This window comes from Hibiscus syriacus, unplaced genomic scaffold, assembly GCF_006381635.1.
Source record: "Hibiscus syriacus cultivar Baekdansim isolate YM2019G1 unplaced genomic scaffold, ASM638163v2 tig00110956_pilon, whole genome shotgun sequence".
NCBI classification, from domain to species: Eukaryota; Viridiplantae; Streptophyta; class Magnoliopsida; order Malvales; family Malvaceae; genus Hibiscus; species Hibiscus syriacus.
The window spans coordinates 1521356-1591938 of NW_024062932.1; the positions used below are offsets into that span (position 1 = coordinate 1521356).

Sequence of the window (70583 nt, forward strand, 5' to 3'; positions counted from 1 at the left end):
TGAGAGCTAGGGGTATAGTTGGCATGCCAAGAGTCGAGGGTCTACGCGGTCCTTCGGGACATATGTATATTCTTTGGAACATTTATGAGGTCTTTGAGGCACATACTTGGTCCTTAGTATATGTATATGATTCTTAAGGAATAATATGTGGTCCTTAGGGACATTATTATATGGCACTACGGTGCAATTCTACGCGGTCCTTCGGGATATATATATATTCTGTGGAACATGTGTGAAGTCTTGTAAGACACATACTTGATCCCTAGTATATGTATATGATTCTTAAGGAATAATATGTGATCCTTATGGACATTATTATATGGCACTACGGTGCAATTCTACGCGGCACTTTGGTACAATTATACGAGCTGTGGTGACAGCATTAGTGCACAACCTCTATAGACTCACATATCGATAGTTCTCACATATGTACATGGGCTAATCCAGAGATATGAACAAATATATGTTAGTGGTATGATAAATGTTATAGAAATGTTATGATGTTGTGTGTGTATAGTGTTTGATTGAAAAGGTTAACCATAAAAGTATGTGATTACATGATAAACTGTTAATGATGAATTATGTGTATGTATGTATTTACTGTAATTAATTTGATATGATTTTATATGATACAAAGAATGCATGGAATTGGTATAACATGATAGAACAGAACATGCATGTATTGATATATGTTATAAAGTGCATTATAAGTTGTTATGCCTCACTAAGTCTTCGACTTAGCGTGTGATTGTTTCACACGTAGGTTTCGAGAAGAGTAAAGAGGAATGCGGAGCAAGACAGGTCAGTTCTCCTTACCAAATGTCAGATCAGAAAATATATGTACTGGTTATAGAGTGTAGTTGGCATGTATTCTAAAGATATAAATTGTATGAACTCTGATATATTTGTAAACGTTTTGAATAAGTTAAATGTTATCAAAGTTTTTAAATTACTCACTATTTTATACGAATAAATGTTTGAAAAGTCAATGTGACACTTCGGACTCGTATCCGGGTCGGATACGGGTTGGGGTGTTACATTTAATGATATCAGAGCTATGGTTTAGCCGATTCTCGGCATAAACCGAAGTCCAAAGTGTCATAAAAGGTGTACATGCCAACATAGATTGAAAAATTTCTGATCTGATAGTGTAAGGAATATGTTGTCTTGCTAATAGAATAAGAATAATTTAATACAGTAGAAATCCGATCGTGATAATTTCGAAGTAAGTAAAAGGTGATATTCCTGATTGTGATAGCTATTCACCTGCCCTGGCCAGGCAGGATGAAGAGCGGACACCTCAGGAAATGCCTAGTAAGATCAAAAGTTGATTTCAGAAAGCTGAAATCATATCTGAATAATGATAGAAAGTTTTCATCGTTTGGAATCGGAAAAAACGATATAGAGTAGTTTTGCTATTATGTGGATAAGATAGAATATGGTGAACAGGTGTCACCATAAGAATGTTAAAAAGATATAATGACGTGATGAGTACGTATAGAAGAACTCAAGGATAAGTGCATCAGTGACAAGCGTATAAGATGTATAAGTCAGAGCTTATGAGTTCGAAATGAAGGGATAACATTGTGTATAAGCCAGAGCGTTTATATGATAAGGGTTTGCAGTTAAGACGGAAAAGTTAGCGTTAGCTAACAAGAATATGCGATGGGAATGTACTGGAATTATAAGATTATAAGATATTGTCAGGATATGATAACCAGATTTGCAATGGATCTGGATATAGTTGCATATTTGGATCATAGTAATGTGGTATAGTAAAGGAAAAGGAAGTAAGAATTTGTATATTTAAGTAAAGCTGAGGATTGATAAGAAGAGTTTGAGAATGTGTATATCGATGATCAGATTATAAGACACAGGAAGTCAGAATGTTGAGTTTGAGCAAAAGAAATTTCAGGATGTATGAGAATAGAGGTGAAATTGATAAGTTGAGTAAGCGAATTTTAAGATAATTTCAATTTGAAATGATGTATGTGTTTGGTTGATTAGGGTTTGTACCCTAGATTGAACATATGTTATTGACTAGCTGTCAGAGTAAAGGTGATAGAGTTATAAGATTGAAGGAAAAGATAAAGTTAAGTTAATTGATTATGATGTGAATTTGAATATGGTTGTATATTCTGAGCAGATAGCTATGATGTAGAAACAGAGATAAGTATTTGCATGGAACCTTCAGGAAGGAAAATACAAGTATAAGAAATGATAAAGAATGAAGTTATGTATAAGAAATGGGTTATTAGAGTAATGAGGATGCAATGAAGATTGGTACATAAAGATGAGTATAAGTGATAAGACAAGAGTATGTGAATATGAAAGGAAATATATGATTTATGTATAAGGAAGAAAGAATAAAGAAATGAAATGGATTGATTTAAAGGATCAGATACGATAAATATGAGAGTACAGATGACAATTTTGATATAGAAATAAGACAAGTGTGCAAGGTGATGTGAAAATATTGTTTGACTCCTTAAAGTATATGTTTTGGTCAAATGATGACAAAATACAAGTTTGGTATGGTTATAAGGTAATTAAAGAGTTATGAAGAAATAGATGGATTTATGATATATAGTGATGAGATGGATGTACTGTCAACGTGATGAGTGACATTATATGGAATTTTAGAAAGGTCAAAGGAAAAATGCATAGTCGAATGAGAGAAAAGACAACAATGGATTGGTATTACTGGTTATTGTTTATATGATAAGCAACAGAGGATGAATGTATAAACGAAAAAGATAGTCGGAAAACTAAAGGATTAAAAAGTAAGTTTCTGTTGATGACAAGAAAGAATAAGTCAGGGAAGCAACATAAGAACATTAGAAGATATGTTCTTATTAAGAGGTGCATTGAAAATTCGGGGATGAATTTTCTTAAAAGAATGGGAGATTTGTAACATCCTCAATACCGGGTTAGTGACCAAATTGTAAAGTTTCAGAATTTGGTGACTAAAGTATAAGAATGAAATAGTTCAATGATTATTGAATATATATGATGAAGGTTATTTTGTAATTATTAAAAGAAGCTAAGGGTTAAATGGTCATTTGATCAGAAAGATTTTTATCTTTCTTTTAAAAGGTAATATAAACGTGGGAAATGAGAAACATCCAGAGTTCTCTTCTCCTTTCTTCTTCTTCATACGTGGGAGAGCCAAGCTAAAGGTGAGTTTTCTTGTGGATCAAATTCTTGATGAATTTAAGGTTGCTTATTGATCCTTAGATAATAACTAAGCTTAAGGAAAGCTTAGATTATCTTAAAACTATAAGATGAGGAGTAGATGAATAATTAAAGAAAGGAAGTAGGAAAGTGAAATCTTGAAGTAGAGTTCATTTCTTAAATTGGAAGTTAAATTTGACTTGTCAATGGTTAAATTAAGAGATTTGGAGTGATAGAATTGGATTTAGAACATATAGAAAATTTGGTATGATTCTTGAATCTCATAAAGAAGATAGGATTTTGAGGTTAAAGATGATTTACATGGATATAAGTTGGTTCAAGTAATGGTAATTGAGTTTAATGTCAAATAGGGGCTTAGAATAGAAGAATTAAGGGAAGAGTTGATGATTTACGTGCTAAAATGTCAGTTCTGGGCAATGTGCATCGATGCACATTCATTGTGCACCGATGCATCGATGATAAATACCAGAAATTGTTTAAGGTGCATCGATGCACATGCAGTGCATCGATGCATGAATTTAAATAGAAAACATCGAATAGGATTTATGCATCGATGCATCCCCATTAAATACAAACATCGAATAGGATTTATGCATCGATGTATGGTGTAGTGCATCGATGCATACCTTCATTAAAAGATGAAATTGGCTTTTCTTTGAGACTAAGGAGTGATATTTTCGAATATATCAATCAGTATACTGATAAGTATTAATGTATTATTATGTAGATATAGAATGAAAGCTTGTTCCGGAACAAACTAAGGATTAGGATTGATTCAAACAACGAGGCCCAGGTGAGTGCATATTCAATAGTATATGATGTGCGATGGGAATAAGACTTGCGATGAGTCTATTTCCTGAAGTGTTACACATGAATGCATGATTAAAGGCATGAATTGAATATGCATGTATGTATGCTTGATTATATGGATTGATCTGTTCTTTTATGTGTTAGGTGAGAAAGTATAAGTGATTACATAAGAAAGGTTATGAATTATATGAGATATAAACTATGTGATCATAGTAAAATATAATTATATTATTATATGATAAGTGAAATAAGCTAGATAATATTGATCTATAGTATGATGTGAGAATAGTACACTAACTAGGAGATTTGAACATAAATGATAATATGAACATATAAGATAAGCTAGATGGGAAAGATTCATATGTTTAAATAAAACTATAACACAGGGGTTATATGATAGAAATTTATGAAGCTATATGAGAAGATTATAAGAGTTATATGAAATTGAATTAAGTAAACAGATTAGATTATATACATAAAGAAATAATAGAAGTGAGATGTGTTTATAAGTCTGACATAGATGAATATGAATATGAATTATAAGAGTGTTATATGATTTATATTAGGATAAATCTTGAGAATATATATATATAGGTAGATATGAAATGAAATGAGTTATATGAATACATAATTATGTGATGAAATGGTGGATTACCTGAACATGTGAATATATATATATATATATATGTCTAAGAGAAGGTATAAGATTAAGTTATAAGAAATGTGACAATAAGTATATGTGCTCTAAGTGATATGACTTATAGGTATTTCTATTATAATGTTACATGATATGTTATGTATGTTAAATGAATTATGTGATGGTATAAGAAATGATATGAAATATATATGTGAAAACAAGTATATGTTATGAGATAAGACCTATGACTATAAACTACGTGAAAGTGTTCTAGGTGTTTCTATATGTTATATGAAGTATATGATCTTATGTGAACAAGATATGATAAGTATGTTTACATGAATAAATGTGATTGGGTGAGAAATGATAGAAATTATACAAGAACATGAGATATGTGACATGTGAATTATATGGAAATGATCTACGTGTAAGTGAACTAAGTGACTATGTGATAATATGAAAAGAAGCTATGTGATACGTGATATGTGAAAGTGAATTACATGTTTATGTGAATATTTGAAATGAAATAAATGATAATGCCCATGTTATGTGTCATGAGAGCTAGGGTATAGTTGGCATGCCAAGAGTCGAGGGTCTACGCGGTCCTTCGGGACATATGTATATTCTTTGGAACATTTATGAGGTCTTTGAGGCACATACTTGGTCCTTAGTATATGTATATGATTCTTAAGGAATAATATGTGGTCCTTAGGGACATTATTATATGGCACTACGGTGCAATTCTACGCGGTCCTTCGGGATATATATATATTCTGTGGAACATGTGTGAAGTCTTGTAAGACACATACTTGATCCCTAGTATATGTATATGATTCTTAAGGAATAATATGTGGTCCTTATGGACATTATTATATGGCACTACGGTGCAATTCTACGCGGCACTTCGGTGCAATTATACGAGCTGTGGTGACAGCATTAGTGCACAACCTCTATAGACTCACATATCGATAGTTCTCACATATGTACATGGGCTAATCCAGAGATATGAACAAATATATGTTAGTGGTATGATAAATGTTATAGAAATGTTATGATGTTGTGTGTGTATAGTGTTTGATTGAAAAGGTTAACCATAAAAGTATGTGATTACATGATAAACTGTTAATGATGAATTATGTGTATGTATATATTTACTGTAATTAATTTGATATGATTTTATATGATACAAAGAATGCATGGAATTGGTATAACATGATAGAACAGAACATGCATGTATTGATATATGTTATAAAGTGCATTATAAGTTGTTATGCCTCACTAAGTCTTCGACTTAGCGTGTGATTGTTTCACACGTAGGTTTCGAGAAGAGTAAAGAGGAATGCGGAGCAAGACAGGTCAGTTCTCCTTACCAAATGTCAGATCAGAAAATATATGTACTGGTTATAGAGTGTAGTTGGCATGTAGTCTAAAGATATAAATTGTATGAACTCTGATATATTTTGTAAACGTTTTGAATAAGTTAAATGTTATCAAAGTTTTTAAATTACTCACTATTTTATACGAATAAATGTTTGAAAAGTCAATGTGACACTTCGGACTCGTATCCGGGTCGGATACGGGTTGGGGGTGTTACAAAATTTGTATACACTATATTAATATATTTTATTTAGAAAAAAAATATCAAATGTCTCAATATTTTTGAAAAAAGAATCAATGTGACCATCGTATTATTTTTCTTTCAGTATAGTCCTCCAACTCAAAAAATAAACTCAAGGTAGTCATTTGACCAATGTTTTCATCGTTGACCGTTACGGTGCCAATGTGGTAGTTTACGGTGTTGACATGACAATCCATGATGACAGATTAATATGGTGAATGACATGATAGATTGGGTAAATTGATAACTCAAACATGACATATGAACTAACACATTAGTATCGTAAACTGGCATGCTAATATAGTAACAATCAACGATGAAAAATTGGTCAAATTGTCACATTAGATTTGTTTTATGAGTTGGAGGATCACATTGAGAGAAAAAATACTACGAGAATCACATTGATTTCCCCCCCCAAAAGTGTATAGACTTCTAATGTCTTTTTATCCTTTTATTTTTTATCGATATTATAAATATATCAAAATAAATATTAAATTATTTATTTTATATAAAAATAATTACTAAAATTATATTAATAAATATTTAACGGTTGAATTAATCAAAGATAAACCCATTGTTTGAAATTAATCTAATCTTATATTACTATAAGTAGAACCCTTTCTTTCTAATGTATTATTATAATTTATATGATAGATTTATGTAATATTGCTTGATTGATAACATTTGGAATTTTACAAAGGGCTATTGTGATCATTTTAGATGCATGCAGAAAGATTAGAGCACCATATAAGATAATATGATAATAAAATAATTTAATTTTGTTAGATGTAACTAAATTAAAATCAAAACTCCAAATACAAATACAAATATTTTATGGACTGCTCTATAATAAAAGTTGAAGATTATCCTGGTCGTGCACGCACAAGATAGAAAGTACTTTGGGGATTGAGTTAAATTTTTAACAGAAAAGACTTCGGGCAGTAAGGGGGTGCTGACCGTTCGACAACTGGAATGAATCTGACAACGAAATAAATGGGTCCCACAGAGTGAGAGGATGCAATTTAAGGTGACAGCTGTCCGTCGATGACTAAAATTGTATATAAAAATCATATAATAATTAAATTTTAGTATAACTATCAACAATTATATATGATAAATTTAATAATTAAATTTTAATAGATCGTGTTTAAATCTACTCCAATGATAGTAAAAGATTTGATAAAAAAATATATGTATTATTAGGACATTTAGTCTAGAATTTTACTTAGTTTTTATTTTAGCATTGAGGATAATGCTTCCTTCAAGATTGAGGGAGGTATTGTCCTTATTAGGACATTTGCATTCATAGGGTTAACAAAACTAATTTTTCATGATATTTTTAAGTGTTAGGATAGTTTGTAGGAACAATTTAATGATGCCAGATGATGATATTCTTATGGCTCGAGTTGAATGTATATGACTATTGTGAATGATAGAACCAACTATGGGACTCGATTCTTTGTGATTCATAACACACGATAGTTTGTTTTCTATACTTAAGGAACTTAGACATTTTGTATAAAAGAACTCTTTTATATGTTATAGCATAGAATTTTGACAATGAGCTTAAAGGCTAAAATTTGACGCCCCTAAATTTTGAAATGTGTTTAGTTGTGAATAAATGCTTCAGCATAACTATAGAGGGGCACTCCTTTTTGCAATGGCATTGCCTGGATACTTTCTTTGAATAAATAGTAGCCATGGCATACGAGTGAATGAAAGTAGTCACATGATGACTCTACTCAATAGGCTAGGGAATTGGGTGTTTGCTCTACTTCATTTTCAAGTCTAGGAAAGTAGGTGTGATAGGTTGACTCCCATCGTTAAAAAAGTTGTAAGGAAATGAGAGTGAAAGTTATGCTTAGAGTCAAATGAAAATGATATGGAAAAATAAGAGTACTTGAGTAGAAACTTTCTAACTTCGTTAAGCATAGGCTGGATACAATCACACACACAAACAAGTAAAGGATCTTGTCCTAGGGAGAAATATATGACTTCTCAATTGGTCTAGCATGTTGAAGCCAATTTTTGTGAGGGCTAAATTTTTTTCCTACATAACTATATTGACCTAAAGCTTTGCCATGACATCTTTATTTTGCTAACTATTATCCATTGCTTAAGGATAAGCAATAACTTAAGTTTGGGGGTGTGATAACTCCGTAAAAAGGCTATATTTAGGACTTTTTTACTTAAGTTATTGATTGTATTAAGGAACATTTAGGATCATATAGATGCATTTAGGATCATGTAGTTACATTTGGTGAGATTAATTTCCTATGACATTTTGGTGTTGCTTTACGGGAAAGGTTGTGTGTAACATCCCAAATCAGGGTCAGTGACTAAATTGCAAACTTTGAAAGTTTTGTGTTCAATTTAGAAATGAAATTAAAAGTCTCGGGATTTAAGTAAAGAATTTTAATATTGGATTAAATAGCAAAGATTGATGAACTAAAGGGGTAAAATGGTCTTTTCATGGGAAAGATTTTTTATCTTCTCTTTTTGAGTATTATAAACGTGGGAAATATGAGAGAGTTCCAGGCTTCTCTTCTTCATTATCTTCTTTTCCACCGTGAAGCCATAAGCAAAGGTAAGTTTCTTTATTAGTTGATTATTTGTTCAACTAAAGGTTTGGTTATGATTATTGGATGATAACTAAGGTTAAGGAAAGCTTAAATCATCTTAAAAACAAATGATGGTTGAATTAGGAGAGATTAAAGATTAAGAGTTTTTGAATAAAATTCTGGAATAGAGTTCTTTACTCAAATTGGAAGATAAATTTGACTTGTAAATGGTTGAATTAAGAGATATGAAGTGATGGAATTGAATTTAGAACAAGAAGAAAAATTAGTGTGATTCTTGAATTCTATGTAGAGAATTAGATTTTGAAGTTAAAGATGTATTGAATGAGTAGTAATGAGTTTAAGCATGTATATGTAAGTTAAGAATAAGAAAGGGGATGATATATGAAGTGTTTGAGAGGAAATGAAGTAATTTTCGTGCTGAAAAATGATTTCTGGGTTAGGGGGAATCAGTACCCATTCAAAGGGGTACCGATACCCTCTCAAACGACAGAATTCCAGAATGTCATGAGGGTATCGATACCCCCAGTAGGGAATTGATACCCCCTAAAGGAAAAATATGAATATTGGTTTAATAAGTTCGTTTAAGTTGCTAGTATCCAATTACGAGGTGTATGTATCTAATGATTGCCTCAAAATGTACATTTATGTAGATTATGCGCATAAAGCAATTCCGGAACATTTGGCAAGTAAGATCGATCAAGGGAAAGATAAGAGATTGAAATTGACTAGTGAGGCCAAGGCGAGTGCATACTAGTGATATGTAGTGTTTAATGGAAATAAGACTTGCGATGAGTCTATTTCCTAGAGTAATATGCATGAAGTCATAGACATGATTATGTGTTGTTATAATTATATGTGATTATCTGTATTACATTGATTGTATGTATGCATGACTAAAGATAATGATATGCTTTGTATATGCTATATGATTTATGTAAGACTTTATTATGTAATAATGGAAGAACATGGAATAAGTTATATGATAGAGTCATAAGAAATGAAACGAACATGAGAGAATAAGATAATCAAGTATAAGTTATATGATATGGTATAAGTGATTATACGAGAAATGTTAGGAGACTCTAAGAGAATAGTATGAATTCGAGGGCATAAATAAGGATACATAAGTTATATAGGGAAGATTGATAAATTAAAGGAAACTATGGTTTATGTATTATAGTGAAGAGCTACAAAGTTTTATTAAAGAGTATTGTGGAAATCATGAGAAATTGAACTAAATAAATAGATGGTTTATGTGAGTGGAAAAGGAAAATGATATAAAATAAGTGGAAATTATTTATAAGATAGCATGAGACTAATTGAACATGTAATATAAACTTTATAAAGGAGTACTTAGGTAAAATCATTATATGATACAATTATAGAGTATTACTATACAAATTATATTAAAATATGATATATGAGAATATGAGTAAGTTTATAGGTTATTGATAGGACATATAAGAATATATAAATGTATGATGATATGAAAAAGGGAACTAAGTTTAATGATGTTGAACTCTATGAGTAAAAGTTATGTGATTATAAGTAACATTATTATATGATCACAAGATATGATACATGATATGAGATATATGAAAGAAAAAAAATATATGTTATATGAAATATTATATGACTATGCGATTATATGGAAATGTTCTACGCGTAAGTGAACCATGTGTTTATATGTATATGGGATATGTGATTTATATGACGATGAGCTATGTGAAAGAACTACATGACTATGTGTATATGTGAATGTATGTTAACATAAATATTAATGCCCATGTTATGTGTCATGAGAGCTAGGGGTATAGTTGGCATGCCAAGAGTCGAGGGTCTACGCGGTCCTTCGGAACATATATGTATTCTTTGGAACATGTGTGAAGTCTGGTGAGACACATACTTGATCCTTGGCATATGTATATGATTCTTAAGGAATGATATGTGGTCATTCGGGACATATATGTATTCTTTGGAACATGTGTGAAGTCTGGTGAGACACGTACTTGATCCCTAGTATATGTATATGATTCTTAAGGAATGATATGTGGTCCTTATGGACATTATTATATGGCACTATGGTGCAATTCTACGCGGCACTCCGGTGCAATTCTACATGGCACTTCGGTGCAATTATACGAGCTGTGGTGACAGCATAGTGCACAACCTCTATAGACTCACATATCTATAGTTCTCACATGTGTACATGGGCTTTGAAAAGAGAACATAATTTGATATAATGATATGTGTATTTCTCGTGACATGGTAGAAGTGAATATATGTCATGGTGATATGAGATGCTATGTGTTTATGTATTATATGATTATAGAAATTAGTAATGTATTGTGGCATATTAAAATTTATATAATATGTTTATATTCATTATATGCTCATATGACGGAATTGAAGTAATGACAAGGGAATTAGTAAGGATAAACAGGTTGGTGATATGAGAACAATGTATGTGATATATGTATATGATGTGTGATATGAATTGCATGATATGATATATGTGTGATAGGAGTTATGGTATCTGTTACATAATATACATGAATATATGTTGATGTATATGTAAATGAGTTGTATAATTTGATATCATAAAACATTCATGCATGATTAGTGGGTATGAATTCCATTAGATGTGTTTTTCTTTATGCCTCACTAAGTCATCGACTTAGCGTGTGAGTGTTTCACACGCAGGTTACAGAAAGTGAATATGGAAGCTGTGAGGAGCAATACAGGTAAGCATCTTCCTTACAAGATTTTAGATCAGAAAATAGATGAGTTAAATGATTTTTGTTATTTTGAATATAGTTGGCATGTACTAATTGATTGAGTTAAATATGCTCTGATCGATTTTGGTTATTATGGTCAAATTATGTAACTAAACTGCTTTTACTTTAATGAAAGCTTTAATTTTTTTTTAATTTTGTCAAGAGTCAAAGTTTGAAAAGTTAATGTGACACCTCGGACTCGTATCCGGGTCGGGTACGGGTTGGGGGTGTTACATTGTGTCTTGTTGATGATGTGCAAGTCACAAATCAAAAGGGTGTTCAAGGAGAACTATCATGGCAAACTAAGATGTTAAAGAAAAATGAAAATGTTGTGGCAACTAAGATGGTATTTATGGGCGCATAAAAAGACAAAAGAGTTGAAGATATTTTCATATAAGAGCCAGTTATTCAACCATCACGTGATTCCTGCTGCCAGCCACCTAGGAGAGGACCACTACCACCTTTGTACTCCTTTTTCACTTATAAGGGATGTACCTTAGGGTATGATTGTCATTTTGGCACAAAACCCTAGGTATATTCCCTTGGTATAAATAGATTAAGACACCACAAAGGTGGGATCATCTTCTTGGGGGAAAAAGTGAGCAAAAACCATTGAAGAAAGGCGACACCAAGCTTCTAACTTTTTCCTTTTTCTAATAATTTTCGTGGTGTTCCTATATTTTTCAGCTTGAAGGAGTGGCGAGCTAGGCGTTCAAGAGGAGCTAGCACTGTTAAGGTGGTTTGCAGTGGCCGAGGGAGCTCCGGCAGTATGCATTGGGAGTTTTTCTCTACTCATATGCTTTATTTTTATTCACATTTTATGGTTTGTAAGGAACTAGTGATTCTCATGGATTATTCGAACCCCACCATGAACTAACTTTATTTGGTGGGGTTTATCACGGTTAATTAAGTATTTTTCTTTAATGGATGGTTGATATTTCTATGTTTATTACTTGTTTTACTTATTGTTTTTAATTACTTAAGATTGTAGGAGCTATGAGAGTAGTATTGTCTTAAGTATACTACTCAGTGTTAAAGAAAAACTAAGTAAATGATCTTTAGTGTTCGAGAGAAACTAAAGGAAGATCGATATAAACAATGGGTTTTAGCTGATAAATAGAGCCTAATCCACCATCAGAGATGAGGTTAGGATTTCAACGACTAAAAGGAGTAGTGTCGAATCAATATGTTAGATTTTGATGCATCAAACTGAGAGGATTTGCCGTGACATTCTCATCTGTCAGATTTCATGACTAGAGATAACGTAGGGATACTCGTAGTATAATCTGTGAAGCAAATAAGACATAAAAGTTTAGATCATCTTAAAAGATAAGACTTTAGAGTTTTAAGTGACCCCCATCATTCATTCCCGTAATAGCTTGTTGTGTGAGGATTATAAAGTAATCTTATTTAATTCCCAAGTTATCAATTTGTTTTGCCTTAGAATTTTCATTTAATTGCACTTTAAACAATTGCTTTTTCCATGACATTATCATTTCTACCCCACCTATACACATTTCATTTTTGCCTCGACATAACCATTTATGCATACCATTAGCTATACTTAGATAAAGTAGTTTGTTGATTTGAGTTAACTAGTAATTTCCTCCAATCTCTGTGGAGATGATACTCACTCACTCTATATTACTTGTTCGATTGTGTATACTTGGACACATTTTTGCGTAATTTATAAGTACATAAACCATGCAATAGCTCTCAACATGGAAGTCGATAAAGATGAAATGTTTTAGGAACAGAGGGCTAGCCTCAATTGGCTTTAGAACGACGACAAAAATACATCTTTTTTTTATAACTGGGATTATTTCAAGAGAAAGAATAATACGGTTAGAAAACTTAAGGAGAAGATAGAAACATAATTTTAGAATATGGTATGGTCAAGTTAACTTCCAAATATTTTCACAATTTATTCTCATCTTCCACTATAACTGACCCCTCTCCTATTTTGGATTACATCCAACCAATAATCAATACTACTATGAATAACAATCTCCTTCGGGGTTTTTTTCCAAAGAAGTTTTTACGGCTATTAATAGCATGTCCCCTTTGAAAGCTTCTGGGTCTGATGGTTTTCCAGATATTTTCTATAAAACAATACTGGTCCATTGTGGGATATGATATTTTTTTATTACTGCACTTCTATCCTATCGAGACTAAGGAATTTTGATGATGTGAACAAGACGACCATAGTTTTTAGTCTGAAGGTAATCCTTCCGATCATTATTGACTAATTTCGACTTATAAATTTCTGGATAATCTTATACAAGATTGTTGCTAAAGTTCTTGCTAATAGACTCTGTCTTGTCATCGACCACTGTGTTGACTAGTCTCAAAGCACTTTCATTCCGGACAAATTAATAATGAATAATGTTCTAATAGCTTATGAACTCTTTCACTATATGAAATCTAAGAGATATGAAATTAAATGAAATTTTACTCTTAAGCTTGACATGGCTAAGGCCTACATAGAGTCAATTGGAGTTTCTTGAAGTTGATGTTGTCACGTCTCGATTTCAATAATATGTGGATCTCTCTCATCATGATGTGTGTTACTTCGATCAAATATTTTTTATTAATTTCAATGGTGTGAATGGCTCTTATTTCTCCTCTACGCCTGGTCTAAGACAGGGGATCCTTTGAGCCCATACTTATTTCTCTTATGTGCCGAAGGATTTTCTAGAATTCTAAATGCGACCAAAATTGAAGGATCAATTCAGGATACAAAAACTGGAAGACATGGTATTTTTATCACCTATTTTTTTCGCTGATGATACTATTTTATTTGGTGAAAGCTCTTTAGAGGAGGCGAGAAAAATAAAAGATCTTATTACTAACTATGAGAGAATTTTGAGGTATCTAGTTAATTATTCCAAATCCCTTATCTATTTCAGGTCTAATGTTTCGAAACACTCATCAATGGCTATCAGCTCTATTTATGGAGTTCAGTGTTCTATTAACCCTGAAAACTATCTAAGGTTACCTACAATGATCAAAGACATAAAAAAGTAGCTTCTGCCAATCTTAAAGATAAAATGATAAAAAAAATTGAATGTTGGAGTAACATGTATCTATCTATGGGTGGGAAAGAAGTCTTCATCAAATCAATGTTGCAAGCCATCCCTATTTATGCTATGCAATATTTTCTCTTCTCCAAATCTCTGTGTCATGACCTAAACCTATTATATGCAAATTCTGGTGGCATAACAACAGGTCAAAGAAAGGAATTTATTGGGCAAACTGATGCACTCTTTGTTTACCAAAGAAAATAGGTGGCATGGTTTTCCGAGATCTCGTCAAATTTAATGTTGCTTTTCTAGACAAATAGGGTTGGCATCTACTCACAAACCAAAATTGTTTACTATCCAAAGTTCTTAAAGCTTGTTACTTCCTTAATACAAGTTTTAGCAAGGAGAATCTTAGCTCGAATCCTTCCTATTTGTGGAAGAGCATATGGTGTGCTAGTGGCCTTCTTGATAAAGGTATTGGTTGGAGGGTTGATGGTGGTTCTTCAATCAACATCTGGACAGATGCTTGGACAGCTGGTCATAGCAATGACAGGGTTGACTCGTCCCTTACAGATGATAGCCACAACTACATTTCGAACCTCATTGAGGGGACTACTCATACATGAAAAAATGATATTGTTCGAGAAGTGTTCCCCCTATTTGGCTGACAAAACTCTTAGTATGCTTCTCCCCTTATCTTCCATGCCCGGTCGTATATATTGGAGAGAGGATAGTTTTGGGCTTTATTCCATTTGAAGCGGGTATCATTGGCTTATCAATGTCACTCTCTCGTCTATGAGTGATACTAACTTGTTTCAAGAGGACTGGTCTTTCATTTTCTTTAGTGCTATTTGAACTACTAATCTTCCTTCTAAAATAAAGATTCACTTTTGGAGGCTAGTAAACAACTATTTGCCTACTAATTCCAATCTTAATTTCAGGAAAATTGTAGTGGATCCTACTTGTAGACTTTGTGAGCAGGGCAGTGAGTTTGTCTTACATTTCATTCATGACTGTAATTTTGTTCAGCAGGTTCTATATTCTCTGGGTACTAATCTCCTCATAGTACCTGCAGATCAGAATTTCATTCGGTGGTTAGCTACTATTTTTGAACTCCTTAGTGTTTTCCAAAGAAGAATCTTGGTCACCATTTTCTGGACTATTTGGTCAGCTCGAAATAAAAAAAAAACCAGGAAGGGACTCACCAATCAGTTGAAGATGTAGCGAGAGTTATTTCCATATTCCTGAAAGAATGAGAAGATTCTGGTATCTGTAAGCCATCATCCACCGCTATCACTTCATATGCATGGTAGCCCTCATCCCCTCTTGGTCACCATTTTCTGGACTATTTGGTCAGCTCGAAATAAAAAAATCCATGAAGGGACTCACCAATCAGTTGAAGATGTAGCTAGAGTGTTTCCATGTTCCTGAAAGAATTAGAAGCTTCTGGTATTTGTAAGCCATCATCCATCGCTATCACTTCATATGCATGGTAGCCTTTATCCCCTGATTTGATCAAAATTAATTTTGATGTAAATTTTGATTACTCTAATCATCAATTTTTTACAGGGATTATCTATAGAAATAATGTGGGACAAATAATGACTTATGTCACTCTCCCAAACCCGTTTGTGGGAGTCCTGAAATGGACGAAGCTTTCACGCTCTATCAGGCACTTTGTCTTGCTGAATACCTTGGGTTTCACAAAATATTGGTGGAGGTAACACTCTTAGAATCAATTCCAACAAGGAAGATCGATAAGACATTTGTCCAATAATCTCAAACATAAAATCTAAAAGGGGGTCGTTCGAGTTTCTTACTTTCTTGCATGTCCACAGGAGGTTGAATAACGCTGTCCATGTTCTTGTCGAGGTTGGAAAAACCTTCTCCGGCCCTATGGTATGGATTGAGGAGGCTCCTACAGAAGTTGAAGATACAACTCGCAAGGATATTTGGTGGGTAGATCCACCAGATTAACTAGTTCATATTACTCTCAGATCACCGGAGATTGTTTCCCTTTACTTCGGTGCTCAAAGCGGTTCTTCATCCTATTTAGCTCAATTTTGCGATGCTCTATCTTTCAGAGAGGTTTTGAGGGTGGGTTTTGTTTAGCTGATTTTATGTTTTGTTGCAGTTATTTTCTGTTGCTTTTGGTTTTTTGGATTTGGTCTTGTTTTGGGTTTTACCTTTATGTTGTATGCTTTATTAGATGCAATAAAAATTAGTTAAACCATTCAAAAAAACTTAGTTTTTAATGTATTTTTTATAATTTTTTATTATATATTTGTGAATTTATAGTATTAGAAACAAATTGACCTAATATTTAAAACATTTTTTTAAGTTGGGACCAAATTAAATAGGTGAAAGGGTAACTTTTTATCACTGTAATATATCTAATTTATCACTTTCGTCCCTATCGTATTTTCACATTAATTTAGCCCTCGAAGTTGCTCAATTGCATCATTCTATATCATTCACCTAACTTAAAACCCTAAATCATAAACCCTAAATCTTAAACCATAACTTTACAACCTCTAAATCATAAACTCTAATTTAGGGTTTATAATTAAGGGTTCTAAATTAAGGGCAGAGTATAGAATGATGCAATTAAACAACTTTGATGATTAAATTGATGCAAAAATACGATACGTATGAAAATGATAAATTATACCTATTACACTACTACAGGGACAAATGTAACCCTTAAACCAAATAATATATAAAATTCAAAGATTAAATTTATTATATCAAATTTAAAATTTACCACGTCACTTTCCATTTGATAATAGAGGGATAAAATCAATAAAATAAATGAATATTTTGTATCTTTTAATAACCTAATAACCAAAAGAAGAAAATATATATAATTGGGTGACTATTTATGAAATTTATCAAGATCCAACCCTTAAAAAAATTCCATGCCCTAGATCCGAGGTTGAAGAATGGGTAAAGAACTTGGCTAGGCCTGTAAACGAACCGAACGCACACGAACGAAGGTATGTTCATGTTCGTTCATTTAAATTAACGAACATAAACGAACACGAACATAAACGAACAAAATTTTTTTTGTTCATGTTCGTTTATTAAGGAATATAACTTGTTCATGTTCGTTCATTTAATAAATAAACGAACATAAACGAACACGAACATAAACGAACACGAACATAAATGAACACGAACATAAACGAACATAAACGTTGGAGGCCCTACCTTCCATTGTTCTTTCATGAAAAATAGTCGACAATGCAAATCAACCAAATCTACAGTGATAAATAGCGTAAGAGCTTATTAGCAGTGATGAAATGTTTGAAGATATCAAATATTTCGATCGATCTTTTAAAGATATTAAATGATTCACACGACTTTAATTTAATGCTATAACATTTATCTTAGTGTTCCATGATTACATATGAACAATCATTTTCCGCTATTACACTCTTTTTCAGAAATTGCATAGAAACCTTTGTTTTGTTTTCTGGCAAATTTTATATATTTTTCCTTTTACTGATTCTCATATACTTCCGATTTTTACCTTTATATTCTCATCTATTTCTAGAAAGAAGTATTATGTTTTCTTGAGTTTTAGATGTGAAGATACCCACAATAACTTTACATATCAACTATTAAGTCAAATAAAACAGAGAAAGAGATGAAAACAGACCTGTAAAACTTCATATTGCACTATAATATAACTAGTTTTAAATCTTTCAGAGATCGTATCCACTCTCCAGTGAACAATAAGGTTTGGGAAAAAAGGGGAAAAATGAATATAAGTGCGAGGTGTCTCACAGGTTAACATATTGGATTTAATCTCCAAATAAAATTGGGTTAATTATGGAGTTGGTCATCAGAATATCAGATTAATATTTTTAAGATACTTACAAATTGGTCACCAAAATTGATTTAAGAAGATTGTATTAAACATAAATGAATGAACATAAACGAACATAATCGAACGAACATAAACGAACATAACCAAACGAACATAACCGAACGTTCACGAACGTAAATGAACGAACGAGACCTATGTTCATGTTTGTTCATTTAATTAAACGAACAAAAAATCTTGTTCATGTTCGTTCATTTAATAAATAAACGCACATAAACGAACTTCCCGCCGCACGGTTCATGAACGGTTCGTTGAACGTTCAGTTCATTTACAGGCCTAAACTTGGCGAGTTCAATATTCAATCACGAGTCACGAAAAGTAATTCAAAAGTGACTAATATAGAATTAACGAGTGGGTTTCTCTCTAAAATTGTTTTAATACAAAGATAATCATAAGTTGGCTTTTTAGATTCCTTAATCCACTAATTATCGAGTTAACGAGTAGTTTTTCTCTCAGAAATTGTTTTAATAACTATTTTATAATAATATGCTAAATTTAATAATTATTTTAGAACATGAAAATTTTATTTATTATAAAAATTATTTAAGCATAGTTTATTATCAAGTTGAACACTCTACCCTTATTTTACTTATGGGTAAATTACAGATTTGATAACTGAATTTTATTCTTTTATTTCACTCACTATACTCTAAATCTTTTTAATTTTCTAACTTAACTTAATAAATAATTGAACTTACTACATTATGTTTTTTGTCACTTAGCCGTTAAATAGTTAACGACGTTAAAATAGCCAGTTATATAGATGCAAAACGATATCGTTTTGATGAAAGTTTTATTTTTTAAAACGACGCCATTAATTATATAACGACATAGTGACCAAAACAAGAGAGAGCAAAGTTTAGTGACAAAAAACCTAATGTATTAAGTTCAGTGAAAAAATTATAATTTACGCTTTAATTATTGAATTTTTAAATTTGTTTATTTTATTTTACTACGTAAAACTAATCAGAAGAAAATGAAATCATAAAAAGAGTAAAGCGTAAATTACTTATTTGGTCACTCATCAACTACTTACTTTTGTTTTGGTCATTTTGTTATTATTATTATTTTTTAAAATCATACATATCGTTACATTTTGATTATGTTTTAATCACTCACTTTTAAAAAATTAATTGTGGTGCTGACTTGTTACCATAAGGTAATGCCAAATCAGTATTGAAAATTTTAAAAAATATCATGTCAACATCTCCTATATTTTTTTATCAAGTAAGGTGATTACAAAGTAGTATATGTTCTAAATACTCTCAACTATTTGGCAATAAACGCTCAATCACCATGTTGCAGTCGCTAGTGCTCGAACTCGTGACTTCTAGAAACAACAACAATTTATTTAACTACTGAAGTAAGTTGGTTTGTGCTCATCACCTTTAATTTGTTAACCACAAGTGATCAAAATAGACTCAAAATGTAACATAATGTAAAAATAATTAAATGAACAAAACAGAAACTATGTAATAGGTGGGTGACCACATAGGTAGTTTACCCAAGAATAGAATAAGTTATTACCTAAAATCCCTAAAGCTTATTCTTTTCTCTCTCTCTCTCACCCAAATCTGACTCTGGTTATCTTTGTGTTTTCAATTTCAATTAAGTGGTAAGTTCCCAAACTCCTCTTTCAGATCTTACAATTCATTCTCTATTGTTTCGTTGGCTTCTGTCAATGATCGACAAACTTTTCAATCTAATATATTTTTGCTCTTTCAAAAGTTTGCATCTTTTACCCGATTTATTCGAGATTAATAATTGGATTGTCTCTGTTTCATGGTTATTATATCACGCTGGTATTCCCTTTCTTAAGAATGCAGTAGTTGATTTCGAGGTTGTGAAGGGAAAAATAAATTAAAAATTATTTGAAACGCAGTAGGAACAGAGAAAAAGTCTTAACATTTAGTAAATTGCACGAGTTTTCCCCCAATACATTTAGCTGATTGATTTTTCTTTTCCAGTTTTTTCAAGCTTCTTTGTTGGATGATTGTGGGTTGGTGGCAAAGAAATGAGTGGAGTAAAAAGGGCTAGCTCAGGTATGCTAATATTACATCAATCCTTTTATTCTCATATTCTGTCAATGCAATTTAATGATTTGAAATAAATTATTATCGTGTGTGCCATGAAAAAAATAGTAAGGGTCTATGGGATCAGATAGCTTGGGAAGTTTTGAGTAAATGTTAATATTTTCTGGTTAAGCTTTCCTTCAAAAGTTGCTAATGGAAACTTTGTTATCAACAACAGATAAAATGAGACAATTTTGCGTATGTACAATCATATGCAAAAAAAATTAATTAGTAGGTATGCATCGTATATGGGGCATTTGCCTATACATTTCTCAAAGTTATTGCTTGAGTTCTTAGTCAAAATATTTTCTGCCTGGCCTGTGCATCCCAACTCAAATAATATAAGGTGAAAATAATATAATGCTTGTCTTAAAGGGAAGCTATCTTTTGGATTTGGCTTTGTAGAATTCAGTTTTCAACTTATTTACTTCACTGCAAAGGGTAAAACTTGTTTTTATGGAGGCCTAAGAGTCACAATGATGCTTGAAAACAAAGGGCCTATCCTTATTACCACTAATTTCTTATATTTTCTTCTCTCTGTAACCTTTGAAGAAATTGGATTTGCCACAAAAGGTGAGCACTTATAACCTGGTTTTGTGCTGTTAAACACTAAATACTTAACGGTCCATTTTTGGATTTACATCAAGTATAAGAGGTCAGATAATCTCCATTTTTAAATTGAACCTTTATGGGTAACATCATATTTCTTTTTTAAGGTTAATCCATCTTTGGTCTTCCTTAAATTTTACCGAACTTTGTAGAAAATGCATTTCCTCTGCAGCTAAAGTAAGATTGAGGAGCTTACTGAATCAAGCTGATAACCGCATTTGTGCTGATTGTGGTGCTCCAGATCCAAAGTGGGCGTAAGTTTTACTGTCACCATATTTAGAGTTTGCCTATTCATTTCTTATCCTATGAATAGGGGATAAGAGTACCTGATGAATACATGTCTCTTTGGCAAATTTAAGTATGCACTTTATGAAAAGCTTATAACCTAACCATAAATCATAGTTATGGACTTGATCAAGCATGCATATGTGTGTATGTTTTTTTGTAACACAAGAAAGGATTAAGAAGATCAATTGAAAATTGTATTTTCAGATCAGCAAATATTGGAGTTTTTTTATGCTTGAAATGTTGCGGTGTGCACAGAAGCCTCGGTGTACACATCTCCAAGGTGATTAATGTGTTTGCATGTAATGTAATTTTTTTTCTCATGGAATGATCCCTGATTGTGGAAACATACGAGGGATTTTCTGTTGGCAATTTATTGTACACATTGTTAATTGGTTATATAATTTCTAGTAGGCAATTTATTTTTCCGAGGTTTGGCATATAAGGTGCAATGAATTTGATAAATCAGTAAAAGTAGATGATCCAAGTATGGGGTAATAGGTCTGTGCCTTGATAACAGAACCAACAGTGCGCCTATGAATTTTACACAGTTTATAGACAAAATCTTTAGGATATAAATGGGAACAAAAAAATAAATCTAATTGATTAATATTCTAACTAATAGTCTACTTCTAGCCTGTAACCATTTATTTATCCAGAACGTGTGTCTTTGTTAGTTCACATACATGTATTTCTTAAAGCTTCTCTGGGCTTAATCTGGTTGATTATTGGAAGAACATTCATGGATCAAGATTAAAATTTAATTATCTTGAGGATTAATTTCATATGAGGTTTGTGAGATGCACTGTCATGCAAAGCTGATATATGGTACAAAAGCTTTTATCTGTTAACTGTGACAGTTGAATTATCCATATGTTTAACTGAAGTATTTACATGTTTATGTTACCTTTGTAGAATCTTTTAACGGTGGTATAACATGATGAATTTTCCAATTCAAGGGATTAACTTAGGGCATTATACTTGTAGAATATTTTAACTGCGGTATATCCTGATGTAATTTCCCATTTAAGGGCTTAACTTGGAGTACTATTCTTTTTTATTATTAATATTATATAATCAGTTTGACCTCATTGATGTCTGTATATCATGCTTACAATTCCTCTTAATCATTTGTGATTTGCCTAGATTTTCATTTGTATATTTGTAGCTTTTTTTACTTTCCAATGATTCCAGGTTCTATCCGTGGCATTGGATGAATGGTCTGATGAAGAAATTGATGCCATGATTGAAGTTGGAGGAAATTCCACTGCGAATTCAATCTATGAGTCTTATATACCTGATGGATATACAAAGCCTGGTCCAAATGCTAGTAATGATGAGCGGAGGAAATTCATTCAGTTAGATTTCAGACGATTTACAATTTCTCAATTTGAGCATTTCTTTCTTACTTATATCCAGTGTTGTATGTGTTCAAAAACTATTTTCATGTAGCAGCCTTTTCTGGGCACCTCTTTATTGTATTCATATAGAAAGCCAGTTTCATAAACTGCAATAACCTTATTGTGACCTACTATTTAACCTATTTTACATATAGCAGATTTGATAGATTATCAACGCTTAGATGTTATAGTAATTACTTGTTTCAAATCTTCCTGCAGGGCCAAGTATGAACTTCAAGAATTTGTGAAACCTAGCTTGCGAATCACATCAGGGAGGAGTTCTTCTTCTCTTCAATCAAACATTTCTGGAAAGATTCTTGATACAATCCTATCTTCATCAAATTCGGTAATTCTTTTGTTTTTTGTTTCTTCCAATCTGATTCTTTGTTTTGGGAACAAGGAAGATCATGTTGCTATTTTTAAGAGATCATATGGTCACTTGTTGAATAGCATGAGCTGAACATGTACATGTGATTCTTTTATATCATCCTCTTTGTTGGATACTTGCATTCAATTTATTTGTCTAGATCTATAATTATTTTGTAAAAGTAGGTCTGTAGTTAACACCAACAATTTGAATACCACAAGCCGGACTTAATATCTTGCTGCACTTCATAACTTCAATCAGTTTGACCGGAAAGTGATTACAGGAAGGCATGGTTGAATATATTGGGTTACTGAAGATCAAAGTGGTAAAAGGCACAAATTTAGCCATCCGGGATATGATGACAAGTGATCCTTATGTTCTCCTAACTCTTGGGAAGCAGGTTAGTTGCTTCCTGTCTTTCGTTTTAATCTCATAAGTCGTAAAGTTTTGTCAAGGCTATACATTGTGTTCTTGTTTTTTTTATAGAAGATTAGGCCTCATTAAAAACCCCCTTTTTCACCCTCCATGTTATGAAAGTAACATGAAAGAGAAAGAAAGGAGGAAAAGAGTGCCTAAAAATTTATTAGATGAAACAATAGTACAACCAAGGCAGACCCTGAACATCTGCTAACACCACCAGTAATTACATAAAACTTAAACACAACAGCTAAACATAGGAAGTAAAATTTCCTACACCTCAACCGAAACAGATAGAAACCATAACATCACCCTATCCCATCTTTAGCTAATTTGTCAGCTTCTCAATTTGCAGCCCTCAAAATGTGCCTGATAATTATATCCTTCACTGCCACAAGAGAAACTATATCCTTCACCAATAATTGAAACATAGGAGTGCATGAACCCGGACTCTTGATCCACTTCAGAGCATTGCTTGAATCTGATTCAAGAACACCTTTATTATTAATCTAGTTGGGGAATTACTGAATCTATTAATCCGAAGGGATGTTTCTGAGGGATTATTTTCTGGTATGACAGTTGGCAAGGAAGAAGGGTCCTTTAATCTTACGCACTTGCAGTTTGCGGATGACTTAATTATTTTTTGTGGAGCTTCGAAGACTCAAATTATGAATGTGAAGAGGGTGCTTAGAGTGTTTGAGGTTATGTCAGGGCTGCAACTGAACCTTAAGGAAAGCAGATTGTTCGGGATTAATATTCCCCAACAGGAGGTTAAGACTTGGGCAGATTCTATTGGTTGTATAGTGGGAAACTTCCCCTCTAATTATCTAGGCCTCCCTCTAGGTGCTACTAAGAATTCCTCTGTTATTTGGGAACCAGTGGTGCAGAATTTTCACTCTAAATTAGCAGGTTGGAAGGCTACTACTCTATCTTTAGCAGGGAGATTGGTTTTGATCAAATCAGTTCTTTCCTCACTGCCTACGTATTTTTTATCTTTGTTCAAGATTCCAGCTTCTATCCTTAAGTCTCTAAATTCAATTATGTCTAATTTTTTATGGGGAGGGGGAAATGGTAATAAGAAGATACACTGGGTTAAATGGGATGATGTTTGCAGATCAAAGAATGAGGGAGGTTTGGGAGTTCGGAATCTGATTTGTATGAACAGGGCACTGCTAGGGAAATGGTCTTGGAGGTTTGCAAATGAGAGAAGTTCTGTTTGGAGGAATTTTATTTGTAGCAAATACAACATTGATTCTTCTAGATTACTGTTTGATAGCAAGATTTCTACTCAATCTTCCTGGTTATGGAGATCAGTGGTTAATAACCATTACAAACAAGACTCCTTTGGTTCTAAGTTTCGTAGTTTGTGCAATTTTCACGTTGGAAATGGTAAGCATGTTCGATTTTGGCAAGATGACTGGGTTGCTGATTTTCCGTTTCAGATTATGTTTCCTAGACTGTTTTCGCTTTCTACTAATAAATACGGTAAACTTTGTGAGTTTGGGGAATTTCTTTCTTCGGGCTGGATTTGGGATGTTCAAGTTCGAAGAAATTTAAATGATTGGGAGATAGAACAATGGTGTAATTTGGTGAGCATCATTTCTTCTTTTTCTCTATCTCTTGATTCTAGTGATGGTTTGATTTGGAAAGGTAGTGGGGACGGTGTTTATAATGTCGGTTCTTGTGTTGAGAGGTGTGGATCAGGTTCAGAAGATGTTCATTTCTGGAATAAAATTGTTTGGAGAGGATTGGTTCCCCCTAGAGTTGAAACATTAGTGTGGCAAATTGTGCTTCACAAAATTGCTGTTAAAACTGAATTGGTTAAAGAGGTGTTCAAGGTATTGAGGATGAGTTATGCCCTCTTGTAGAATGGTTGAAGAAACTTCATCGCATCTATTCTTTTCTTGTTCGGTTGCGTGGTCTTTGTGGAACAAATTTCTAAATTTTTGGAGGTTTAGTTCTGTGTTTCCTGCAGAAGCAAAAAGTTTTCTTCTAGCTTGGGATGAGTTGAAATCCAATTCTGCAATATGGACTTTCATTCCTGGGGCTGTTATTTGGTCAATTTGGAAAATCAGAAATTTTATTGTTTTTGAAGGGGGAAAGCTTGATCAGTCTGAATTATTTTTCTTAACAAGAGTTAGGCTGGCCTCTTGGTTTCTAGCAAAGAATAAGGATGTTTCTATTACTAAGGACTCTTTAATTTATGATCCTTCTATAGGAGATTCCTATTCGTCCTACAATTTCTTGAAGTCTTCTATAATCCCTTGGTTACCTTCCCCTATGGGTTTCGTCAAGGTAAATGTGGATGCAGCCACTAGCAGTGATTGGAAGGAATCAGGTCTTGGAGGTCTTATGAGGGATCAATCTGGTGCAATCCTAGGTTCTTTTCAGGAGCCTGCTGGTTCAGAACCTCCAACATTGAAGGAACTTAAAGCTATTCAAAGGGGTATTTCTTTCTTTGCCTCTTTTCAAGGGAGGGTTAAAGATATGCTGATCGTTGAGAGTGATTGCAGGGTTGCAGTAGACTGGATAAATAATGTTGACTCATGTCCAATTGTATATGGTTTTATTGTTGGAGATATTGTTGATAGTCTTAGAACTTTCGGGGGGGTTGTTAGATGGGTTGCAAGGACAGCGAATATGGATGCTGATGGTTTAGCAAAGGCTGGTATAGGTTGATTTTTATGTTGTTGGCTTCTTTAGTTTGGTTTTCTGGCTCCTGTATTGTTTGTAAGGGTTTTTTGGAATAGTTGTTCCAAGGTTGTAATTCTATTTTCTATAATGAAATTATAAGATATACTCTTTTCCTCCTTCTGATGATTAAGAAGCCTCCATTAATCAAAGAAGGAGGTTTTTAATGAGGCCTTCAAATCTTATCAAAAAAAAAAAAAGAACAAAACTTAAATCTTCCAGAATACATAACCCCCTCTTAATCGCCAATAATTCTGCCAAGATAGGAGGATCACCCCCAACTCTTTCTGAAAAACATTGAAACACCATACCTTTGTTGTCCCGAATCAGTCCACCAATACCTCCCTTATCCCAGCCCTTTGCCATCGCTCCATCAACATTTAGCTTTAAGAACCCATCCGGAGGAGGAACCCAACAAATTGGTGTAGAGCTACCATTTCCTTGTCTTCCCACCAAGTCAGCAAGTTTTAGATCACCCACTAGTGAGTCTAAAGGGATATGCACATCCTTGCTTTGCAACAAACCAGGAAGCTATTCTAAAACGAACAATAAAAAACAGTCACACCACATCTAGCTTTACTTTCTAAAAAATAACCTCGTTTCTACATTTCCACACTGACCACATCAACGCCCTTGGAATAAATTTCCAAATCAAAGAGTTCGGAAGTAAATCATCCCACAAATTAAAAAAGTCAATGATATTCTTTGGAATCACAAAAGACAAATTCCAGATATTCAAAAATCTGGACCACAACCCCCATACTACCTCGCAATGCAAAAAGAGATGACTAACTGATTCCATTTCCCTACCACACAAGGAACATAAAGGATCATCAATCCCTGACACACCTCGCTTCAGTAATTCCTCCTTAACCGCCACTCTGTGATGAGCAACTTGCCAAACAAATGTCTCCACCCGTGGAGGAGCAATTCCTACCCAAATGTGCCTCTCTCAGATCTCCTTCTGCTGAAAACCGTCTTGATCAAAGAAAATGCTGATACAAGATTAACTGAAAAAACAACTCTCTCCATTCCCTGACCAAAACCAACAGTCTTCCTCGCATGGAAATATAGAAATATTGTTCAACATAGAAATCAACTGCAGCAGCTGTTCTACCTCCCAATCGCCAAATTTCTCCTCATTTGAATGTCCCACACCCAACCAGGGCCATTATTCTCCCTAAACTCCATCACTTTACCCGATTTATTACTCGAAAGAACACAGAGTCTAGGAAACTGAATTTTCAAAGGTACTTCACCCAACCATACATCGTTCCAAAACTGCACAGAATTCCCCTTTCTTGTCTTCAAACGCAAATTCTTCCTAATATAATCCCCAAAACCGTCATCGGAAAAGAAATTTTTAACCACACCTCTCCAAATCCATGATGCACGGGTTGGCCACGAATTCCCCATCATAATGCATTTCGGATCCATGTCATATACACCACGTACCACCCTCTTCCACCAGGACTCTTTCTCTGATGCAAACTTCCATACCCATTTCCCCAATAATGCTCTGTTCAAGAGTGATAAATTTGGGACCCCTAGACCCCCCAATTTTTTTGGTTTACTAATCGCATTCCAATTTAACCAATGGATATTTTTTTATCCGCCACACCCCCCACAAAAATGAAGCCATGATAGAATTAAGTTTCTTTAGCACCGTAACTGGAATTTTGAAAATGGAAAGAAAATAAACGTGGAGCGAGCACAACACTGATTTAACCAACACCACCCTTCCTGCAAGCGATAGGGAATTAGACATCCAACCACTCAACCTAGCATGAAATCTCTTCACTATTGGCTCCCACATAGCAGCCGAATTTCTCTTGTACCCCAAGGGTAAACCTAGATACTCTGATGGGAAATAGCCTACCGAACAACCAATATCATTAGCCCAAGTAGCTAACACCCCATCCTCAACATTGATACCATAAATTCTGCTCTTAACAAGATTAATCTTCAGCCCCACCAGTAACTCGTATATTAATAACACTCTTCTAACATTCCTCAAATCACGAGTAGAGCCTTTACTGAAAATTATAAGATCATCCGCAAATTGCAGATGCGAAAGCTTAAATGCACTATCATGAACACCTAGATCGAAACCTGAAAACAGTCCCATTTCAACTGCTTTAGTTAGCAACAAATGCAGTAACTCACCGGCCAAATTAAACAGCAAAGGCGATAACGAACAAAATTTCTCTGTAGGTGATCCTTTTACTAGAACCGAAATTGATGCCGAAGACATACATTGATACATTCATGACCTCCACTTTTCACCAAACCCCATTTTGCTCATAATTTTCATCAAAATATCCTAATCAACCGAATCATAGGCTCTCTTAAAGTCCACTTTAAAAACTACTCCCTTCAACCCTTTCTTCCTCCAAAAGTCAATGCTTTCATTTGCTATAAACGACCAGTCCAATATATTCCTTCCCGGAATGAAAGCAAATTGAGACGGACTCATTATATCATCAATACACAAGCTTAATCTTCTAGCTAAGACCTTTGATAAAATTTTATATAGCCCTCCGACAAGGCTAATTGGCCTAAAGTCTTCCAACCCCTCCGGATTATCCTTCTTAGGAATGAGAGAAATAAAGGAATGATTTACCTTCGAGTCCCACTCCTTCCCCTCATAGAAATCTTTAAAAAAACAGCATCACATCATCCTTCAAAAAGGTCCATAATTTCTTAATGAAACCTAAATTTAGACCGTCCGGTCCCGGAGCTTTATTACTATCCGAATGAACGATAACATTCCATACTTCCTCTTTCAAAAATGGCTTCTCCAATGCTAGACACTGCCCTTCTGATAGTGTAAGAAAATCCAGATTTAAGTCCTCAACCTCCAAAGTATTCCTTTCATTAAACAACCCCTTGAAGAACTCCACCACAGAGGCTTTAATAACAGTGGGATCTTCTGTGACTACATTGTCAACTTTGAGAGATTTAATACAATTTGTCCTCCCTCTAACTGCCGCACTATGATGGAAAAATCTAGTGTTCTTATCTCCTTCCAATCTCCACTTGATTCTAGACTTTTGCATCCAAATGGATTCTTCTTTTTTTGTAGCTCCCATAATTCTCTCTTTGCTTCAATAATAGATTGCATAGACACCATGGGAAGTCCTTGTTGCAAATCCATTTCCATATCCTGATTTCCTCTCTCCAGCATTCTGATTTTTCCTGGCAGCTGAAGATAATCCCTCCTCAACCACCTCTTTGCCACATCCTTCACCCGATTAAGTACTTTAGAGATGGACATCGGATTCGCCCCTTTGCAGAAATTAGACAGCTCCGTTTTCATCATCTCACTAAACCCATCTTCTTCCAACACATAATTAAACAACCGAAATGGTTTCATCCCCCAATTACATTCCTTATTCTCCAACAAAATGATATTATGATCAAAGACAGACCTTGGATGCAAAGTTTGGCTTAATTTTGGAAAAGACCAAAAATATGTCTGATCAACCAAAAACCGATCCAACATCTCATAAGTGGGAACTTCCCTATTATTACACCACGTAAAACGACCTCCAAATAACGGCAAATCAATCAAATTCGCCTGACCAACAAAATCTCTGAAACAATTCTTGGATACCGGATTCACTGCTCCTCCATCTTTCTCTTCCTGGGACAATACTGCATTGAAGTCTCCTCCTAAACACACTGGGCACTGAAGCTATTCCAAAAAGGATGATAACTCCCTAAAAAACTGCTCCTTATCTGCATCAACACTCGGACCATAGACATTAATAAAACAACAAATTCCTTGTACTCCTTCCATCAACCCCTTTATTGCCACAAATCTACTATGGATGACTTCTTCCTTCACCACAAATTCCTTTTGATTCCACAAAGTTATTAAACCACCAGCAGAACCTACAGCAGGAACTGTTACTGAACCAGTTAGAATTTTACCTCCCATTTCTTTACTAACAAAGGACTTACAACTTCCAGTTTAGATTCTTGTAAAAATAAAATTGTAGGCTTTTTCTCCTTTACAAACCTCATTATTGCTCGAGCTTTCACCCTCCTACCCAAACCCCTAACATTCCAACACATTATGGACCATTCTACCATCATAAACATACCATAACCTTAAATCCATGTTCCTACTACCGACCATCAATCATCTCTCTCATTTACCATAGGACCTACTTTGGTCAAGAAATCTGTCTCACCTCCTTTAAATTTAACCCCCAACAATTTAGAGACATTCCAACATTCCAAACTTCTGTCCTCCACTGGTTCTCCTTTTCTGTAACATAATCAGACCCCTTACCACTACAACTTTTAACTTCCCACCTCCTAGCATACACATTCTTATAGAAACCTCTTTCAGCTTTACTGACTGAAGCACTCTTCCCACTAGGATGTCGCTGGGCCACTGAAACAGACCCGTTCTGTAGAACAGAATCAGCTTGTATACAATTTATTAAATCTGCAGCCTTAACCCCATTTCTATTTGATCTTGGACTTCCCTGGTCAGGCCCAAACACCTCTCTCCTCCCCATACTGGAATTAAGCCCATCATCTTTGTCCAATTTATCTTGTCCCGAGGTATCATCTCCCATGCTCTTCACCCTTTTCCTTCAGAAAAAACCCCTGACACTTGCTGCTGACTGTAAACCTCACCTAGTACTGTCCCCTCAGAACAAAAGTCAGCATCTAAGGTATTATTGACTTCTGCATTTTCTTTCAAATTTCCACCGGTAAACGTGTCACCCCCATTTGTAGCATTCCTAACCCATGCTTCAACCCTGTTCTGAGTGTCTGCCAACTTTTTAAAATTCAACTACTCCTGCAGACCCTCCCGATCATCCCCTTGATTCTCTTCCGACGAGGTCTCCTCCCATGGATCAGCTGTTCCCTCCACAGAACCCTCTTCATCAACTCCATCTTCTATCACAGGAAAGAAATCCTCACTTCCTTCCACTTTAATCTTAATAATAAAAGACCTTCCATAAGTGTTAATGGTGACATGGGATGGGATATCAAACGGGCTCTCAACCCTTAACAACATATGAGCCACCCTGCAATCCACTCTTTGAGCAGTATGCTCCTGGATCTTCACTACTTTGCCCCATCTCGATGCTAAACTTGTAAAGAATGAAACTGACCAACAGTTTAATGGGACTCCTATCATGGAAACTGCACAATAAGGTAATGGGACACACTTCTCTTCCAAAACAGGCTCCAGCCTTTCGAACCAAAAGGACAATGCCTCCCACTTGTTTTCCACCGCTGCATCTTTCTCCTCCACGGGCCGGAAGACTATCAAACATGCATTTTTTGCATAACCCCACCTTACCACCTTGACATTGATTCCTTCACTTCTTAAAGCCCTCTGAACAAACTCAACTTCAAAAATCGCTTTACATATACCTGTTAAAGACGATCTCAACCATGTTCTCTCTTTCATTGGAATAAAGACTTCCAAAGGCTTCTTCACCTCCCTCTTATCTCCAGAGCTGGATACTTGCTGACCCTCAATTTTTCTCACTCCCACTACCGTATCCTTATATGTTCTACCATCATGGAACTTATTCAACAACTCCTTCTTCCCAACATCAACATCTTGACATAATGGACTTTTCCTTTTGGAAACCTCCACACCTGCATCTCCAGACCCAGCTACACTGTTACGCTTAAGGTTCCCTGAAAAACTACTCTTCTGATATTTCGTAGTCGTTACCACTATTCTCCTCCCATCTACCATGACATTGTTCATCTTACTCATTGCATTAAGCAAATCCTCCTTACTTGCAAAGTGCACAAAGGCAAACGTTTTATCCTTATAATTAGGTCTTCTATTAACAAATGGAATGAACACCTTAACCACCTTGCCATGGAGACTAAAACGATCCCATAAAACACTTCTATGCACTCTCCTACTAAGATTATCTATGAATGCTACCCTCGATCCTCCACCAGGCACTGCTCTACCTCTGCCAGGAGAACCATTGCCTCTCGGCCCCACACACATTCTCTCACTAAGTTTCTCACTTATCGTTAATAAACACTTATTTACATTGTGTTCTTGTTTTCTTTTGTCAATCTCAATCTGTAGACTTCTTTATAAATTATGTTATTCTTTTGTCTCTCTTCTCTGCTTGTACGTACATGAATTTCTCGGCATTATGCTTGTAGATTAATAGTATCACTTCTGTATGTGGATTAAGCACCCTTTTTGCTTTTTCTTTCTTTTTGGAATTCGAGGTTGCAAGTTTTTACTCCTGGTCATTGAAACTAAGAGTCTAGCACTTTAATCACACAGCTATTGACTGGCTGTTAGTACCATTCACTTGGTAGTATTGTGGATTTGTGATTCAGAACAGACATCTATTAAAGCTTTTGCGGTACTTTATATATCTGTTTACTTGATTGGTAGTTATGGTACTTGAACTTTGCTGTATTGAAAATGGGTGGGTATGTTCATTTTTTTCCAAGTTGTTTTCATGTATTTGGTTGGAGGACTATTTGAAAGGTTATATTTCTATGCCTATTTCCAGCTACGTGTCAGACACAAGTACTAAAAAAATAAAGAAAAAGAAAGTCGGAGTAACATAGATTGGTACTGCATGCATATTCCTTTTGGGATGCTTTACTTGTTTTCTTATGTTTTTGTTTTCCTACCAATATTGGATTTTTTTTTTATAGAAAACCAATATAGGATTTAGTTTCTTTCAATGACTCCTTTTTTTTAAAAAAAAAATCATGATAACAACGGTTGATTTTTGATCTTATTAGACTGTTCAGACGACTGTAATATCGAGCAACTTGAATCCAGTTTGGGATGAGGAACTCATGCTATCCGTTCCTAACAACTATCGGGCTGTGAAGTTGGTAAGTGTAGTTCTTTTCCCCTAATCTTAGTTATTTAGAAACTATGTAGTTGTTTCTTTAAAATTGAAAGAAAATTTGTAGTTAAAAAGTACTGCTTTTTTTTTTATAGGAATAGGAGGCCTCGTTAAAAACCTCCCTCTTAGTTGGGTCTTGTGAAAGAGGCAACTAACGGAAGGAGGAAAAGGGTGCCTCATTTTATTAATAAGCCAAAGTTACATAAGATACAACTTACATAATAAACCTCCCAAAGTAAAATACAGACCAATACAACAATAAACCTCTATACATCAACCAATCCCTTCCTTAGCTAGCTTGTTTGCTTCCCAATTACAACTCCTAGGAATCCAATTAATAATAATACCTCTAGCAGATACAACGGCCCCAATTTCCTCAACCAGTGAACTAAAAAACGTTGGGGCAGAAAATGGCATCAAAATCCAATCCACAGCATTTTTACAATCACTCTCCATGATTAGTCTTCCCTTCTTAGCCCAATCTGATGAAAGGAATATATCAATTCCTTGTTTAATGGCTTTTTTAATAACTATTACCCTCTTTATATATTTAATATGATAGTTGTGATTCTACGATTTGGCTATTTATGAAGAATCTGTATATTGTGATAGGGCTGATTAAGTTGGAGTTGGGTCAAAGTCATATGAGTTTTATTATTTGGCTCTGTTAAGTATTTTCTGGTTGAGGTTGGTTTGGCTACATGTTGGCTGGGTTTTGGCCTTTTAGATTTTGAATCAATTTGACCTGTATGAGAACAAGTTTTTGGTGGGTTATCCCATGCCAACTTTTGTTGCCTCTATGTGCAATGCATAAAAGCAGTAACCAGGTGGAACAGTTGTGAGGCCAAGTTACTTTGATTTCATTTTCATTTGAGGCCCCTGGCTCAAGTTGATTCAGATTTGGGTTTAGCTCTTCAAGTTATTAAAGTTTTGAGACAATAGTTAGTCTGGTTTTCTACTGGTCAGATTCATTAGAAATGGAAAATATGTCTTATTCAATTCCTAAAATATTAACCGTCTTTTAGATGCTTTGCTGGTTATTTTGCATCTGGAACACTTTTAAGAGTTTAGTGTTTTTTTCTTTTCCCCCTCCCCCTCAGCTCTAAATACTTAACGTGTAATTGTTTTCTAGCCATCGTGCAGGGATGGATTGAGGGGGGGTTGTTGCATCCCTTGGGAATTTCAAATTCCCATATAATTTATAGATATTTTCTTTGAAGAGCACAAGGTTCTTAACCTTGAGGTCGTGGGATCGAGTCCCACGGAGGGTATTTCATAATTCGGAGGTCTTCTACGGAAGCTGCTCTCAACCTGGTGTTGGGGGCAGCCTACTATCTTACCTCCCCCTTACCCCATTACATATGAGAACAAGGGACATCCATTTCTTTGTATTTTCTATTGATGATCTCATTTTGCACCCTCTGAAAGTTTATAATTTTGCACCCCCAAAATTTCTTATATAATTTCCTAAGTTCTCACCCCCTGACATAAATTCTTGTGCCCGTCTATGTGTTCGTGGTTTTAGTCTCAAAATGGTTAAGAGGGGTAAAAATTATGTGTACTGCATCGGAAGAAAAAAAGGAATTTATGAGTAGACCTCCATTTTTATCTTGATTAAAAAGGATGTAACTAGAAGTGTCAGATCGTCTATCAAGATTGATTTAGTAGAGCTAGAAACCTAGGTGAAGCGACTGAAGCCTGAATTCAAAACACCTATTGCATTCATTATCTATTTAGATGAGTTCAATTTATAATTCAAAGATATGCAGATAAAAAGGCAGTCGCTAGAGCCAACAGTAGAACATGGCGGTGTTATCATTTTTAGGCAGGAAAATAAAGAAACTATCCAAAAGCTTGCCTTATTAGCTACATCTCTAATTCTCTACTAGGCGCATTGTCAAGTTAAATCTGCGATTTAGTTATTACTGTCACTTTTTTCTTGGATACTAGGGGTTGCTCGGATTTGAACTCAAGCTTGCATGCAGCACAAACCCTTGTAGCCACTTCGACAAGAGTTTGTTGGCAGCTGTAGCTATTGCTATCTATTATGAGTTGCTGCATTTTGGCTCACTTGACTAGGAGTTTCACTTTAGAGGGGAAAAAAACTTATAGATTAGAGGTCCGACTTATAATGTCAACTTTCTGCATTACTATCAACTATATTGCTTCAGCACTTTATTTTTCTACAAGTACCCTTGTTCAACATCTGTACCCAATACACATGCGAAAATAGGTATGGGGATTTGATCCTTGAAGGACTCTCCAAATAAAATACATGAAAATCTTGGACAAAACCAACATACTTATGAAGGACATATTTTCATGTCCAAAATTCGCAATCGAGTCGGACTGATATTTAAAAAAAACTACATACTTTGCAATGCTTGGACATTATTATACTAGTTTATTCTTGATTAAGTAAACTAATTTTTGTTATTTACGATGACAATTTATATGATTGATACGAGCATGCTTGCATTATTCATTCATTCATACAAGATTTCCTGCCATCTTAAGCATATAATTACAATGAGTTTCTCTAATCTGTTGAGCTTCTACACTGTAGCAAGTATATGATCACGATACCTTCTCAGCCGATGATATAATGGGAGAAGCAGAGATTGATATCCAGCCCTTGATAACATCTGCAATGTCGTACGGGGACCCCCAAATGTTCGGGAATATGCAGATCGGAAAGTGGCTGAAGTCCAATGATAATGCCCTTATGGAGGATAGCATCGTCAACATCATTGATGGGAGGGTGAGACAAGAAGTATCACTCCAGCTCCAAAATGTTGAATCTGGAGAAATTTATTTAGAAGTGGAGTGGCTGCCTCTCGATCAGTAAGCCTGTGTGGTGTAATTGTATTGGCTTCAGTATGCTCCGTCGGTGTTAATTTTGAATATAGGCTCATTTTTTTCCTTCTGAAGTGTTCATTTTATTTGGAGTTGAGGATTGGGGCAATCATTACGTTAAGCTTTTGATCCATGTCTCGTGTTTGAATAAATTAAGGATGTTTCAGAATGATTTGAAGTTGCCTTGTATTGTCTTCTGCTATCCTTGATTTCTTTTTAAGCTGCAGATCACCTGGAGTATCTCCCTTATAATAATATTGAATTTTTAATTGATCTGAATTAAAAAAAAACATATACAATAAAAATTATCAGATTCGGTCCAAATAGTGAACTGTTTTCCTTATAATAATATTCCAAATTATTCATGAGTTGTCCTCCTCCTAGGATTCATAATTTTTTAAAAACCATCATGTTCTTAATACATGCGTAATACTGAATTTAGTATTTAAAAACATTTTTAAAATTAAATAACAGTGCATATAAATACGTAATTTGTATTGTTCATACATTTTTTTTCAACACCGTTTATTGTACTAATAATATCTCCTTTGAGATGCTCAGTTCTTGACATTTATTAGTATAAATAAATTAAATTATTATATTTTTACTTCTCAATTTAATTGGTGTTACTGAATTAGATGATACCATAAATTCAATCAAACATTTTATATAAATATTTTAATTTTTTTATAAATTTTTTATGTAAAAATATAATATTATAAGTATATTATAAGTCTCTAATTCATATGGGAAATTTCTCGGAGGCCCATATTTGCCAGTGTTTAAGCCGCTTGGCCACCCAAAAACGTCATTCCCTCGTTACTACCACCGGCGGTCGCCAGAAAACCGGTCAGCAGTTCGTCGAGAGCGTCCTGAGTCTGACTCGCGGCCTGCTCCAACTTGGCCTCCGAAACGGCGATGTTGTTGCAATATCTGCTTTCAACAGGTTCTTTCCGGAACTTTTCAGTTTCAGACTCCAACTGCATTTTTCAATAACAGAAACTGCCCGGCAATATTTTTTCTTGCCAAACGCAGTCTTGTGTGTGGAATACTATCTTTTTTGTTTTCATGACGAAGGCATTCATTGAGATTAGCATAAATTAACTTATATTGCGTTAATCTAAGACGACATTACACACATTGTTTCTCTGTTACTGAGTGAAGTCGAGGCATGATGCATATGTGTGTTATTTATTTTCTTGCAATTGTTCTTTCTGATATTAAATTGTTGTTGTTTCAGTCATTGGTATCTAGAGTGGATACTAGCCGTTGCATTTATTGGAGGCATAGTTGCTCCTTTGAATTATCGATGGGTTAGTATCTCAGTTTCTTTTACCAGTCGCTCTTAACTGTTTCCTATTTCAATTATTGAGAGTTTGTTTAATTCCTTTGAGCAAGAGAATAAAAGGATTTTTTTTCTAAATATAGTTTCTTTGGGATCTTAATTTCATTGGGTTCAAGTTTCTCTTGGAATTGAGATTATTGTGGTTTGTATGTTTCACATTTTTTTTTGAATAAGTATTTTCATATTTTGGACATTTGCAATTAGGGAATGTTTCTTAAACTTGTCAACATAAATTTGTATCATTGAATGAATGCTGTTTTAACCTTCTCTGTCATGAATTTCTTCATAAGAGAGGAAAGTAAAATATAATATAGAATTTCCTTACTAGGGTTGAATGGGTTGTCATAAGTTTTTTTTTTCACTTTAGAGTAAGAGATGTTATCCGCAATGAAATCTGGTCTTATTTCTTGCACTGCATTGCCTTTCCTAAATATAGAGCTTTGAAGAGGCAATAATAGCAATGGTAGCCATAAGATCAAAAATGTTGGTGAATGATGAGAGCTGTTACTTCTGGCATTCTGCACCCCAGGGAGATGCTGTACCGTCTTTAAGGTGGCATGTCACATTAAGCTCCCCTTCCTCGAATGTTATTAACTGCGGAAATGCTTGTGGAGCAATCTGTAAGATTTGAATCGATGAATTACTCATTTGCACCTGAGGGTGCTATTGTAATATGCTTCACGTCAGGTATGTGTTTTATGTGTAGCTCCTCTTAGAACTTATGGTAATATGATTGCAACCTTATGTTGGAATCTTATCAGCCAGTGAGTGTGTACCAAAAAATGAAGGGCAGGTGAAGGGTGGAGAAGAAAATCCCTTCCCCTTTATCTATGGTTTTGTTTTGGATTTTTTACTTCTACCGGAAAAATTCCTCTTCGACCTGCTCCCGGAACAATTCCAAGATAAACTATTGTTGCACATAATTGGGTAATCATTACCTCAAATCCGGCCTGTAGGATTTCTACTCTTCTCTTTTTTGCATCATTCAAAGAGTGCATATTATTAGGTTTTTATCCGTGCTAATCATGTTATAAAAATAAGATTCTGGAACTGCATCATTCCTACCTCCCTGCCAGTTAGTATTTTCAAATAAGGTAGATACTTTAAAGCCTGATCTTCTCCCGTGTTTCTCAAACTCGGGCCTCTATAGGTGCTGCACACGAGTACATGACCTGATGACCCTTTCTTCCTTAATAACCACAGATAACCAGGCGCTCACAAATCTATGATGAACTGTAAATTTTGAAATGATGTGCCATGATAAGCCAGTAAATTTGAGTCACAGTGAAGACAGAGGTAACATTATCAAAAGTCTAATTAGAGCTAATAAGAAGCTTGGTAAAACTCAGATTTTAGAGATTCTTGCTGATAATATATGAGGAGAATAGGATCCAACTGCCTTCTCAGACATTTCTTATTTGCTAATTTTTCTCTTGAATGTGGTGTTGTTAGTTTTTACTGTAATGCATGTTGCACATAATTTCCTTATTTCAAATATTAATATTTTATCTTGAATTGAGAAATCAACTATAGGTTGTAAGCAATATGAAGTACTCTAAGTTTTCCCCTTTCACTAATTTCTATGCATTTATTTTGTCATTAAGTAAAGCAAAGAAGGAAAAAAATGAGTCTTAACTATAATTTAAGTGTAGCGTTTGCTTTTTATTTCGTCATGCATCCTTAAATGTGCAAAAATAACGTAGTTCTTGGTTTTCGTTTTCCTTGGCTTATTATAGGAACTACTGCGAGGCCAAAGGGAGTTGTGATAAGCTATAAAGCTTTTAATTGTGCAATCCCTCGCAAAAGTTGCAATTGTTGGTTACAGTGAGTATGATGTACGCCTTTCTTCTAGAAATATGTATATTCGTTTTGACTGTAGCATATGATTTTAGACAATGAAGAGGTAAAATAATTCAAACATGGTTCTTCCAAAGTGGATTTACCTTGTTGGATTAACCTGATTAATATGGGAGGAACCATACCTATGCTACTAGGACTTCAGTGTGTGTCAAATATAGGTACGAGTCTTATACGGTTGTAACCAGATTTTCTAAGGTTTCTAATATATTTGGAGGATCTCTGGAGGTTAACTCTATGCCTATGTGTCAGATACGGGAGTCGAACATGAATTCTTCAAGAAAAATAAAATGTCGGAGTAACAAAAAGTCATACAGCTCAAGGAAAAGTGCATCCTATCTTTTTTGGTCTGTATCCTTTGATCGCATTAAGTTCTTAATACTTTATTGTCTTGTTATTTCCAGGTTTATTTACATACTACACCCTTGTGCCACATTGGTGGTTTGTCCTCGGCCATGGCCATGCTAATGGTAGGAGCTTGCCATATATTCATGCCCAAGTTTGAAGCGACATTAGCCCTCAAAGCAATAGAACAGCACCATGTGACTTCTCTAATTACTGTCCCAGCAATAATGGCTGATCTAATCTTGTCAACCAGGCTGAAGAAAAGTTGGAAGGGAAGTGACAGTGCGAAGAAGATATTAAAATGGAGGAGGCCTATCAGACAACCTTATTAAAGATGCAGCATTCCCAAAAGCAAAACTTCTTTCCGCTTATGGGATGACAGAGACATATTCTTCTCTGGCATTCATGACCCTCTTTTGAGCCAATGCTGGAGGCATCTGGTACATCACCGCAGGTGTTTACCGGAACTAATCCAAGTCCGGTCAAAACACGAGGTGTTTGTGTTGGCAAGCCTGCTCCATATGTTGAAATAAAGATATGCAATGATGGCTCTTCTAATGTTGGAAGGATTCTCACAAGAGGTCCGCATGTAATGCTAAGGTACCGGGATCATAAAATTCCTGAAAAGGCATTAAATTCTATTGAAGAAACTTGGCTAGACACAGGTGACATTGGGTTTGTTGATGACCATGGTAACCTGTGGCTTGTTGGACGAACCAATGGTCGAATCAAAAGTGGAGGAGAAAATGTATACCCTGTTACATATTTTATTAATATATATTCAATTTCCATACGACGTAACTTAAACAAGTTTGTATAATATAATTACACAATATATAATAGAAAATAATATTTATAGAGTCGATAAATATATGATAGAATTCTAGATTTTTATAAAATAAATATGATTATTTTTTTTATAGAAAATTCATCTCTTTGGAATTATCACTTACTACACTATTATAATCATATTTATATTACTTGATATTAAATTAAAAATCATTATAAGGCACTACTGGATCTATATTTTGCTATATTGCTCTGGGTAGGAGTTACTAGATCATTTTTTTTTCATTGTCCTATACCTCTAGTATCTTATATCATTATTTATATTTCAAATTGAGTATATCTGTTATAAATATTTATAAACTGTTTTTGCTTTTTGGGTGTTGCATTTTCGGGTCTGAGGATTTTCAGAAAGGTTTCTTCTTTGGATATTCTTTTTCATAGTCCCACATAGCTTCGATTATAGATGATTACGTGAGGTCATGTCATTCTTTTAGATCCCATAGGGCGTATAGGTGGAGGGCTCAACGGAGTGGTGTCAATGAGACTAGACTTAGAGTTTGTTCGTTAAATGTAGGCACATTAAATGCTAGGCTGCTGGAGCTGACCGACGTACTTAGTAATAGGAAAATAGATTTTGCATGTATTCAGGAGACTAGGTGGAAAGGGGCTCGCGCCAGAGAGTGTAATGGGTACAAGTTGTGGTATTCAGGAGTAGATAACGCTAGAAATGGGGTGGGTATCTTGGTATCCTCTAGTCTCAAGGAAAATGTTGTTGAAGTTTGTAGATACCGGGATAGGATCATGATGATTAAGGTTATTATAGAAGCGGAAGTGGTTAATGTCCTTTCAGTGTACGCTCCACACGTTGGCCTAGGGGAGGGGGAGAAACGTTGCTTCTGGGATCAGTTAGATATTGTACTTAGGAGCATCCCGGAGGACCAAAGAGTTTTCATAGGGGGAGACTTCAACGGCCATATAGGTAGTGCAATCGACGGGTATGACGGTGTTCATGGAGGTTTCGGTTATGGTAACAGGAATGATGAGGGGCGTACGTTGCTTGATTTTGCTACTGCTCACGACTTAGTGATCACTAACTCCTTATTTAATAAAAGAGATGCGAACTTGATTACGTTTCACAGTGGGGGACATTGTACCCAAATCGACTACATCTTGGTTAGAAATCGGGAACGATGGGCTTGCATTGACTGTAAGGTGTTCCCTGAAGAGGCATGTATATCACAACACAAATTGTTGGTTTTGGTGTTCCGCGTACCCAACGGGCGGAGCACGCATAGGAGGGCTAAACTGGGTAAACCTAGGATCCTCTGGAAGAACTTACATGGAGCGACAACTGATGACTTTAGGAGTAAGCTTTTGTCTAATACAGGTTTGAAACTACAAACTCAAATAACGCAGATATGTTATGGAAAAATATGGCAAATTCCATCAGAGAGGTGGGCAAAAAAACCCTTGGGTTGTCGACGGGGAAGGCCAAGGAACATAAAGAATCGTGGTGGTGGAACGACGAAGTCCAAACTAAGGTGAAGACAAAACAAACTTGCTTCAAGGAGTTTCTTCAATGCAATGACGACGAAGAAAGGTCGGGAGCTAAACAAAGATACCAGGAGGCAAAGCGGGAAGCCAAGAAAACGGTAGCTAAAGCAAAGGATAAGGCATATGAGGAAATGTACAAGAGATTAGACACTAAGGAAGGACAAAATGGCATATTCAGACTTGCAAAATCTAGGGAGACTAGGAAAAAGATCTAGGTAACATTAGGTTATTAAGGACAACAATGGTGTTCTTTTAACGAAAGAACAAGATATTAAGAGGGTTTGGGGTAGTTACTTCTTTGGCTTATTTAATGACGGTGCCTCTCCATGTAGAGATAATATCGTTGTTGGGTCAGCCGACCATCATACTACGGCCAATGACTGCCCTACAAGTAGGATTGGGTTTGAGGAAGTCAAAATGGCTCTTAGAAAGATGGGAAGGGAGAAAGCTGTCGGTCCTGATCAAATTCCTATCACTGTGTGGTTAGCCTTAGGAGATGAGGGAGTTAAGTGGTTGACCAACATCTTTAATATTATTTTAGAGACTGCCAAGATGCCAGAGGAGTGGAGAGAGTCTACGGTGATACCAATTTATAAAAATAAAGGAGATCCCCAACGTTGTGGTAACTACAGAGGTATTAAACTACTCAGCCATACCATGAAGCTATGGGAAAGGGTGATAGAGGCTAGGTTGAGACAAGTCACTAGGGTTTCGGAAAACCAATTTGGCTTTATGCCAAACAGGTCTACCACGGAGGCGATTCATCTACTTCGACGGCTTATGGAGAAATATAGGGAAAAGTCTAGAGATCTCCACATGGCGTTCATTGACCTTGAGAAGGCCTATGATAGCGTTCCTCGCGATACGATATGGAAGACTTTGGAAACGAGACGGATACCAACTGCTTATATCCGGACGATTCGTGATATGTACTGTAGATCTACTACTTACGTCAGGACTACAGTTGGCGACACCGAGGCATTCCCGGTGGAAATCGGACTCCACCAGGGGTCGGCTCTTAGCCCTTACATCTTCGCCGTGATTATGGACGACATCTATTGTGCGACACCAGACGGTGTACCTTGGTGTATGCTTTTCGCTGACGACATTGTCTTAGTGGCTGAAACAAAATCTGAGTTGAATAGCAGACTGGCTACCTGGAAGACTGCTTTGGAAGAAAAAGGTTTAAGGATCAATATTGAAAAGACAGAGTATTTATGTTCAAACTTCAGTGGGAACCAAAATGATGAAAATGTAGAAGTATGCATCGAAGGACACGTTCTTCCCTCAAAGGATTGTTTTAAGTACTTAGGGTCTATGATACATAAAGATGGGGGTGTAGATGATGACGTTACACACCGTATAAAGGCGGGATGGCTAAAGTGGAGGGCTGCTACTGGAGTTTTGTGTGACAAGAAGGTGCCTCTAAAACTTAAGGGAAAATTTATAGAATGGCAATAAGACCAGCGCTGTTGTATGGATCAGAATGTTGGGCACCCAAGAAGGATCACGTTAGGAGGATAGAGGCCGCAGAAATGAGAATGCTTCGATGGACATGTGGTAGGACTCTGTGGGATATGACGACAAACTCTGCTATTAGGATGTCCTTAGGGGTGATGTCTGTTTCCGAAAAAATGAGGGAGGGAAGACTACGGTGGTTTGGACACGTCCTTAGGCGACTACCGTCGGATGCGGTCAGGAGGGTAGAGTCGATTACAGTCGACGGTGCCAGAAGGAAAGGACGACCAAGGCGGAAGTGGGATGACTGCTTGAGATCTGATTTGAGGGATTTAGGCCTTACCGAAGACATGACCTATGATAGGAAATTATGGAGGCTTAAGACTAGGGTAGTCGAGTAGTGTGGGTCACATCTATAGGGTGTATCATCTTTGTCTTCTTTTAAATGCATTTGTAGTTATTTCCTTGACTTTTACTTTTTATACTTTTCTGTTATTGGTATTTATGAAATATTAGAACTGGGCTTGCTATCGTTGTCTCATGTGTATCATTCTCATCATGTTTCCTATGTTAATTTTAGTCGGGTCTTAGGTTTCTGTCTATATGCAGAGACTCTTTCGCAGGGATTATTTTGCAGGGATTACTCCCCATTATAGAATCACATATGATATTAATGACTGCATATGAATACTGTTTAGCTATGTATTTATGTAATTATTTATACATGCATTGCATTTTATCTATATTTTAATTTTCTGACTGCCGGAGGTCTTTCACGGAAGCTATTCTCAACCTGGCGTTGGGGGCAGCCTACTACCCTACCTCCCCCTTACCCCATACATATGGGAATTGGGTTTTGTTGTTGTTGTTGTTTATTTATTTAATTAGTTTGAAGAATTATATTTAATTTTTTTTCTCTTTTTTTTTCTTTTGTCAAAGACGAGATGAGAGGAGAAGCTGGTAGAAAATGAAACATCTTTTCCTCTGGTTGGGTTTGGTGGTGGATAATATTTTTTTTCAATTACCTGTATATTTAAACATTTATATTTCATATTATATTATATATATTGTTTAAATTTTTTAAAATTATTATATTTTATTAATAATTATAATATATTTTAGATATTTTTTATATTTTTTTACTGATAATAGATTTTTGTTCCTCTAAGATTTTATAAGTTGATTCGTATTTAAATTATTAGAAATTTGTCTCTCTAACATAAAACTATACATCCATTCACGTGCTTAACTAAGTTAATATCATTAATTAATCAACTTTCAATTCAGTTATAAATATTAAAATGTTTTTATTATAAATAATATTTCATCCTTCCCATTAATTATATTTCATGGTGACAAAACACATAATTTTAGAATAGAAATTTGACCATGTATAAAATAAAATAAATGATAAAATTATCACTCAAAAAATTATTGATAGATTTGACATATTTGTTTTGATAAGTAAAAGAATAAGGGTGAAAACGAAAATACAAGGGTTATTTGTTTACTTTTATAATGATATATTTTGAATTGGACAATTTTATATTAAAAAGGGATAAATTTAATAGGAAAGATGTTTTTGTATGTTTTAGTAAAAAAACAAACAATATGGTAATACCATTATTAAATCTGTCAAGAGCGGCCTTAATAGGAGTTACGAAGTGCAGTGAAAAGAAAGGCGGAAGACGATGAGGGGAGTGAATTGTTGCCGTTTGGTTGGTAATGTTTCAGCTTCTCTAGTATGCTGTATTTTACCAGCTCCCTTAGAATGAGGGGACGACTAATCTTTTCAGTCGGAGAGAGGAAGACATTTCATCTTTTCAGATTTTGACATTTGAGTACAAACCCTCTTTTAAAATCTCCAGAACCTGCATTCAATTCGTTGCGGTTTGGTTCGATCGGGAGATGGTGGGCGGCAGCGAGTGCAATCAAAACAAGCCCCATTACGACATCACACTGTCCAAGAGAACCAGGAAGCCACCCAGTTCTCATCCCCAACAACCTAATACCAACGACAAGGAATCAGAAAACGAGGATCGTAAAAGCTTGAAGCAGCTCATCAATGGCGACGAAACGGGCGGCGGCACCACTTCGCTTGGCCGGCACTTCTCGGAAGAGGAGCAACAGCTGCAGCTGGTGAAGAAAAACCATCAGTATAATAACAACGGGGTAAAGCTCAAAGGAATGATGAGTCGGTACGCTAAAGTTTTGAGCCATTTGGTCAAAGTGAAACGTGATCCCGGTTTAGGGTCCAAGAAAAAACATCTTCTCCGGCTAACCAATATAGGCTGAGCTATTGTTAATTGCCCGTCTTTAGAGTCATTAGGTTTTCAGATCTCATGCACGCATGCATTGTACGTACAAAATATGTTTGCATATGTAATACATACGTATGTAGAGTTTAAGATTATGCCTGTGTTTACGTAATCCTGCCTTTCCGTTACAGGATTCTATTGATCATATAATGAGTTAATTAATCAGAATGTTATTTACGCAAGTTACATCCTCCATTTGGATTAAATCATTTACTGGGTTGTTTTGAGATGTATCAAATAACAACTTTCTTTTGACGGAAACGATTAAGGTGCATTACTCAATGTTAGCTCCATAATGTTCTATACCGCAGACAAATTTTTTTATGAAGTTATATTAGAAATTTTAAAAATGTGAAATTATAAATTTTTTAAAAACATAGAATTAAATAATTAATAAAACATGTAAAAATATTTAAAATGTATAAAAATTTAAAAATTTCAAAAAAAAGTGATCAGCTTCCATCCTCCTCTCTCGGAACATCTATGATTATTATCATTATCCCTAAAAATATTAATTTGGAAGAGTATAGCATGATTTCTCTCACCTCTGTTTATGTTCATCACACACTAGATAAGACAATCTAACTTATCCAATCACCTGTACCAACTAGATAGAACGTATTACTAGCAAGCTAGTATGATAAGTCACATGTAGGGGTGTTTAAAGAGTTGAGCACTTCATGATCAACTCAAATTCGATTCGATCAAAGTACAATAAAAACTTGATTTGGTTTAATTTGACTCAAACTCGACTCAAGATTTTAATGAATTAATTGAGTAAAGTTCAATTCAACTCTATAAATTCGTAAGCATCTCGTTGATTTTTTTATATATATAATTTTTAGTGGTTATCATAAAAACTATTTTATTCAAAAGAATTACTAATTTACTTATAAAAAATATGATAAATTATTAATCTATTAATTTTCTAATAAATAATAAAAGTAATAAATTGTTAATTAATATTTTACTACATTTGAAAATCAAGCCCTATTTGTTATTTTAATATAGCTGTGGATTGTTATTGTGGAGTTTAGACTTTGAAATTGATTCATATGCTCTTTTAATAAATTTCTTGGTTAAATTTAGTAATCTTTGTTTATATTAAACTACATATAGTATTAGTAGATTTTACCTATAGTTAAGAAAATAAGGTAAAAAATTCAGTGAGCTTGCACGAGTTGAACAAAAATTTAACGAGCTTAATAAACAATGAATCGAGTTGAGCAACAGATTTTTTTTAACGAGCATGAAGTGTGCACTGCCCAACTCAGGGGCGGAGAGAAGCCTGGGCCTATGTAGGCCATGGCCCTCTAATGCCGAGAGGAAAAAAATTATATAATTTTATTAAAATTTTAAATTATATTTCTAGGTAATCAAAATTAAACTAATTATATCTTCTTATAACTTATATATTGTGATGCTCACTCTTTCTTATTTATTTATATTCGTTATGTGTTTTTTAAATTCAAAGAATTTAAATTATATCTTCTTATAACTTATATATTGTGATTAGGGGTCGGAATAGGCCAGGCCGGTCTATAGGGGCCTACGGCCTGGCCTACATAAAGTCTGGCTTGGCCTGGCCTATTTAATAAAAAGGCCAGGCTCAGGATTTTTTAAAAGCCTATTAATTTAAATAGGTCAGGCTTAGGCTTATTATTAAGCCTTATAAGCATGATAGACCGACCTATTTAGAGTGACTACTTTGTAAAATGCGTATAAGTTAGAGTGACTTAATAGGGACTTTACTCTAAAATTAGTGACTAAACTGAAAATATTTGGCTAAACTATAGGGTCTAGAAGGTAATTAAGCCTAAATTTAATATATAAACCTAAAACTAAACAAACCCCCTTTCCCCGTTTCTTTCTCTCTTCAATCTATCCCCCTCCAATCATCTCTCACGAGCGGGTCCCCCCACCATTGCTTCATTCATTTTTTATTATATATTCATTACAAACAAAGAGAAATATCAACAAAATGGAGTATGGACAGTATGGACGCATGGGCGACAGCAACATTTGATGGTGTGCTAGTGCAGGCTTCGGGAACAACAATGTATGGTGTTGACCTTGGGTACTGTGCAGACAGGTATGTGGGATAAAAATTAGTGTTTAAAATACTTATATTATTTTTTTGGGTACCAATATATATGTGTCCAACTAAATTAACGTTAGATTAAAAATTAAACCAAATTATATATTAAGGGTTTGTTGAACCTATTATAGAAGGTATGCTATTTTTTTAGTAAAAATAACTATCAAATGAATATTAAATGTATATTGTGAAACAGACTTTTAAACAGGCCAAGCTACCCCTAATTGTGATGCTCTCTCTTTCTTATTTATTTATATTCATTATGTGCTTTTTAAATTCAAAGAATTCTTTCTAAAGCTTGAAGGTAATCGAATATTTTAACTGAAATTTTAAGTTTTTTATTTTTTTGTAACTCCTAGATCGGGCCTGGACGATACGACCGAATCTCGGAGACCACAACAAAAATTTAGTTTAACATAAATCATGAAACTTTCCGATAGAAACATGCATCGTCAGAAAATGAGTATAAATTTATAAACATGAGTAGAATTTCATAATAAATATTTCAATACGAGTTCAAAATCCAAATCAGACAAAAATAATTTAATATCCCAAAGTTCCATATAAGTGTATATAAAAATCGATGGAAAGTAAATAGCATAAAGTCTAAAAACAACAATATTATGACTGCAAATAAAATGTGATAGAAAATGATCCTCCATGTACCGGTCATAATCTTAAGAGTTAAAAGGATCTGAAAAGACATAAACTAAAAGAGTAAGCTAAAAATCTCAATGTGTCCTCTATAGTAAAACATATAACAATATATATATATATATATAACATCACAAATCATGCTTAAACAGTAACATCAAAATTTATATGTCAGAGTACATCATCTTTAACATGTAATTGTACCTTTCACCACGAATAAACAGGATTTGGATGTTCTCTCCGAATAGGATCCCAATCAAGAACATAAATCAGTATGGGGATTTAGCCCTCCAATGAGGATCTCAAATAGAAACATGACAGAGATATAATCACATGTAAAAACAAGACGAGGAATTAATCTCATGCAGAATCAGTAATGCATCAATATGCAAATCATGAGTGATGCAACATTATTCAGAAATCAGAAGTTCCACAGATAATTATCATCAGGTTACGAACATGCTTCCAAACAGTAACATATAACATAATAGCATAATACATCAAAAGTATTGAACATGTCTAGAGAACACACTTATAGTAGCTAAATAACACTAGCTAAGCCTTACGGTTCCCACTATCAATCGCATTAAGTTCTACGGAACAGGACATGTATCTCGAGACGGGTAACTAGAATTAAACTGAGTGGGACGATAGTGATCAAGGCCTATTGGAGAGCGACTGGAGACATGAGAGTACCTTCAGAAAACAACACCAAAAAGTCAATAAAAAATCTCACATTTTACTTGGTATATATAAGACTTTAAGTGATAAATGATAAAAACAGGGTTTTCATTTCAGAATTTGGCAAACAGATTGATAAAACGGACTCAGCACGTCTAAAAACATAAAGATAGGGGTCTTTGAAAAAATTCAACGGGTCAAAGTTAACGGTTAACGGTCAACGATCAATGGTTAACAGTCAAGAGTCAATGGGTCGGGTTGGTCAGCAAGTCAGGTCAGTCAACGGGTCCAATCGGTTCAATCTAAGAGTAAATCGGTTCAGCCAGTTTGTAGTTAAAATCACTTGGAGTAGTACCACACGCGTACGGCGGCGTGTGGGATGCCGTCCAACAGCAGTTTTCGAATGAAAATTTCCAAAAAAAAAATATTTTTGATGTATGGGGAACAACTTACCGACGTGAGGCCCCACCTAGCCCATTCAACATTCGTCATTATACGCTGATGGAAGATAAGCCACAAGAAATGCTCGATTCTTTGAGGTCCATCATAAGACCAAGCAACATCCCATATTTTGTGGTGGACGTTCCAACCGCCCTTATAAAGTTGCTTATAAGTCGAGTTAACGCTGCAATGGTCAGTGGCTTCCAAACACCAGGTCGGGTGATCGGAGCCAACAGAATCGCAAGGGGGAGGAGTGGCGATAACCCAATTACAATTCTCCTAGTCCAGAACCCGACAGAGAGCTTGAAAGTTCCAGTTACCCTAGATGGTAGAATAATCTCGCACCGTGGCCATAGGGTCAGGAATATTGGACGGCGAAACCGAAGAAATGAGAGGGTTGCCTCTCAATTGACCAACAAATGTTATAAAAAACTAATGACCAAATGCGAGAAAGCGACTTCCAAATGAAATATCCCTTAGTGGAAACGATGTGAACAAGCAGATTATCTTGGACATGATACTTAGAGCGAAGCACTCTCACCCACAACGCATCAGACTGCATAAAAAAATCAAAGCCAAGTTTAACTAAAAAAAGCTTCGTTTTGAATATAGATCGGCCAAAGACCGAGACCTCGTGGAACTGGGCGAGCTAGTAGTCCCACCCCAAATAAAACGCCGAGTAATTTTCTCAATATTAAAACATTAATAAATACCTATAATCATTAAGGTCGTCTCATAAATAAATCCCAAATCGATTGTCTCAGAAAAGGCGAGATAATATACGACGTTACCGGATACATTAAAAGATATTTAACAAATTCGGTTTAGTGCTATCGGAAATATTGAGTAATAATAATGTAGTAGGTCTAAATCATGAAGAAATATTAAAAAATTTGGCAACCGAAAAACTTAACTTGTCGGGTTGTGTCGATCTAAATAAAAAATGTATCAATCCATATCAATATAACAGGTAAAAATATGACAAAACCGGTCACGAAAAGACAATACCGGTAAAGCGCTATCGGATATATTGAAAGTGTCGATACTTTAATATAAGTATCGACACTTTGTGAATTTAAAAGAGAAGCAGTTTTAGCGCCTATAAAGTGTCGATACTTTATAAAAATGTATCGATCCACAACGATATAATAGGTAAAAATATGACAAAACCGGTATCTAAATGATAAAACCGGTAAATTACTACCAGATATATTGAAAGTGTCGATACTTTAATATAAGTATCGACACTTTGTGAATTTAAAAGAGAAACAGTTTTAATGCCTATAAAGTGTCGATACTTTAAAAAATGTATCGATCCACAACGATATAACAAGTAAAAATATGACAAAACCGATATCGAAATGATAAAATCGGTAAATCACTACCGGATATATTTATAGTGTCGATACTTTAATAAGTACGTGTAATAAATTATCGATACTTTCAAAGAAATAGGTAATTATCCTATCGAAAGTATCGACACCTGACATAAAAGTATCGATATTTTTGTAGTTGTATCGATTAAATATAAATAACATATCCGATGAAAATATAAAGGCCATAGCTAAATATCCTCTGAAAATATATAGAACGGACGAGTTTTTGAAATGGAAGCGTAATTGTTGCTGCATTTCAGAAGGCGTTTCTAAAGCGAAGTTTGTTTGTTTGTTGCTGCAGTCGAATCGAAAAGTACGTTGTTGAAACCCTAGTTTTTTATTATTACAGTAATCAGAAATAGGGTTTTTATATGTTGTTTGGGTTTTGGAGTAAAGAAGCATTTGAGACTAATTACAAATAGAAAGTGATATTCAATGTCAAATATAAATGTCGATACTTTTATTAAATATTATAGGTAGAAAATGATATTATAGATTGTATAAATGTGCCGACACATTTTGTAGTGGCCATTCAAATTCTTTTGAAGAAAACCGTTTTACCACAAGAGTAGTTATCTATATTTGTATATTGAATAAAGTGTATGTAACAAGTATTTGATTTGATTTGCATAAACTGATATATGAAGGAAAAATGGAGTAAATAGGTGGAAAAATTGTTGGTGGCACAGATGACTTTGAAATTGAGTTCGAGACTCGAAAGCAACCAAATGGTGGATATATGTACTTCTAGTAAGTATCAATGTTTTTTTGTTATTATTGTTGAAATGGTAATTAGATTAAAGTATTTAAGAACTTTAAATTGATGACAAATTTTAAATGTTGACAGTATGACCGAATGCAAAAGGATGAAGGAAGGTGGCGAACACATCGGTTCGGTATGTAAATTGAAATTGACATTGAGTATTATTTAGCATTAATGTATTGATTAAAAAACGTTTATGCTTAATATTAGGTAAGAAATGATGTGTTGGAGAAATGGAATTCGATGACTGATGCTCAGAAGGAACCTTACATCGCACAGTCAAAGATGGATAGTGAAGAATACAAAGAATGAAGGAAAGCACATGAAAATAAGGTATTCATTAAACTTGTAAATACGTTGATACAAAATATATAAGAACTATAACATTATATATTGTTAAAAATGTAGGAAGTGTCGACAAGGTGCAACTTTAAAAGGGTGAATTCATTAATTATACACCTTAAGGATAAGGGTCAGTTGAATGTGCTGGGAGAAATGGGATTTGGATCATTGGTAGGAGTAAGGGATCGACCTATTCGGAGGGAATTGTGTCGATCCTTGATGGCGCAATTTGATGTCAAATAATTTATTACTAAATATGGTGATTTTTCATTTCCTCTCGGGATCCCATGTGCTGTAGTCGTCTTGGGGGTAGGAAATGAAGGCAAAAGTGTTGTAGAAGTCTCTAAGAGTAAGAACTGGAAAGCACTTGTCTCAAAATATGGTTTGAAGCAGAAGGTGACATATGCTAAACTTCAAGAGGAAATCAAAAGTGGATCTTACGGGGGGATGAGTTGAAGACTCGAGTTCTATTCTACCTTGTCAGGATCTTTCTTTGTCCAACGGGTGATACGTCAATGAACAAGGACTATATGAAACTCATTTGTGATGAAGGCTTGAAGGGTGAATTCATTTGGGCTGAATATGTCCATTCGATATTGATTGAATCAATAATCACCTTTAAAAAGGGCAACCAGAGATACCTCAAAGGGTGCATAGCAATCTTATAGGTAAATGAGTTGAAGAACTTTTTTGTTTTTTTATATAAAATGATAGTATAGTTATTATATAAAATTATAAATTTTATTATAAATGCAGGTTGTACTGTTCGATTTTTGGTCGGGCTGTGAGGCAGTGCCGGCTTAAGAAAGAATCGGAGTGGCATATATTCGTGCATGGGGGAAGGAAGAGGTGGTTAGAGTGATGGTGAAGTTGAAGTTGGATAGACCAAGGAAGAAAGAAAGAGTAATAAATGTAATTAAATAATATTAAGAATATAATCAATGCCTTAATATTGTAATTTAATTTTGAAGGTTATTAGCAAGGAGGTAGAGGAGGCAGTGGAGAAGAAAGAGGAGATGGTTGTATTAGGGGATGACGGTAGAGTAACTTCGACATTTTGATGTTTGAATTGGCTGATATCAAAAAAATCCAATTTGATATCATGCAAAGACAATCAAGAGTCGAAGAGAAACTTGAGAAAGTCGAAGAGAAACTTGAGAGAGTCGAAGAGACACTTGAGAGGAATAAAGGGGAAGTGAAAGGAAAAATAGTGGACGGAAAAATAGATGGAGTGGTGAAAGAAGTAGAGGTGTTGAGGGGTGAAGTGGTGAAAGAAATTGAGATGTTAAGGGGTGATCTTAAGATGGTGACGGGTGAAAAAATTGATGGAGTGATGAAGGAGGTTGTGGAATTGAGGAGTGAACTTACGGGGGTGAAGGGGGTGGTTGATCAATACTTGGATGAAGGGGAAAAATTAAAGGGTGAAATAAAAGAGATGAAGAGCTATGTAGAACAAAAATACGATGAACTGAAAAAATATGAAAAAGAAAATATGGAGGAAATGAGGAGGAATGATGTCGATGTGATCTATACACCGGAGAGTGTTATAGATATAGATTTGGATTCGGAATATCCTGCACTCCAGAAGAAGAAGAAGGTAAGTTGAATAAAAGAAAACTTAATTTGATCTTTATCATGTTGTTGTGACAAAAATTTGAATACAAAATTGTAGGTTGAAAAAGCGGATATTCCAAGCGGAATTGATGATATCGAAGCTGCAATTTGTAATTATTTATGGAATAGTGAGTTAGAATATGGGTAAGTGAAATATATTGCTTTGTGAGTGATATTTAAATATTTCAATACAAGATATTAATCTTAATGATTCATACAGATATTCTGTAATCTCAATGGGAAATCAATTCGCTAGTGTATACGACGTTGCAACGTTGAAGCCTACAGAATGGGTTGGCGGTGTGGTAAGTAGAAAGTACAAAATGTTAAAACCTATTGAATATGTTCTGATTGTGTAATTAATTTTGTTAGGTTATTTATTTTCTCTCCTGGACAGTATGCTACGATTCGAAAAAGTCACTCTGGATGATTAGCTACCTTCCATACCACTTAGCGGTGAGTTAAATTAATAAATGTTGAAAAGTTGTGTTTTAGACGGTAAATTAATAATGATTGTTGCTTAATTGCAGCAACAGGCGTTGGATGCCAACAAAAAAGAAAGTGTTGAGAGTATTGCTAACTTTTGGGGTCCCATATTGGATAACTATGTGAAATTCACAGAATGTGAGAAGGTGAGACACCATACGAATTGCAAATGATGTTTTCGGATATAGAATGTTGAATTTTGTCAAATTGAGTGTGAAATTTGATGCAGATCATGATCACAATAAACTACCTTAATTCACATTGGTATCTGTTGGTGTTGGATATAGTAGATCATGTTGCAACAATATAAGATAATATGTTTACATCTGAAGCAGCTAAACAGAGAGTGAAGGATGCTAAGAGATTGGTATGTATGTATGCATGTATGAAAAGACATTATATAAATTATAATGCATAATTTCATAACTTCATATTTTTTTATACAGATTAAAATATTATATATTTATAATAAGAAACGCATTTGGGTAGAATACTGTGGATCTCTAGGAAAGTTTTCCTTGAAAAATTTCAAATTTGTGGAGCATAAGAAGAATAAACAATTGAATGGGTATGAGATGTTATCATAAATAGAATGCTTAATTTATGCATGTTTCATAATTGACATGTGTGGTTTTCAAATTTTGTAACAGATATGATTGCGGCATGTATATGATGATGTGGATGGAATCGATCGGTTCTACAGGGGCAACTGGTGATTTTGTAAGTGGAATTAAAAATTCATTTGCGGTTAAATTGTTAAAAGTCGTAGATTAAATATTGTGGTTTACAATACATAACGTTCTGACAATTTGAATATATGTTATTGGAGAGTGGGATCGATCGCAAATATTAAACGATCTGGTAAGCCACAATCAAAATCAACGAAGACATGAGATAACAAAAGCTGCCATGAGACACAAGAATAATAAAAAGAATGAAATGATGTAAATGTAGGGTTAATTTTGTATACGATTTATAATTTTGTATGTGAATGTAATTATGTATGAGATGAGAAAAGTTAGCAGTAGGTTGTTGTACATGTTTCTTATACAAATTAAAAGTCATGTTGATACTTACGATATATGAAGATTGTTGTCTGCATTATTCCAAATGTCATCATAATTGTCATCACGTGCGGGACTGAATGGCCATTCCATATTGAGGGTATGTACAATAACTACAAAATTCAATAACTTTAAAGTAAAAGGTAAATTTACAATGTAGTTGGTAAAAATACACTATTTACTGAAAAAATAATAAACACAAATATATGTTTCTAACATTTTGTCCAGTATGGTTCCCAAATGTAAAGTTTCCAAAAAATAAGTAAGCATATGTGTCGATCCATTTATAGAAAGTATCGATCCCAGAAACATCAAAACCCATAAGTATAATGTAATAGGTAATTTTTCATTGTAACCAGTATAAATATACCCGTTTTATGAGAGAATAGGTCTACAACATGTATCGACACTTTTGAAGATCGTGTCAATACTTTTGGAACAGAATCTGTTAGGATTTTCGGAAGCTTGAATCGACAACCATAATGGTTTGTAAAGAGGGGTCGGAACGGTTTTGTGTTTAGGGAGTAAGGAGATTGAAAGATAGAGAATTGCACAGCGATTTATAGTGGTTCGACTTTCTCAATCAAAGTCTACGTCCACTACCTTAGCTCCTCACCAAGGATTTTCCAACAAATTCACTAATTTGTTCTTTCTTTTGAGGATAAAGAGTAACCTTACAAACTCCCTAGTTTTTCTGGGCTAAACTAGTACCTTTCCCTAGCTTTTACAAGGACTAAGCTAGAACCTTTCCCCTTTACAAAAGGATAAAAGATATAAACAAGAAAACCTCTCTAAGGTAGGTGTTTACAAGATTGAGCTCACAAGAACAAAATATTTACAAGAGAAAGATGAAATAAGATTGAAAAACTCTTCTCTTGTGTTTGATTACTTGGATAGTTGTTCTCTTGCTTCTTCAAGTGTCCTTAGCTTGTATCTATAGCATGGAATGTGTTTGAAGTCGTATATAGCCGTTGAGGATATTTTGGAGCCGTTTGGAGATGAGAATCCATTAATAAAATAGCTTGGAGCGTGGGGGGGAATCGATACCCCCTCATGGGGAATCAGTTCCCTAAGTGCAATCTGTTTTTGACCGTTAGACAGGGGGGATCGGTACCCCCTGGGAGGAAATATGTTCCCCCTGGGGGGAATCGGTTCCTCCTGGGGGGGGAATCTGTACCCCTTGGGCAATCTAATTTTTCTTGGCTTTGAAACGGTTAGAAATACTTTGTAAAATTATTTTAAAAATAGTTTAAGTATAAAACACAATTTTACACTTTAGTAAGGATTAAAATGAACTTTGAAAGACTTGGAGTAATATTTTGATATTCGAATAATTACATCGAATATACTTAGAAAATCTTTTGTAAAATCTTAAAATTTATTTAACTTAATTTGTTATATCGAAACATCAAAATGTTTTCAACAATCTCCCCATTTTTGATATAACAAAACATTTGAGTAATTTTAAGATTTTGAAATCAAGTTTGAAATTACTCCCCCTTACTTTAACACTTCTCCCCTTTAGCACCTTAACACTTCTCCCCCTTTTTGTTAAATCAAAAAATCTCTAATCTTTGAAGTTCAAAATAACTTTGGAGAGTAAGTAGTGAATTTGACATTTTAAAAATCATTTTGAAAAATCAAAGCTCCCCCCTCAATAAATGCATTCCAAATAAAATTATGCTTTTAGGATCTTGACACTTAAACAAAATTGAATTTCAACAAAGAATAACAAACATGTTAGTAGCACATGAAATTCAATATATCCAAGACTAAAATAATTTATGTAATACCAATAGTTGAAATTTGATATCAATATCAATTGTTAAAATTAAGTTCATATGCATAAAGTTTTCCAAAAATGTTATGCATTTTGAAAATTTTGATATCAATTGTTAGAGAGATATCATTTTCATTTAAAACACATGCATAAACATTCAAATTTAGGTCAAAAATTTTAAAATTTGTAAAATCAAAGTATTTGAAAAATTGATATCAATTGTTAGAGAGATATCAATTGCATTAAAACCAATTTTGACCAAAATTTTATTATGATGAACTAAAAATTCTTAAAAATTAATATAACTTTAAAATGTTCATCATAATCACCTTTTCAACATACATGAGATTAAAACAATGATTCATAATCATTTAAAAACAAAACTCATGCATGCTTAAAATCAAATGAGCAACAAAATAACCAAAATTAAAAGCGTTAAGCTTAGAGGTTACCCATTCCTTTTTCATGTGTGGCTAAAGCATCTTGAATATCATCATTTTCATCACAATTGCTTCCACACACCTAAAAGAGACATTTAAGTAGATTTTGGTATCCAAATTACTTTGGATCCTTGGACGTTAGTTTCAATGCCCCTTGTTCCTTTCGGAACCAATACTTGCCTAATTTTAAATCGGTTTCCTTTCTTCAAAGGACAAGTATGTTCCAAATGACCATGATAATGGAAATGTGAGCATTTTGCCATTTTTAAACATAATAGATTGGTTTTAGAAATTAATTCTTTTTCTTTTGTTAAGCTTTCAAGCTTAACTTAACTTCTAACTCAAAATTTTTCTTTTTTAAATCATTTATTTTGATTTTTGAAAGTTCTAAATCATTTTTCAAAATTTCATTTTGATTTTCAAAATCAACTCTAGCTTTCAAAATCGATTTATTTTCAATTTTGAGTTTTGAAATTAATTTCGTATATTTGGAATTCATGGTCTCAAATCCCAAATACAAATTATTATAAGCATCTTGTAACTCATCAAAAGTAAATGAATTAAATTCATTTGAGTTAGAAGATACCTCGGGCTCTTCAAGAGCCGTTAGAGACCCCACCTTTGTTGGTTCTTCTTTCTTGTTTCCATGGATTTCATCGAGCTTATTCCAAAGCTCCTTGGCACTTGAACATGAAGAAACTCCTTCATAGATTTCAGGACCAAATGCACACAACACCATGTGCATGGCCTTGGCATTAAGTTGAGCTTTCTTCCTTTTTTTGTCACTCCGCTTCTTCTCCTTCTTCTTTGGAGAAGAGTAGCCGTTCTCGATTATCTCCCATGCATCAAGATCATTGGATTGGATGAATACCTTCATTAATTTCTTCCAATGACGATAGTTGTCTTCATTGAAGTATGGAGGCTTGTCCGTTGGTGGGGAGTCTTCCATGTGGAATGAGCCAGAGGTGGAAGCCATCTTCTCGGTTGTGTTGGGAATTGATATAGCTTCTTCGAGGACCGTCTCAAGGTGGTTAAACCTTCCTAACAATTGAAAGATAGAGAATTGCACAGCGATTTATAGTGGTTCGACTTTCTCAACCAAAGTCTACGTCCACTACCTTAGCTCCTCACCAAGGATTTTCCAACAAATTCACTAATTTGTTCTTTCTTTTGAGGATAAAGAGTAACCTTACAAACTCCCTAGTTTTTCCGGGCTAAACTAGAACATTTCCCTAGCTTTTACACGGGCTAAGTTATAACATTTCCCCTTTACAAAAGGATAAAAGATGTAAACAAGAAAACTTCTCTAAGGTAGGTGTTTACAAGATTGAGCTCACAAGAACAAAATATTTACAAGAGAAAGATGAAATAAGATTGAAAAACTCTTCTCTTGTGTTTGATTTCTTGGATAGTTGTTCTCTTGCTTCTTTAAGTGTCCTTAGCTTGTATTTATAGCATGAAATGTGTTTAAAGTCGTATATAGCCGTTGGGGATGTTTTGGAGCCGTTTGGAGATGAGAATCCATTAATAAAGCAGCTTGGAGTGTGGGGGGAATCGGTACCCCTCATGGGGAATCGATTCCCTAAGTGCAATATGTTTTTGACCGTTAGACAGGGGGAATCGGTAAATCCTGGGAGGGAATCTGTTCCCCCTGGGGGGGATATGTATCCTATGGGGGGGAATCTGTACCCCCTAGGCAATCTGATTTTTCTTGGCTATGAAACGGTTCGAAATACTTTGTAAAATTATTTTAAAAATAGTTTAAGTATAAAATACAATTTTACACTTTAGTAAGGATTAAAATAAACTTTGAAAGACTTGGAGTAATATTTTGATATTCGAATAATTACATCGGATATACTTAGAAAATCTTTTGTAAAATCTTAAAAGTCATTTAACTTAATTTGTTATATCGAAACATCAAAATGTTTTCAACAGAATCAAATCCCAAAAAGGTGCACCCATATAGTGTCGATACATTTTTAAAAAGTATCGATCCCATAAACATCGAAACTCATAAGTATAATGTAATATGTAATTTTTCAATGTAACTGGTATAAATATACCGGTTTTATGAGAGAATAGGTCTACAACATGTATCGACACTTGTGGAGATTGTGTCGATACTCTTGGAACAGAATCAAATCCCAAAAAGGTGCACCCATATAGTGTCGATACATTTTTAAAAAGTGTCGATCCCAGAAACATCGAAACCCATAAGTATAATGTAATAAGTAATTTTTTAATGTAACCGATATAAATATACCGGTTTTATGAGAGAATAGGTCTACAACATGTATCGATACTTTTTAATTTTGTGTCGATACTTTTTATCCAGAATAAATGTAAAAAAGGGTGAACGAATAAGTGTCGGTACATTTGCAAAAGTATCGATCCATTATACATCGAAACCCATAATTATAATGTAATAGGTAATTTTTCAATGTAACCGATATAAATATCGGTTTTATGAGAGAATAGGTCTACAGATGTATCGACACTTGTGGATCGTGTCGATACTTTTGGAACATAATCAAATCCCAAAAAGGGTGGCACCCATAAGTGTCGATCCCAAGAACATCGAAATCCATAATTATAATGTAATAGGTAATTTTGTAATATAACTGGTATAACTATACCGGTTTTATGAGAAATAGGTCATCATAAAGTATCGATAATTTTTAAATTTGTGTCGATACTATTTTAAATATCACGTGTTTTCCCCCTTCATTATTTATAGATTATAATTGATACAACTCTAAATCGACAAACCCTAAACCTAAAGGCATAAGAGAACAAAACTCTTCCTCTCCGACGAATACTAGCGTTATCATAACAATAACGATCAGATATTCAGGTAATTTATCGATATTTTATGGGTTTGATTGATTTCTATATTGGATTTTTTTTCCTGAATGTGTTTGTGTTCCAATGTAATAACATCAATACCCAAAATGGCTCCAAAACGTCAGCGTCAGAAACGCGGTCTTTCTTAAAGCTCTTCTCAACCCAGGTTTTCTCAACCCCAACTGTAACATCCGCAATACCGGGTTAGTGACTAAATTGAAAAGTTTCAAAATTTGGTGATTAATGTATAAGAATGAAAAATTTAATGATTATTGGAAATATATGATGGGTTATTTAGTAATTATTAAAGAAGTTAAGGGTTAAATGGTCATTTGACCAGAAAGATTTTTTATCTTTCTTTTAAAGGTGATATAAACGTGGGAAATGAGAAACATCCAGAGTTCTCTTCTCATTTCTTCTTCTCCATACGTGGGAGAGCAAGGCAAAGGTGAGAGTTTATTAGTTGATTATTATTTGAATTTTAAGTTTGGTTTTGATCTTTAGTTGATGGATAAACTTAAGGAAAGCTTGGGTTACGGTAAAATCAAAGAATGGAGGGGTTAAGGGAGATTAAAGATTTGGAGTTTTATATGAAATTTTGGAAAAGAATTGATAAGTAGAATTTGAAGTTAAATTTGACTTGCAATAGTTAAATTAAGAGATTTGGGTGATAGAATTGGATTTAGAACATACAGAAAATTTGAGTATGATTATTGAATTTCATAAGAGGAAAGGTTTTTGAGAATTAAAATGGGATAAATGAGCACAAATGGGTTTAAGTATGTGTGTTTGAGTTTAGTATATAAAAGATGTTGAAATAGGAAGTGTTTAAGTTGAAATGAAGTATTTTTCGTGCTGAAAATGTAATTCTGGGCTAGGGGAATCGGTACCCATTCAAGGGGAACCGATACCCCTTCAAGCGAATAAAATTCCAGAATGTCATGGGGGAACCGATACCCCCACAGGAGGGAACCGATTCCCCTAAAGGAAAATTGTAAATATTGGTTTAATAAGTTCGTTTAAGTTGCTAGTATCAAATTACAAGGTGTAGGTATCTAATAATTGTCTTAAAATGTATATTATGTAGATTCAGAGCCTAAACGAGTTCCGGAATCATTGACAAGTAAGATCGATAAAAGGGAAGATAAGAGATTGGAATGGACTATAAGGCCAGGTGAGTGCATACTAGTGATATGTAGTGTTTAATGGAAATAAGACTTGCGATGAGTCTATTTCCTAGAGTAATATGCATGAAGTCATGAACATGATTATGTGGTTATAATTATATGTGATTATCTGTATTACATTGATTGTATGTATGCATGACTAAAGATATGATATGCTTTGTATATGTTATATGATGTATGTAAGACTTTAATATGTAATATGGAAGAACATGAAATAAGTTATATGATAGAGTCATAAGAAATGAAATGAACATGAGAGAATAAGATAATCAAGTATAGTTATATGATACGGTATAAGTGATTATACGAGAAATGTTAGGAGACTCTAAGAGAATAGTATGAATTCGAGGGCATAAATAAGGATACATAAGTTATATAGGGAAGATTGATAAATTAAAGGAAACTATGGTTTATGTATTATAGTGAAGAGCTACAAAGTTTTATTAAAGAGTATTGTGGAAGTCATGAGTAAGTTTATAGGATATTGATAGGACATATAAGAATATTTAAATGTATGCTGATATGAAAAAGGGAATACAAAGAAATGGAGCATAAGGTAGATAATATGATATCAGTTATTATATATCTATATGATATATGTCATCAGGTAATATGAAAGGACTCTGAAAATTGATATAAGCTATGAGAAAGTGTTCTAGGTGTTTCTATGTGTTATATGAAGCATATATGATCATATGTGAACAAGATATGATATGTATGTTTATATGAATATCTGAGAAATGATCTAAGCTATATGATATGTTATATGACATGGATCTATGTAACTACGCGAGAAAGTATATAAGCTATGTGACATGTAAATGTGACTCATATGAAAATGTTCTATGAGTAATTGAACTATGTGTTATGTGAAATGATAAGTATAAAAGAAAATGCCCATGTTATGTCTTGAGAGCTAGGGGTATAGTTGGCATGCCAAGAGTCGAGGGTCTATGTGGTCCTTCGGGACATTGTGGTCCTTCGGGACATATATGTATTCTTTGGAACATGTGTGAAGTCTGGTGAGACACATACTTGATCCTTGGCATATGTATATGATTCTTAAGGAATGATATGTGGTCCTTTGGGACATTGTGGTCCTTCGGGACATATGTATTCTTTGGAACATGTGTGAAGTCTGGTGAGACGCATACTTGATCCCTAGTATATGTATATGATTCTTAAGGAATGATATGTGGTCTTTATGGACATTTTATATGGCACTACGGTACAATTCTACGCGGCACTACGGTGCAATTCTATGTGGCACTTCGGTGCATTTATATGAGCTGTGGTGACAGCATTAGTGCACAACCTCCATAAACTCACATATCTATAGTTCTCACATATGTACATGGGCTAATCCAGAGATATGAACAAATATATGTTAGTGGTATGATAAATGTATTACAAATGATATGATGTTGTGTGTGTATAGTGTTTGATTGAAAAGGTTAAGCATAAAAGTATGTGATTACATGATAAACTGCTAATGATGATTTATGTGTATATATGTATTTATTGTTAATTAATCTGATATGATTTTACATGATATGAGGAAATCATGTAATTTGGTATAACATGATAGAACAGAACATGCATGTATTGATATATGTTATAAAGTGCATTATAAGTTTTTATGCCTCACTAAGTCTTCGACTTAGCGTGTGATTATTTCACACGTAGGTTTCGAGAAGAGTAAGAGTAATGCGGAGTAAGACAGGTCAGTTCTCCTTACCAAATGTCAGATCAGAAAATATATGTACTGTATATAGAGTGTAGTTGGCATGTAGTCTAAAGATATAAATTGTATGAACTCTGATTTATTTTTGTAAACGTTTTGAATAAGTTTAAATGTTATCAAAGTTTTTAAATTACTCACTATTTTATACGAATAAATGTTTGAAAAGTCAATGTGACACTTCGGACTCGTATCCGGGTCGGATACGGGTTGGGGGTGTTACACCAACCTCCTTCTCAAATAAACAATTCTTCTGAGAAAATCAGGTCCTTCGAAACTCTGAACATTAGATCCGATATGGAGAAACAAAGATGGCATACGAGTTTTAAAGTAAGGAAGATTCGTCCCGAACGTGTCAATGACCTGAGTTTCTTGTTTGATGATAAATATGCATTTAGTTTTAAATCCACATTTACATCTTGAGGTTGGCTTGAATTCCTTGGTGTGGAACCAAAATATTAACCCAATCTAGTTAGAGTCTTTTACAACAATGCTTCCTTACAGCACGAGCCTAATAAGACTAATATAATAGGAATTAATACCCATGTCATGGGGAAAGATATATATATATATATATCTCCAGAAACTATTGCGGAAGGTCTAGGTGTCGAGAATAAAGGGGATTCAGATTAAAATAATTTAGTTACTACAATACAACAGGTTGTTAGAAATAGCTCAATTCACCTAGATATAGAGTTGAAGGTGTTTCACAAAATGCTCACTTGGTATATCCGGCCTTCTGGGGGAAAACATTCAACGCTTCGAGACATCGATTATTGGTGGATAGCAAAGTATAAATCCAAATCCAAAATGGCTCCAAACATTGCTAAACTGATATTTAATACAATTATATATATGGTCACAAAAGAAGCAACAATTTTAACTTCACTAACATATGGATGTGTCATCACCCATCTGTTGAATAAGAAAGAAGTTGATTTTTCGCATGACGCCCCTGTTTGATTAACCCGCAAGATTGACATGTTATTTATTAAAAAAACGGGATATGATTTTGTTGAAAAACTCTGTTGGAAGCGTGTCAAGGAGGTCAGATTAGCTCAAGAGAGGGAGGAAATGAACCCCATTAGCCATGAAGACGACCAACCAATTGGATACGCAATGATGGAAGAAGCTCCAGAAGCTCCAGTTGGAGAGGATGTCACAATTAAGACCGTGATGGAATACATGGTCAATTTTCGGGAGCATATTGATTCCCTTGTGAGTAGAATGTGAACCGATATTTCATCATTGCGCGATGAAGTCTCCATGTTGTGTGACGAATTACGTCAACGACATCAAACGAGTTAGGTAATTCATTATTTATGTTTCTAAACATTTACACGTTTTGAAATGTATTTTATTTTCTTTTAACAGATGTGGACAACCAAGCGGTCAATGAAGATGATAATGAAGATGACGATGATGATGATGATTCAAACAATTATATCGTGTCTGCAATGCCGCCTTCAAGAAAACTTGTAATTTTTTATCTCAATGGTGTCCTTGTCTACATCCCAAGACAGCCTGCAGGTTTTAATTATGTTCTTTTGTATCCATTAATTTAACATATAAGCGTATAACTTTATTCTCATTTTCTTAATGTTCTAGATGTTGTCATCAGAACAGGATATATGAATTTCTGCATTTTTGTCTAGACAATTTTGTTGTTGCCATTTGGTCTTCCAAGATGAGGTTAGAACTGTTGAGCAATTGAATTACTGTAGCCAAAATTGTTAATATACAATTGAATGTTAATATTCAAACTTGATTACAATCTCAGGTATAACATCGACCGTGTACTTGAGAAACTACCTTCATTTTCTGAGCATTTTCTATTCGTTTGGGTAAGATGAATGTCAATACAGTTTGATGACTTTTATTTGTCTATGATTCCTACATATTTATGTTCGACTGTTTATGAACAGGATCAAGCAAAATACAAAACATACGATAATTTTACCTACTATAAAGATCTCAATGATGTTTGAAACGCGTGTCCTGATTTTAACGAGCTAAATACATTTTTGGTCGATGATTCAACGGAAAAATGATTTATAATCTAGTAAGTTACATTGATGCAATATGTTTTTCCAGTTAAACAGGTGTTCATACATTGATTTATTAACAATTTATATGTTTATATAGAAATACAATTACATATGTCCACTTACCTTTGACGCTGCTTCCCATTCGAACGACAGTGCTCTAGGTATGACACAAATTTATTTTTGCTTATGCAAATTTAGTTTATTGTTAGTAAAATTGCACCTCATTAGTTTGATAATTGAAATATATGTTTGTCCTCAAAAAGACGGAAACATACGAGAGTATTTGGAAAATTTGTTGAAGGAGCCTAATATTCTGGACTTCGTTAGAAATAACCCTATTTCATCGGATTAATTTCATTTTGGGTACATTATTTGAACATTGTTGTGTAAATACAGATACATTTGAGGATTGTTGAAATATCAATACTAGTTATTAATGTATTTTATATATGCGTGCAAATGTATCGAAACACAATATTAAAGAATCGTTTTCTATAATCTCCATAACAAAGTTTTCATACATAAAAATATCGGTATATTTATAATCGTTTTCTATAATGTATCCAAACTTAAAGTTTCCCATAAAGTGTCGATACATTTTTAAAAAGTAACGACCCCAAAAACATCGAAACCGATAATTATAATGTAATAGGTAAATTTACAATGTAACCGGTATAAATATACCGGTTTTATGAAAAATATCTATAACATGTATCGATACATTTTCAAAAAGTGTCGATCCCAAAAACATCGAAATCGATAATTATAATGTAATAGATAATTTTGTAATATAACCAGTATAAATATACTGGTTTTATGAGAGAATAGGTCTACAATATGTATCGACACGTTTTAATATTGTGTCGATACTTTTTGTCAAGAATGGATGCCAAAAAGGGTTAACGCACAAAGTGTCGATACATTTTTTAAAAGTATCGATTCCAAAAACATCGTAACCGATAATTATAATGTAATAGATAATTTTGTAATATAATCGGTATAAATATACCAGTTTTATGAGAGAATAGGTCTACAACATGTATCGATTCTTTTTAATAATGTGTTGATACTTTTTGTCCAAAATGGATGCCAAAAAGGGTGAATGCACAAAGTGTCGATACATTTTCAAAAAGTAACGATTCCAAAAACATCTTAACTGATAATTATAATGTAATAGGTAATTTTGTAATATAACCAGTATAAATATACCGGTTTTATGAGAGAATAGGTCTACAATATGTATCGACACTTTTTAATATTGTGTCAATACTTTTTGTCCAGAATGGATGCCAAAAAGGGTGAACGAATAAAGTGTCGATACATTTTCAAAACGTGTCGATCCCAAAAATATCGAAACCCATAATTATAATGTAATAGGTAATTTTGTAATATAACCGATATAAATATACTGATTTTATGATATAATAGGTCTCCAACATGTATCGATACTTTTTAATATTATGTCGATACTTTTAAATAATGCGATTTTTCTTTATTAATTATTTATATGTAACATAGTAAATGGATAAACCCTAAAGGTAATTCTCTTCTCTTCCTGCTGAATAGAACCTGCTGAATAATAGGATTTGCACACAACTGCAAGCATTTTTCAGCAATAATTTTCCATGTGCAAATCCTATTATTCAGCAGGTTCTCTTCAGCATGATAGGCATAATTGCAAAGTTGATTCTATGTTCGGTCTTTATTCAGAGCAAAAGCTACCGCTCTTGGTAAATCTTTAAGTGTCAGATCTCTTGTGCTCTGCCTCGAGGATATAGGCTATTGCACGCATCTAACTACTTGGTCCCGAAACGTGAACGTATATCACAACAACTATCCTTATATAAATTAAAAATAATTATTTAACAACTGAATACAACTATTATACGTAATGTTCAATCATGCACTCCTTACGTTGGAGGGCTCTAAACCCTAAACCCTCAAAGAAAGCTTGTCTTATCAATTCTTAGCTTACCATTTGGACCCCCAGGTTTTATTGGCTATGCTGTCAACATGATTAACCTGGATAATCCCAGTTACAGAATTGATTCCGGCCATGATTGCGGGAAACTATAGTCTACAGATTGTTTGGCATTGCGGATGAAATATTAAACAGTCTCGTAAGCCACAATCAAATAGACTAAGAGAGTAAATTTTATTAATGTAGGTTAATTTTGTATAAGTTACATACGATTTATAATTTTTTATGTGATATAATTATGTATGAGATGAAAAGTTAGCAATTGGTTTTATACATGTTTACACAATAGGAGTCATGTTGATACTTACGATATATGGAGATCATTGTCATCACGTGCGGGACTGAATGTTCATTCCATTCCGTATTCGAAAAAATCAGTTGATGTAGGTTGTGTGCTTGTATTCAAACTGAGCTTCACTTGAGGATATGTTAGTTTATTATGTCCCTCACCGTTGCAGTATCCACATCGCCTAATTTTCTTCTTGACCTTGTTCTTCGGTACTTTTTTTCGCTTGCGTTGTTTTCGTTGAGGGTCACGAACGTTGTTTACTACAATGCTCTGTTTGACTGAATCATACAAACCAAACGAGTTTTCAAATTCTTCTATTAGTCTTTTCATCTCATCTCTTGCGGTTTTGAAAGACGCGTCTGTCTTTGATGCAATGTAGCATAACCTACTTGATGTTGAACGTAGAGAAGTGAACCTTGCCATTTGCATCACTTCTGGAGACACATTCAAGTCAATATAACTTGGTGCAGAATCCTTTGCATCCTTAGTCCACCTACTTTAAATCAAAGTCCCGGGAAAATATGTGTAATCCAAGTGCTTCAAAATGTGAAGTTAATGGCGACACAGAAGTCCAATGGTCTCGAATTTTTTGCAGGAGCAAATTAGGTTTTCGTGCGAGAATCAAAACTAATTTCAAATGTCCTATTTTTTTCTTTTTACTTTGACAAATATAATGTTGACATTCATCTGATAAGGATTGAATCTCTTCCTCAATCCGGTACAATGTCTCCTGTAAAAGTTCATCTTGGAACGCACGAAAAGATTCGCGGGTAAAAATCTCAGCAACATGGCTTTCAAGGTCGACCAGTTTTGTGATATGGAAGGGCTTCATATGGGAACTTAAGTAATCCGCTTTCAACTCGTTCATACGCATTCTACTAATTCATATTCAATTGCACGAACAATATCTAAATGTATTCTTGTGTTTCAGTGCAATCGCTAGTGAATCATTCATAGACTCGCACCTTTGTGTTGAGCAAATATTGGCAAAGAAATGATCGGTTAGATATGCTTGTGCCCATAAGTGCTGAGTATTTCCCTTCTTAATCACCCATGGATGCTTTTCGACGTTGAATTCTGAAACAACCGAACGCTATTGAATATCAAATTCCTCGGTTGTCCACCAGGAAGCCATGCATCTTGAGAATGCTGCTGTAAATTTTGGGTCACCAATGTTAGCTTGTGCATTACGAGAAAGATGTCAAGAACATAATCTGTTCTTAGCATAAGGGATAACAAATTTGTTAGCCCTCTGCATTGCCCTATCCCCATCGATGACAACTGAAATAGGTGATTTATTCATCATGGCTTCTAAAAAAATTTTGTAGCACCCACTCGAATATTGAGACGTCTCGTCAGCGATTATGGCAGTGGCAAACACAATTGTGTTATGGTGATGATTGACATCGACAATAGGCATAATTGGTCGACCATACAAATTATCTTTGTACATTGTGTCAAACGCAATTACATCACTAAAGTATGTGTAATCCGATCTCGATGTAGAATCCGACCAAATAATATTATGCAATGCCCCTGATTCGTCTACCGAGTATGTCATAAAAAACTCGGGATCATCATGTTTCTTATAATCAAAGTAGGTAATAAGCGCATTCACATCCCCATCGACAATTTCCTTTGCTTTACCTCTTTGAAGTGCATTGTAGAGATCTTTATGTGTAAATCCAACATTATGATAGCCCCCTTCATGCTACGTTAAATAGTTCATTACTTGTGACGTGTCAACACTGACCTCTTTCAATGTTGTTGCCTCATCAATATCGACCTTAGTTAAAGCTCTATTAGAACGCATAAATGGTGTCATAGCAGGTGTGCACAATGCATGATTATGTTTCTGATAAGACTTACTTATAACCCAATGATTGTTTGTATTTGTTGCTGTAACTACGACTCTAGCCATGCATCCTGTTCTTGTGACTGGCGTATGAGCACGTTGACGATCAACAGTATTGACTTTTGATACTCGAAACCCTTCTTTGGAACAACAAAATTCTTGTGTCTTCACATTCCCTTCCACGTCAAGCCGTGTTGTTCCCTTAAGTGCACTAAACCCATGTTCCCGTGCGAATCCCTTGTAAAAGTACCAAGCTTCATCACATGAAGAGAAGAGCTGACCAACCAATCTATCAGATTCATCAACATTATGTACTTCATGGCATTCCTCGGTTGGCTTAACATTGTCTGCATCAGTATGATCCATGGCAAAAATTTTGTTGTGCAAGTTCAGTGGTCCCGGAGTTGATGGAGATGTAAGCAAAGGTTCATTGAACATGTTTCAGTCGTGCTTTCAATAGGATGTGGTATTGGTATTGGTAGTTAAAGGGTGGATACAACATTAAATTCACAGTACATATTTAGGTATGTACAATAGCTACCTAAAACATCAAAACCAATAATTATAATGTAATAGGTAAATTAACAATGTATCGGTATAAATATACCGGTTAATTAGAAAACAAGTCAACATAATGTATCGACACTTGTGGAATTTGTCGATACTTATTGTCCAGAATGAAACCCAAACGGGGTGCAGCATAAAGTGTCGATACATTTATTAAAAGTATCGATCCCAAAAATATCGAAACCGATAATTATAATGTAATAGGTAAATTTACAATGTAACCGATATAAATATACTTGTTTTATGAGAAATAGGTCAACATAAAGTAACGACACTTGTTAAATTTGTGTCGATAAATTTTGTCCATAATGAATGCCCAACGACGTGCAAATAAAGTGTCAATACATTTAAATTGTATCGATCCCAAACATCGAACGAAAATTACAATGTGATAGGTAAATTTACAATGTACCCGATTAATATACCGATTTTATGAGAAATAGGTCTAATAATGCATCGACACGTTTTTAGTTTGTGTCAATACTTTTTTTCAGAATGAAATATGAATGTCCAACGAGGTGCAAGCATAAAGTGTCGATACATTTAAAATTGTATCG

General features: G+C 34.3%; 1 protein-coding gene and 1 pseudogene across 3 annotated transcripts; both read left to right on the forward strand.

Annotated features, from left to right (window-relative positions):
* Positions 1-20040: 20040 nt before the first annotated feature.
* On the forward strand, positions 20041-36284 carry LOC120148344 (ADP-ribosylation factor GTPase-activating protein AGD12-like). Of its 3 annotated transcripts, none has more exons than XM_039161500.1 (9): positions 20041-20146; positions 20500-20573; positions 21385-21466; positions 21705-21780; positions 22692-22855; positions 23117-23243; positions 23548-23664; positions 33141-33236; positions 35817-36284. In XM_039161500.1, the coding sequence occupies exons 2-9, from the start codon at positions 20546-20548 to the stop codon at positions 36096-36098; spliced, it is 972 nt and encodes a 323-aa protein (XP_039017431.1). In that variant the 5' UTR covers positions 20041-20146; positions 20500-20545; the 3' UTR covers positions 36099-36284. The 3 variants fall into 3 exon arrangements, with proteins under 3 accessions (XP_039017431.1, XP_039017432.1, XP_039017434.1); XM_039161501.1 differs by having other exon boundaries at positions 20509-20573; XM_039161503.1 differs by lacking the exon at positions 33141-33236.
* On the forward strand, positions 35787-53188 carry LOC120148403 (annotated as a pseudogene).
* The last annotated feature ends 17395 nt before the right edge of the window (positions 53189-70583 follow it).

Coding starts and splice junctions, on each gene's coding strand:
- LOC120148344 (XM_039161500.1), top strand. CDS start 20,546: ATGAGTGGAGTAAAAAGGGCTAGCTCAG. Junction 21,781..22,691: donor TCGGTGTACACATCTCCAAG/GTGATTAATGTG, acceptor CAATGATTCCAG/GTTCTATCCGTGGCATTGGA. Junction 23,244..23,547: donor TCCTATCTTCATCAAATTCG/GTAATTCTTTTG, acceptor AAGTGATTACAG/GAAGGCATGGTTGAATATAT.